Here is a 72089-nt window from a genome sequence, read left to right as displayed (position 1 = left end):
CCAAGAAATTTTCATCTAGTTGATGGAATTTTGTGACTTTTTTTTTTTTTTTTTTAATTTAAAATCAATCGATAAGAACCATCAGGCTTAAGAACCAGAAAAATGTTTGAAACAATTTGTTTTTTAGTAGGAGTGACTTCAATAATAGCACTTTTTTGAATTAATTTAGATAATTGTTCGCGTATTGCAACAGACTCTTGTGCAGACCAGTGAGATTCCACGGGTGGAATATCTTGTGTGATTATTGATACAAAAGGAATTTTGTATCCACTGATCCAGCTCAGAATAAGTTTGTCAGAAGAAATCTCTGACCAGTTTGCGCGAAACTGCTTGAGCCTACTTGAGTGTAAGGTTGTAAAATTTTACTTGATGTTTTGAGAGTCTTGGTTGTTTTAACCGTATCGTCTAATTTCTCTCCAAACAACCTTCGTCAACTACTGTCGCAGTGAGAGCCTCTTTTAATGATGTATTAATATTTGTTAATACGAGACTACAATGAATGTTAGACTCTTCACATTGGAGGTCTGTTATTCTATTCCGTTTTTCAATGATTCGGCTGTCACTTTTAATTATCGACTCATGGAGAGTCGCTTTCAACTCTGGATTTAATTTAGGAGGATCCAACCTGAGGCAATTCTGAGGGGACAAGAATTTTTCAAGTAAATTTTTTTTTTTTTTTTTTTTGTCAACCCCCGTTGCAACCTGCGTATGAACTACAGGTGCAAATTTTTTGTTTGGATGAATCCTAGCTTTTATGACCTAAAGAATATTAGGATTTAATTCCTTTCTTTTTACTGCTGTTGCTGTTGGCGGAATATGAACCGCAGCTGATGACTGTGAAGTTGATGTTGGAGTTGCAGTGGGTGATGGAAGTCCAACTGATGTTTTTTTTTTTTTTTTTTTTGATCATTAATAGCGTTTAATTCTTTAGTGGATAACTTTCCTTCATTACTTGATCCTTGAGACCTATGAGATGGTTTGCTGACATCTGAAGCATCAGCTTCTATCAGCGGAACTAGAATTATTTTGCGCAGCGACTCTGGTTGTGGCTGCGAGATCGATCACAATATTTGTTTTTACGTCTAGAATATCGATCACGACTTGGACTACGTTCACGACTGCAATCAGAACAATCGGAAAACATGTATTTAGACATTGTTTTTTAACGTTCAAAACGTGATGTATTGTGTTAATGACGGAAAAATTTCCGAGATTTACTTCACACAATCTGCACATATGTGTAGCGGAAAAGTTTGTGATCATTGTGACATTGCAATTGTATAGGCGTGGTGTTATGACACGTCTAATCTGCAACATTGGAGATACATAGAATTGGATTAGTAGTCACTCGCGTAGACGACGCAATGAATCACTAAATAGCACCTTCGCATTATTTGCAGCAGTGCTTTTTAACGAAGTTATGTGTGTGTCTTTTACATTGTCAGTGTTGGTTGGACCAACCTAACTGCATATTTTCCTCATCTACACATCTCAGTTAGACCAAAATGAGATTAGCGTCAATTAAACTAACCTACTAGGATTATGTATGCATTTTATATAGCTAGTGTCGATTAGACCGACCTAACTGTGTTTGACAAAACATTAGTGCTTTGTGAGATTTCGAGCGCTTTACATGTTTCAAAGAAGCTAAATTTTTCTTACCAGATCTTGTATCTGAAATAACGCACAAATAATAATTGATTTTTTTTTTTTTTTTTTTTTTATAAAATGGTTCATTAAAAACCTTTTATGCAGTCCTGATTTAATGCAGACAACTATTAGAGTCGTTTTATAGTCATAACGATCACTTGTGTGACGCTTGTCATAGTGATGTCTCTTATATTGATTATCATCTTGATTTCAATTTTGTGAAGTTCTTCTGGATCACTTCTGCTCTTACTTGTGTATGTCAAGAAACCTAAGTTATTTTTTAAACTTAAATTTCTTATATCAACGTCAGTTAGACCGACTTAATAACGTATATGCCCATTGCACCGTCAATGTCAGTTGGACCGACACAACTGCACGCTTACCCAATCTCGGTTGAACCAAGGTGTGAGTTGGACCGGCCTGATGGGATTATGTGTATGCTTATTGCACCGTCAATGTCAGTCGACACGACTGCACGCTTACCCAACCCCGGTTGAACCAAGGTGTCAGAGTCAGTTGGACCGACCTGACGAGGTTATGTGTGTGTCTGTTACATTGTCAGTGTTGGTTGGACCAACCTGACTGCATATTTGCCAATATGTGACCGATCTGATAGGGTTATGTGTATGCCAATTGCACCGTCAATGTCAGTCGACACGACTGCACGCTTACCCAACCCCGGTTGAACCAAGATGTCAGAGTCAGTTGGATCGACCTGACGAGGTTATGTGTGTGTCTGTTACATTGTCAGTGTTGGTTGGACCAACCTGACTGCATATTTGTCAATATGTGACCGATCTGATGGGGTTATGTGTATGCCAATTGCACCGTCAATGTCAGTCGACACGACTGCACGCTTACCCAACCCCGGTTGAACCAAGGTGTCAGAGTCAGTTGGACCGATCTGACGGGGTTATGTGTGTCTTTTGCATTGTCAGTGTTGGTTGGACCAACCTGACTGCATATTTTCCTTATTTACACATCTCAGTTAGACCGAGATATAAGATTAACGCCAGTTGAACTGGCTTGCTAGGATTATGTATGTATTTCAGATAGCTAGTGTCGGTTAGACCGACCTAACTTTTAGTGACACACAAAGATCGCGGCAACCTTCTTTGTTTGTAACCTGTAAACGAACTTACCACGATAATGTCTTTGATTTTCTTTTTCTTGGCGTTTAACTTTTTTCCTCAATCGTTCGACTTCTCTTCTCAAGTCATCTTTTTTAATTCTTGATGAATGTCTTTTTTGTTTATGAGACATTTTTTGCTGATAATATTTCGGCATGTGACGTATTCGGCACAAAGAAGAAGAATGAGAGATGCGCTAGCACGCCAGGATGATGAAGGCATAAAAAGCTCTAGACTTTAAAAAATTGTGGCGACATCGGTGTAAAGCAGGGGGTACTACAGTTTGATCTCGAGGAAGAGGCGCGAAATACAATTCATTTACCATTATTACAATAAAAAAATGATGAAATTAGCATCTATAAATTCTTTATATTTTTTAGGAACAAAATATTCGTTTAATAAAGATAAAGAAGGAAAATATTGTTTTGAAATGATAATTCAATCATACGAAATTATAGATAAGTACTTTAAATCTCTAAAAGTTTCAATAATTTTTGATTCATATTATACATCATCTTGTTTTACAAAAAGCAGATATTTCAATCTCGTGTACAGAATTATTAGAAATTATTATTAAAAATTAAATTTAATGAAAATTTATAATAATTTTAATAAAACATGAATAGAATATACCAACAATTTCTAGAACACGGAACTCTTCTTGGAATTAATAGCAATAATTTTGTAATTTATGAAATAAACGATTACGGATCTTATACAACATTATCTAGTGACAATATTGTACTTGAAAAAGTTACAAGAAAATTTAGAACCAATATTTTTAAACTATTTGTAGAATATTGTAAAGAACACAGTTTAATAATATCAACTTTTATAGATATTACAATGTATTCAAAAGATAATGAAGTATTACATTAGAACACTATTTGCAATAACGTAAAAAATACAAAAAAATATAAATTTAAAATATCAGATTATATAAAATATAAGCATAAAATGTGTAAACTGTGTTACGATGGTGGTTACGTAATTATGGTATAATAGATAACATTTAGAAAATTATTTAATATTTATCTTTAGTTCGTTTGTGTTCATATTTGACTTTTGCTTGAAAGTATAATTAAGTACTTTTTTTTTTATTATATGAAAATTTTAAATCTTTAAATCCCTCATTTATTTTTCTTAAAATCTTTACCTTATCGTCAATAATTAAAATATCTGCAATAAAATAATTATCAATATCTTTTATAATTTCAATAGTCTTGGAACACATATTATCTTCAAACTCAATTGGAATATCAAAATCTGATTTTTCTTTGCTATTACGTTCATTATTGCTGCTATCTATCAATTGATCTATTAAAGCCAATAAAGTCTCCTTTTTTATATTTGGATATAATCCAGTATTTAAACAAATTTTATCATCATCGAGTATTATATTTTTAGCTCTTATGCTTCCATCTACAGTAAGATTAGATCTTACGTTTAAATTATCTCCCGCCGTCTTAATTGTATTTAAAGTAGTTTGAAGTCTGGTTTTATCTTCTTCTAACATTTATTAAAAAGAAAAAAACAAATTTTATTGAAATAAAAAAATTTAATTAATGAAAAAACTGAATTAATATTACTTCAAAATTAACAACATATCTTGATACTAATATAATTATATTAGTATTAATATAATTTATATTAATATTAATAAAAAACATATCTTCATTATAAAATAAATAATATGTATTAATATTAATACAATTGTATTAGTATTATAACAATTATTATCAAATATAACACATTTTAATGTAACTAACATTATTACTATCAAACAAATAATATATCTTAAAACAATATAACATTGCTACATGTTATTATCAAATAGACAATACACTTGTACATTAACATTATTAATAAATAATTTGACTAATAATTGATGACATACATCTTTACACTAACCAATTAAAAATATGGAACGTAATTTAGAATATATGCGTTCATGTGGAAATCCTTATATTAGAGAAAATAAGTACAATGAAAAAAATAAATCATTGGATATAATAAAGTTTCTATATACATCATTATATAGAAAAGACTACTCGATTTTAAATATTATTAAAAACAAACAAATTATAAAATATTGCAACAAATACTATAGATGCGAAAAATGTCAGGATATAAAATATGTTAAAAGATGTATATATTATCATCTTAATAATAATATTCATAAACATTATCAGCATTTTGAAAATTATTTAGACAATTATTTTAAAGGATTTTTAAAAGAGATATATCTATATTACAAAGAAGAAATTATATATACAAGTATCGATCATGTAGAATACAATTTAAGAGATGAATATGAAAAAATATTTAATGTCTACGGTGATTATGGTCACAAACAATTTAAAAATTCATTATTGAATAATATAATTAAAAAATGTCATATAAAAAAAAAATAGCAAATTGTATAAATCAAAATTTTTTAACATTTTAATGTACTGTATATTAATAGATAAATCTGATTTTAACATCATTGATTATGAAATAATTGTAAATAAATATTATTTATTTAAAGATATCTATAAGATATCACATATACTAAATATAAAAAGAAATAGTTATAAAAACGAAAATATTAAAAAAATAACTTTTTCAAGCAATAGAATGTTAAATTATACATATAATTTTCATGGTAACGATTTAGATTATTACCATAAAAATATGATAAAATTAAACATAATGTATAGAACAAATATAGAAGATTACGCTTATGAATATGATAATCACATAAGTGATTATTTAAATATAATAAATTCAAAATACGAGTTTAATTATTCTAATAAATTTATTAGTAACAGCCTACAAGATATGAACTTGTAATAACTTTTTATATTAACTTTTTCTAACTTATATTTTCTCTTCATACTGTTAATTATTAAATATGGTTACTTTTAACTTCCTATTGTTAATTTTAAAAAGAATTAAATAAGAATATTGAAAATATATACTAAAATAAATATCAACTTTTAAAATATGGATATTCAATTAAAATTCAGTATATTAACTAACGAATTGGTAGAATCTACAGACATAGAAATCAATAAAAATAAACAATCATCTGAAATAGGTACTATCAAGGATAAAAGATTGGGAAAAGTTAATAATGTAGAATGTGATACATGTCAACTTACAAAAAATACTGGATGTAATGGCCATTCTGGGAAAATACCATTAGGAAATAAAATATTCGTACATCCAAGTATGATAAGCGAAATCAAAAACATATTAAGTACTTTTTTGATTTCAAGAACATTGGGTGATTACAATTGCAAAAATATTTCATATTCAAGATATACAGATCCACTAACTCCAATACCAGATATCAAAACACTCGATATATCTAGAAAATTTTATTGTATTATGATAACTGATGGTATATACGAATTGATAAATATCGATTTTTTTTTTTATAGTTAATACAGTTAAAAGAGTTAAATTCAATACAATTCACGAATATATTTTCAATGAGTGTAATAAAAAACAAAGTCAAAAGGACAATTTTACAATATTATCTGAAATTTTTTCAGAAAAAAAATAGTAATTACTTTTTTAATATTTCAGATAAAACATTAATAAATTCACTCTTTGATACTTTATCATCATTATTACTATCAAATAAACATTTTAATATCGATAATTCTTTATCTATAGATACTAAATCATTATGTGGATGATACGTTTTATAAATCGTCTTTATCTTATCATAATCTAAATCATCCTTTTCTTTATTAGACACATTATCGTAAAATAATTCTTGAGAGCTTTTAGATGTATCAAATTCTTTAATTCCATTTTTAAATTCATCGAAACTTATTTTATTATCTTTATTAATGTCATATTTTACAATTATATCTTCTAATTGTTTATCTTTTAATTTTACATTTTCAAATATCTTATAGAATTTCTTTAGATCTTTTTTTGTAATATACTCGTTATCTGAAGAAATATAATCGAATAATACTCTTTTAATATCAGAAGACATTTATACTACTAAAAATAAGTTACAGACTCGTTAACTTTGTCATTGCAAGTATTAAGAGGAAGTATTTTGGAATTTAATATATCTTCGTCTATGTAAGTATTAAATATATTTGTTGTAATTGTAAAATAACCAGTTCTATTTATTATTTTCATAATAATATCTTTATTTTTATTATTATCAATGTAATAAAACCAATTGGTAAGCATGAATTGAGAATTTTGATCTATCATTCTTATTATCATTTATTTAATAATGTAATATTTCAAAAAACCCAAGTTAAAAATGAAATTCTATTATATTATGTTAATATAATAATATTAACAATGTCGTCTTCTAGGCAAATAAAAAAGTCTGATATATACCAAATAAATTTAACATATGTAGATGATTGTTACAGTAATACATTTACAGACGACGACTACAATTCCGACAATGATATACTAGTCACATTCAGTAATTTAAATATACACAAAGATGATAGTAATAAATATAATAATAAACTAAACGAAAAAATAAATATTAAAAAAAATGTTACAGAAAAAATAAATATTAAGAAAAACGCACCTAAGAAAAAATGTACAAAAAAGTGAAAATTTAATTAAGTTATACAAATACTTATAAGAATTCCAATATAATGAGTAAATCGTACTCATTTAGCTGCCGATATGACAAAGACTTACACGAATTTTATATAAAACAAAGAAATTTCTTCTGGACTGAAAATGAGATAGACTTTACTAAAGATATTAACGACTGGAATAGCTTAAATAATGATCAGAGAAATGTTTTAAAATATATACTAGCGTTCTTCCTTCACAGCGATGGACTTATATGTGAGAACATACAGACAAGATTTTCCAACGACATTCTATCTATAAAAGGGGCTAAGTACTTTTATAATATACAGACAGTTATAGAAAATATACATGAGATTGTATATGATAAATTTGTAAATATATACATTAATGATAAGGACGAAATTGTAAAATTGAATAATAGAATTTGTCTTGATCCTGTAATAGATAATAAAATAGCATGGATAGAAAAATGGATGAACTCGAACGATTCATTCGGAGCCAGACTAGTCGCTTTTTCAATAATAGAGGGAGTATTTTTTACTGGCTCTTTTGCTATTATATTTTATATGAAACATCTTGGAAAAATGAATGGACTCGCACAAGCAAATGAACTCATAGCTAGGGACGAACAATTACATTGTGAATTCGCATGTTATATGTATAGAAATAAGCTTGATGATTGTGATAAAATATCCAAGAATAAGGTATATAGTATTATTGAAGAAGCTGTGAACATCGAAACAGAATTTTATAATAAATCTTTAAATGTTGAAATAATAGGCTTGAATAAAGAACAAATGATTCAATATATAAAATTTACAGCAGATAATGTTATAGAGTTACTTGGATATGAAAAATTTTATAATGTTAAATCCCCATTTGATTTTATGGAAAATATCATATTAAATAGAAAAACTAACTTTTTTGAAAGAAAAACCACAGAATATTTAAAGGTTAATAAAAAAGTACTAAACTTCGATAATATATAAAACACCTAAAAATGTACAAATATATATTTTATATCTACAGAATATATATATTTCATAGTTACTATTAGACCAAGAAGACTGTTATCTTTTTCCCTAAATAATTCTATTATACATTTTTTATTAATATCTTCAATAAATTCTCTTGTTTTTTTTATATTATCAGTTATGCATAATATATAATCTGATTTCTGTATAATTTTATATATTATATTAGTATCAATTTCGTGAAAATTGTAGAAATAAGCACACGATTCTTTATAATTCAACGATTCTTCATTATTATAATCATAATAAATTATTTCAGGACTTTTTAAACTTTTAATAACATTTTTTATTTTGTTTTTATATTTCTCATCAATACATATACTATCTACATCAAAATTCAAAAAGTTTGAATATGTTATAGATCTTTCTATAAAATTAATTATATTAATATTATCCATTATAAATGAACGAAAACGTTTTTGGTTTTAACAACTTGGGAAAATGGTTATCCGAAACAGATAGGAAACTTAATATAATATGTGAAAATATTCAAGCATTTAATAGTAGAGATATATTTTCATTTTCTATAAATAAAACTTTTAAATTTAAACACTGTGATAATATAATATTACACAAAATAAAAACAAATATAAAATACAACGGATTTGTAGTGTTATCTATCGTAATAGATGAAACTGAATATGATGTCTTAGAATTTCTCTTTAATAACGAATATATAGACATGGAAATAAATAAACATCTTAATAAAATAAAAAATAAAGAGCTAAAAATTATACTGAAAGACGAGCTAGGAAACGATATGAGAATTCACAAAGGATATGTTTATATAAAATCCTAATTTCTTAATCGTATAATATAGAAACTTTTTTAAAATATTTTTTAACATTTTCTATCAATATACTTTTATTTTTCTTAAGTAATCCTAATAATAAGTTTATATCTAATTCCTTATCCTTGTCTTTTATAAAGTAATTCTCTCCGTCTATCAGTCCATTTGATAAAAATATACATGAACATACTTGAGATAAAGTACTATCACTTATATATATTTCATCGTAGCTTTTTTTAGAATTTCTATGAAATTTCTCTCTAATGTTACTTCCATCATAAATATATAATGTATGATCGAAATTTAAAATACTTTCCTCTATAATATTGAAAATAATATCAATTATTTTTACTATAAAATCAGTATATTGAGATATACTAATGTCAAAATAATGAAAAATATTAAAAGTTATTGTATTTTCACACCCATAAACATAAAATGGTTTTGATTCTGTAGTTTCTCTTCTTAATAATTTATAATTATTATATTCTTTTATAATCTCATTCTCATCTATTTCAAATGTATCTGATAAATTCTTAGCTATAATATTATCAAATGATATATTGCTACTTAATAATATTCCATCAGACTTTATTATAATATTCTCTTCCTCAACTGCCGGTAATTTAATTAAATAATGATACTCGTGTCTATCTTTCAGTTTTACTTGCTTTATCTTATTATCATTAGATACAATAAAAGGTTTTATAACTCAATATTTTCAAAATAAGCTCTATTTTGTAGTTTTATACTATAATAAATACCATATCCTATTTTTCTCTCTAAAATATTAATCATATAATTAGAATATAAATACAATATCGAAATATTAGAAAGTTCTTTAATTATATCAAAAGGAGATATATTTAAATTATGATCATGAAAGATAAAATTTTGATTTAATGATGGTATAGATATATTATTGTTGTAAGTTGTTACAAACATTCTATTAACAAGTTTATCACATTGGATTTTAAGTACATCAACAAACGACATTAAGCCATTAGATTTTTGTTCTTTAATCTCATTAAATATCGGTAAACACGCGGATTCCATATTTATTAATATTTGAACATATAAATGCTTTGTTTATACTTTACAGTATTTTTTTTCATAATAATCTTTAATTTACTATTGTCACACATATTAAGTAGACAGAAAGTTAATAACCTAATATTTAAAAAAGCTGAAGAGGCTGGATTAACTACAATCAACTGTAAATATGGTTCATGGTTTATCGTTAGTAAAAACTTAAGACATTTAGATATAGAATTTATTAAAAGAGACAATGATATTGTGGTAAGGAGGTAGATGGCAGAGTTGCTATCTGCACCGGCAACCAGAGAGGGAGTGAGTCGAGAGTTCTTCTTTAAGTCTTCAAGAATAATGACAGACACGAGTTACTTTTCATTAATTACATTTTTGTATTTTCTTTATATCCAATAAATACTCTTTCATTTAAACGGATCCTACAATATTGGGGGCTCAGCCGGGATTTGGCCGAAGTGAAAGAGCCGACTGTAGCAGTGCCACGACGACAAGAACTTCTGACAGATTTTAAGGTTAGATTGGCGAAACGACTGACGAGAGTGAAAGCTTTTCTTTTTCTGTTTAAGGTAAAGACGATTAAGACGATGGAAAGGCTTGACAAATAAAAGTTATAGCCAATAACCTTAAGACAGGTTCTAAGAAGGCCGTAGGAGCGCTACATAAGTTAGTGTTTGAACAAGAAGGGGATCGTGGCAATAGGAAACGGCTACGCGAATTCAACGGCTTCGCGTTTGCTAGTGGATCGGAAGAGCACAAAAGTAAGCTAACGTACGCGGATATATACCTTGGATGGGGTGATCTAGTAGCGATCTGTAACATCTTAGCAATTGACTACGCAGGAACAAAAAAAGAGTTAAGCCAGCGAATCTGTGACTATTTAATGGACCTCGATTCGCTTAGCAAAGCAAACGAAGATAGAAGAGATGCTGAAGAGGATGCTGTAGAAGACGATAACGACAATATCAGCGAGGAAGAAGAAGTAGGAGAGGTTCGCGAAAATGAAGACGAAAATGAAGTGAATAACGACGATGAAGATGATAGACGAACAGGTAGGATGAATAACAACGATGAAGATGATAGACGAACAGGTAGGATGAATAACAACAATGAAGATGATAGACAAACAGGCAGGAGGAATGACGACGATGAAGATGATGAACGAGCAGGTAAGAATAAAGGTCCGACGATGAAGAATAAATTTGCAATGACATTTAGGGACGTAGAAGACTCGATCCGACCTTTCACTGGGGACGAGAAGTATCCGGTGGCTCGATGGATTGTGGATTTCGAAGAGGCAGCCGAACTTTTCGGATGGACAGATATGCAAAAGATGATATTTGCCAAAAAATCACTACGAGGACTAGCTAAGCTATTTATTCAAGGAGAACGAGGCTTAGATACATGGAAGAAACTGAAAAGGGCACTCAAGGACGAGTTTAGTGACTCGGTGAATAGTGCAGATTTGCATAGACAGATGGATAAAAGAAAAATAAAAAAAGATGAGTCAGTACGAGCATATTTTCTCGTCATGAAGGAAATAGCAGCCAGAGGAAAAATAGAAGAGGAAGCATTATTTCAGTACGTCATCGATAGCATAGATGATCAGTCAATGAATAAGAGCATTCTATACGGAGCAGAGAATATGAAGGAGTTCAAAGAAAAGTTGAAAATTTACAAAAAGGTAAAAACAAAGAGTGCAGGTATCAATAAGGCGTCGAATCTCTGTAACGTCTCGCGATAGTATGCCGCTGCCACCAAATTTATTTTTAATGTATCTATTGTTTTGTATGTTGCAGATGGCGATGCACCTCGATGCTCGACCGTTACTTCCTACACGGATGTCGTGCCTCGGCGGACTCCGTTAGGTTCTTCTTATCTGAGTGTACCTCAGTCACGCAGAATAAGGGTGCTCTCAATTTTTGAGGCTACCTGCTGGGCCGGCAATACCTCGGGACTCGAGAGCTTAAGAAGGTAGAGGCGGTCCGTGAGTGCGAGAACGGGGACGGTTATTGTATCAATAAACGTAATAAAACTTAATAGAGTTGTAATTTACTCATATAATATTCCACTTCCCTGCTCTCTTAATTTGAAACAGTGAAAACTCACTAATTTGCAGTGAATAGTCACTATTTGTTGAAGTTATAAGTATACCACTGCGAATCAGTACATACTCTCTGTTTGAATCAGTGACATTACTTTGTCACTGCATAAATCAGTGGATATCTTATTCGCTTATTCACTGATTCAACTAGTGAAATAAAAGAGAATTTTCTATTGAAATCGAAATAAAGGTAAACATTTCTTTCTTTATTGACAATTTCGATCCAATGAATAAAGCAATGAAATTAAATTATTTGACATTGATATATTCATTTGATCGAAATCACCAATCAAGAAGAAAATATTTATTTATTGAATATGGTCGGGAAAGATGAGATGACAAAAAATGTTAAATAATGAAGTAGTCATTGCATTATATGAACATATTATTCAATTTGAAAATTTGTAATGTTTACATGCAATGATGTTACTACACTGCTCGTTTTTTTGGCGATTTTAAATATATAAAAATCGATAAAGTTAAAAAAATTGTTTAAAGATACAGGATAAGATACGTTAAGCACATAAAATAGCTTAAATAATAAGTCGAACGATACTATGGGATCGGCTTTATCCGGGACTTCTATAAGCCATCCGTCCCCTTGAACAAAATATTTATTTTTTCTTGAGCCTCGCACACACACGATGAATGGCTGAACATTCGTATTTTCGGAAGATATAAAAGACGTTACAAATTGACGTACATCACTTCCTTCCTGAAAAAAATTATGTAGATATAATAAAATATATAATAAATATAAGAACAGAATTATTGAATGAATAACTTCGATGATAAAATTGTAAATACTGTGCATACACATTTAGTTACACGTTATAAAACATACTGGAATAATTTGAAGCAAGAAACGAGCATTATCATTAGTGGCAACCTCTGAACAAAAGTTTTCTGCTTGTGCTTCATCAGTCTTATTATCGTGTATTTCCTCATCTTCATATTGCTAAAGATAATTATGAGACAATGAGATAAACTATTATAAACTATTATTATTAACTATTGCCATTAAAACGAATTCAAAACTCGTTTCGAATACACACATATTTGAAACATCATTTCAAATAATTATTTATTATAAATTCTAACTTTATTATTCTCACCTTTTTTTTTCCTTTACCCTTTCGAGTTTGTTTTCCTTTTTTTCTTTGTAAGGCATTGCTATCTGGTAATAATTCTGCGAGTATGATCAATGCTCTCATATGTTCTAAATAAGAAGAAAAATGTTAATTTATATTAGTAAAGAAATAAAAATATTTGTACAAAAATAAGTATTACTATTTTACCATCGATTTTAAAGGTTACTTGGTCGTACACATCACGTCGATGCATTTTAGCATACGATATTATTCTCTGACTATAGTACGCAGGAAATCGAGTTAAAAAGTTATCTTCTAATCCAGTAAACATTTGTTGAAACTCTACATTAATCTAAAATAAATTAATTTTTATTAAACTAATTTTTATTACATTAAATGTTAACGTAATGTTTTTAAATAACATAATGAGCTATACCATTTCTCCATTGTAATCCATCAATCGTGGATATTTTTTAAAAATTTCTGTGATGCTTGGATTTGCTGTACTGATCCAATGTCTTCTATTTGGAAATGTATCCTTCATGTAAGAGATTATTGCATTTTTGTTCTGCTCGGAAGGATGTTTGCACTGCAGCCATGATATCTTAGAGATAAAAAAAGTAGTTAAAATTACAATAATATCATTTTTGTATTAGTTTTTATTGAGAAGAAACCTTTTCGTTGAGTTCTTCGATAGGAAGGAGTTCGCACTATATTTTTGTATATCTTATATATATGATATATAATATTATATTCATCTTTAATGTTAAAATATAAAAAGAGTTCGGAATATATAATATATTATGTGAAAAAATTAATGAAGTAATGTATACTTATATAAAATAATAAAATTGTGAATTTTGTATACTTTAAAAAAAAGTTTCAATATATAAAAAATAATGAAAAAAAGCAATGTAAATTCGATATTTGCAAATGCTATTTTTTCTTTGTTAACTTATGTTCAGAAGCATAAAGATTTATTAAAATATCTAGTCACGTGTGCAACACCAGATCTGTTATCAGAAGACTAACCATAATTCCAACTAATAAAACCTTTGTAGATCCAAAAAGTTTCTTCTATATAAATAAATATAAATATGTAATTGAGAGATATGTTCCAATTATATGAAAAATAAAAAGTTAATATAACCTTGAAATATATTTAATGTGGCTCCATCAATACCCATTGACTGCAAATAATTGATGAAATCATTTGATGATGTCGCAACAGCAGCCTCCATTTGTTGTTATAGAAGTAGCTGTAAATATGGAAAGAATTATGTGATATAATTATAATACTATCGAGAATACTACAGTATTAAAATTCTTTTCTTTTGATATATTTGATACTCAAACAGCACAAAAGATTAAGACACCTTTTTGTTATGAACAAATTCTTATATATTGTTTGAACTGATTAAGAATATGAACAGATTATAAATATTTATATATAAATATTATAATAAATATATAAAATATTAAGTTAATATTTTAGTTAATATTCAGTTAATATTTAACACAATATTTATAGTAAGTACAAAATTAAAAAATTTATAAAATATTTTGATAAATTTTTTAATTTTGTATTTACTATAAATATTGTGTTAAATATTAAAATATTAACTAAAGATTTTATATATTTATTATAATATTTATATATAAATATTTATAATCTGTTCATATTTTTGATTAGTTCAAACAATATATAAGAATTAGTTCATAACAAAAAGGTGTCTTAATCTTTCGTAACTTGATTTCATGAAAATCGGATAGTCATTGTTTCATGTAATCGACGTAAACTAATGTACACTAACATCTAAAATTAATTTTTGTAATAAACATCTCTTAAAGAAGTAACAATAATTTCTCTAAAGTTTTTTTGAGGTTATATAATTATACACACATATAATAGCTTCGTCTTTAATATCACTCGACTATAATAAATTGCATGTAATTAAATAAATATAAATCTTATTCTCTACAATAACGTAACGTAAAGCCGTAATAGACCCAGTATAAAGCGCGGAAAGATTGCGAGCGAACGAATTATGTATTTTCTTACCTTACAGCCTTATTACGATCATTGTAGAAGAAGCTTAATTAATACTTACCTCAGAGCTGTGGATTTAAGATGTGAGAGATAATCACAAATGGACACAATACTTATTCGGCTGGACACAATACTTATTCGACGAGAGAAAGATCTGCGTATATACGGACAGCAATGGGGAGAGCGTAGTGCGTAGTGCGCTTTAGTGACGAGAACAAATGCATATCGACGGGAACTATTTTATCAGTGAATTTGTCATAGCCTACTGATTGCGAAGTGAAATATTGAATCACTGATAGAATCAGTGGAATTTTCACTGTTTCAAATTAAGAGAGTGTCCGCTGCTAGAGTATCAAAATCGTTTGTAAGTACGTTATCCGTCGGTAAGCTGTCGGTAAATGATTTTTCTGCTACATCTGCGATCGAATTATAGGGGCTAACATCGGCAGAAGTACTACACGTCGGTTGTACGTTGATAGTTGAGCTTCTTTTATTCGCGATTAAAGTATTGTAAACTCCATCAATTACCCGGTCTGTCGTTTGATTATCAGTGTGTAATTCTTCTATTATATCATCAATAGTTATTAATTGTGGAGTCGTCAATGTGAGAAGGGCTTCTTGTAATTCGGATTCTAATGGATCGATTTTAATCTGACTTGTATGTTGTACGTAAGTGATCAGGTCGTCGTAATTTATAAATGCTGGCGTCGTAGAATCAAGTTTTAGTTCGGTATAGAAATCTATTTCAGCTATATTATCTTCAAGAGTTATCTGTTCGATTGTAGAGTTTATAATTATTTCCGATTTGATAATATTATGATGTTCCGATTTAATTATTTGTTCTTTCCTATCTCTGTCTTCGATGTCCCGTAAAATGTCATATGCGTTTGCTTGAATGGGAATATCTATCAATTCTGAAATTAATGCTTCGAAAGCTATTAATTGCTTCTGTGAAAGTTGACTCGATTTCCGATGTTTCTTTGCTACGCGGAGCTTAGATCTTTGCAATTTATAAGTTTTTCGTTTCTTATGGCGTCTAATTGTGTCGATAGTCTTTGTCATTTAGTAGCGCGTTAATATGTCAAACGGAAGAAAATAATGTATCACTTGGTTAACAGACAATTATGAAAGTAACTTACTTGGTTCTCAATTCCGTGGCGTTGATCTTACTCGCTGTGATTGTAAGAATTTCAATTATCGTATATCGTGATCAAAATAAAAAGAATTTAATATATAGAAAAATTATGTTAGTCAGTGTAAATGCGCGTGTGCGTGCGTAATAAAAGATTAAAGTTAGATAATTTTGTCACTCGGTTTCTTGATGTAGAAATTTTATATTAACTTGTACGATTGGGTTATGTTCACCATTGATTCTCATGTTTCAATTAATTTGCATTTATTTGTTAGTGCTGATTTTACAATAAAGGATTCCGGACTTACAGATTTTTGTTTTGATTCCGCTGTGTTCGCTCGGTTTCTTAGAATACGATGTTCCTGTTGATCGGTCGTTGACTGACTCGTAGCTGCTTCCTGATGATGATGATTCGTCGGCTGAAAGGAGAGGTTCCCGTTCTGATGTGTCTTCTGTTGAGTTCCTTGGTTTCTTGAAATTTAGTAGTGGCTTCGTAAGTTGTTGACTTGTAGATGGTATAAATTTTCCTTGCCAAATTCCCATAAATAATTTCGAGTTCCATAAATTTTATGTTAAACTTTAAAGCAGCGATTGGTTGATATAGTTGTAGTGGCAGTATGTTGAATAAATTTTAATGTTCAGCTTGAGTATGGATTCTTGATTTCTTCTTTATGCACTTCTTGCGTTATTTTTCTATGTTCTCATTTCGCATTGCTCGCGAAATCCTATGTTCTTATGTAGTGCTTCGTAAAAATTCTAAGTCGTGCTGCTCGAGTTTTTCTAAGTTCTTATTTCGCATTGCTCGCGAAATTCTATGTTCTTATTCGTTGAATATGGCTTCCCGACACTGCTGATTCTTTCGTACTGCTGCACTGCTGATTTTTTCCATACTACTCTCTGCTGATTTTTTCCATACTACTGCACTGCTGTGCCATCGGGTACCCCTTTTATAGGCAAAATAGGCGGGACTAAAGAAGACGTGAGGCGCGTGTCAAGGTTGATCTTTGTTCTTCGCAGTTCGATGCGTGATCGACGATGCTTAGCAGTTCGATACGTGATCGGCGATGATATTCCTTTGTCGGCGAGTTGCATCAGTCGACCCTTCTCTGTGTTGAACTATATGCGTGATTTCATAGAACGTCGCTGGACCTTCAATTTCTTTCGTCGCATCTCGGATGTTTTATCTTGCAGGTGTTCATGAGTCATCGTATTAGCGGACGTCGATGTGTTCGATGATCTATTTTATGTTCCGATGCGAAATATTTTATATCGTATTTCCTTATTTACAAACAGTTATTAACATTTTAACATCATCTTGTTTGGATATTAACATTGCTCATTTTCAGATTCACAACGACATATAAGTTTGATCTTGGAAAAATTCCGTATTCCGCACTTAAAATTAATTATTGTTTATAAATTGTTAATATTTAACTTATTTTAACGGAATTTTATTGCATACAACAAAGCGCAACACTACAAATATATAGCTGTAAGTGTGTACAATAATTATTTATTATATGCAAGAAATTTGTATTTATACTAATAATTCGGAAGCATCGACAGTGTATCTTAATTAAGAATAAAAAGATATATAGTTCTAAGTAATAATATATATTAATTTCCTTATCCTATCTTATGCTTTATAATATATATATATAACAATAAATAATTATTTTTAATAGATTCATAAAAATATTCTTATCTTATTCGCCTTCACTCGTTGGTTAAGTATTTCAAGTCAGTTGGTCGTTTAAAGTTAGCTGTGAAGGGGTCTATAGAGAGACATGTATAGATATATATATATATATATATAGCATATGTGAAAAAGGCGATTTTGTTTCGAGGGCTACAGGTTAAGTGTTAGCACTTAGGTCGAATCTTTTCACGTAGGCAACTTTCATTGTACGTCTTCTAACGAAGGGAATTCAAATTGGGCCTTCATACAGGCTCTTTCATAGAGTTGCACTTTTAAGGTAGTACTATAAAGTTATACTACAGCTTTAATTAGTCAAGTTTTTAATTAGAGTTAATTAGTAAGATATTATTGAAGAATATTGGGTGATCCCGTATTTAAAAGTGGTTCTCAAAGTTTGAAGTCTGTAGTTAAATTCACTTTTGAGTTATTCGCGATTTTGTGTGAAATATGGATTTATAGATATAAGTGCGAAAATAATTTTAGATTTCGTTATACTTATCGTAGGACGTTCGGGATTGATTCTATTAAATCGGCGTCGTGAATTTACATATTATAGTCCTTTTACAAAAATCAAAATATTGTTTATTGTTATTTTTATACCAAAAAGGTGTTTATTTTATTTTTAAAATAATTAATTTAAATATTTTTTCTTAATTTCAATAACTAGTCCTGATATAGTTTGTCGACAAAATATTACTTTTAATTCAATTGTTTTAATAAATTTTCTATTCAACATTTTAAGTGTTCAGATGGGCTTACATATAAGAGTGAAATTATTTTTATATTTCTTTATACTCGTCGTAGGACGCTCAGGATTGATTCTATCAGATCGGCGTCGCGAATTTACATACTATAATTTATTTATAAAAATTAAAATATTATTTATTATTATTCTCATACCAAAAAGGTGTTTATTTTAAATTTAAAATAATTAATTTAAACAATTTTTCTTGGTTTCGATAACTAATTAATATACAGTTCATTGACAAGATATTATTTTTAATCCAACTGTTCTAGTAAATCTTTTATTCAATAATTCAAATGTTCAGCTCTTGTGCTTGCATTCACAGGTACAGTCTGAGCAAGTATTATTTTTAAACTAGTATAATTGCTTATTTCTCGTTTGTTATTCAATTATTTAAAGTTTTACCAGTTTATTAATTTAGAATTAATTAATTATTAATTTATTTCAACAAATTTATACGGTTTATTAGGGTCAAAATATTAAATTAAATTATTTCTTAGCGGACACTTGTCGACCGGCTTTAAGGCGGCTATACCTCGCTGCCAGAGGGCGGCTAGATAAGTCACTTGTTGCTTGCGTGCATGCAGAGAGAAGGAAAATATTATTTCTTTTGTAGTTTTCTTGGAAACGGTAAGTTATTGAAAATTTTGACTTTTACCATTATTATTGTTATTTTTTATAGATTATTTTAACGCATAGTGGTTTTTCAAAAATGTCGATATCTCGCGAACGGGACGTCGTAGCGATGTATTATAAACACTAATAACCTTAATCCAGCTTGAATATTCGAATTATAGAGTTTTGCTAAAAATTTTGAGTTTGCTATAAATCGGAAACGTTTAGAGATAACTATTTTGAGTTCGGTCCGTAAAGTTCGCTTTAGTTGTGAGATTATTCTGGCAATAAAAAGTTTTGAAAAATTTAAATTTTAAAATTTTTGAGTTTTTGTAAAATTTAATAATTCGTTTTATTTTCAGGTAAATTCAATCTAGAGGCATTACTAATTTGTTTTTGACTGTTTTCAGATTATCAAGGCCATAGAACATCAGATGGAATTAATTTCTGTAGTGTCTGTCGGAGAAGGGAACTCTCGAAGGGTCCTTCTCTATGGGACCTTCATTGATCTGAGGGACAGTGCTCGTGTGATTTTGCAGTTCACCGAGCCTATCGAGGCAGAAGATGGGCACCAAATGGTGCAATCGTTGAGGGTCCTAGCTCGGGAAATAGAGGAGCAATTTACTGAACCGGCGGATGAGCCATTTCTCGAGCCGGAGGAAGAGCCGATCGAGGGGCCAGTACAGCCAAATTTTTGGGAGCGCGTGCGCAATTTAATTAGGATAGTAACACGTTTCATTTTCTAATTTTATGTTATATATATATATATATTCCTTTTTACTTTTATATTTTTATATTATTTTTATATATTTATTATTTGCATATATATATATATATATATATTCGCTATTTATATATTTATCCCTTTTATGAAATTTTTATAATTATAATTTTATATATTTTTCTATTTTTATATTTTGTATTTTATAATTTTTTGAATATATATATATTTATTGTTTAAACCGATTAGTTCAATCACCTTTCTCCAATAATATTAATTTTGCATTAGTTTTAAGCGCGTTAAAATTAAATTTCAAGTAATTGTAATATTGTTGAAGATCGTAAATTGTAATTGCCTGCGTTGTACAATTTATATGAACACATAACGGTGGTTGCAGTGTAAGATTTTGTCGATGATTCGAATTGCTTCCTATACATTAAGGCTAGAAATCTGTTATTAGAATTTTATAATTTTTCTCAATGTATTCCAATAGGTCTGTTTTACCGGCTTATGTTTCATAGTCGATAACTAAGTCTTTACTCTCCCGTCATAGTATTATAATTTAAATATGACTCTAAAGCGACTAGATTCATTATTAATGTATGAATATATTTATAGATTTCTGTCTTTAGTGTATTTATTACAAGGAAAGTAAATTTTAATAAACGAATAAGGTAAGGTTATAGATCCGAGAATAAATTATATAGCTTTGAATTTACTGGATAATTAGCAATTGAGAATTTAACGTTTATAATCTATTGATGAAACCTTATGTTTCACGATAGCATTATTATTTAAAGATAATTAAATTTATTTATTCCGGGACATCCACCTTAAATATTATAATCTTAGATTACTAGATTATATTTGGTCATGCAATTTAATAATTGAGGATATATCTCTACTGACAACTAATTGATTATTTTATTTTTCAGAAATTTTACGGGACGTTTCATCTCATCACGGGTAAGAAGACCATGAAGCCGAAAGAAGAAGTTCGATGTTTCAATTGTGGCGAATTAGGTCACAAGTCGACGATGTGCGAAAGTAAGAACAAGGGCACCAAATGCTTTAGATGCAACGAGTTTGGTCACAAATCAATAGATTGTAAGAAGGAGAAACCGAAAAAGATAAAGGATGACACCAATGAAGATACGAAGAAAATCGAAGCCGTAAATAGCCTTAGTGCTCCCAGAGGCATGTATAAGATAATAGAAATTAAAGGCGAGAAACTTAATGCTTTAGTGGACACTGGTAGCCAATTTAATATCATAAATCAAAGCTCGCATAGTAAAGTGGGTGCACCGACATTATCGAAGTCTGCACTACACTTCTCAGGATTCGGTGGAAACAAAGTAATACCGTTAGGGTGTTTCGAAGATGTTATCGCGGTTGACGGTGAGCATTTTCAGGTAATGATCTACGTGGTAGCCGACGATGTCATGTCAATGGAAGCCGTTGTCGGCAATGAACTACTATTACAAGCCGAAGTCAATATAACACAAGAAGGCATCACTATTAGTAAAACGTCCGAAGTAGAATTCTTTCTCCAAGTTACGCTATTGAAATAGATATACTTTCCGTAGGACATACCGTCTGCAAGGAAAAAAGAGAAGAAGTAAAAAAGCTTTTGGATAACTACACACCAAAGAAGATTAAAGAATCTAACGTCAAAATGACGATCACTCTAAACGACAATCAGAAGATTTTCGCGCGACCAAGACGTCTGCCATTTCCCAAAAGGAAAATTGTGACTGAACAGGTGGAAAAGTGGGTCAACGAAGGGATAGTCGAGCCGTGTTCCTCAGAATACGCTAGCCCAGTTGTAGTAACTAGGAAAAAAGATGGAACACCAAGAATTTGTATAGATTATCGTGCAATAAACAGGGTAATAATGAAGAATCGGTACCCCTTACCTCTTATAGAAGACATTTTGGATCGATTGCAGGATGCCAACGTGTATAGTTCTCTAGATCTGAAAAACGGATTTTTCCACGTTCCTGTACATAAGGATAGCCAGAAGTATACGGCGTTTGTGACGCATGGTGGGCAGTATCAATTTCGAAGGGTGCCATTTGGCCTTTGTAACTCACCAGCCGTTTTCCAGCGGTTTATCAATAAAATCTTCAGCGATATGACAGCGAAGGGAATCGTATTACCATATATTGACGACCTTATAATACCGGCAAAAAACGAAGAAGGTGCTATTGAGAGGTTAAAGCTGGTGTTGAAAAGAGCAGAAGAATACGGGTTGGAGATTAATAAGAAAAAGTGCCAACTATTAGAACAACGTATTGAGTTTTTAGGACACATCATCGAAGACGGGAAATTGTATCCCTCGCCAGAAAAGACGAAAGCAGTTTTAAAGTTTCCGGAACCTAAGACTGTCAAGCAAATACAAAGTTTTCTTGGGTTAACTGGTTACTTTCGGAAATTTATTCCGCAGTATTCCAGAATCGCTAAGCCATTAAGTGATCTGCTAAAGAAGAATCAGGTTTTCCGATTTGAAAAAGAAGAAACAGATGCCTTTAGAAGACTGAAGCAATGTCTAACTGTAGAACCAGTTTTAAGTATCTACAATCAAGAGCACGAGACGGAAGTGCATACTGATGCCAGTCAAGATGGTTATGGAGCCGTGTTATTACAGAAACTCCCCGAGGATGGTAAACTACATCCTGTACATTTCATGAGCAAAAAAACGTCGGATGCAGAACGAAAATACTCTAGCTATGAGCTTGAAGCATTGGCTATCGTGGAAGCTCTAAAGAAATTTCGAATCTATCTTTTAGGTAGGCCATTCAAGATCATTATGGATTGCGCTGCCTTCCAACAAACCATGCGGAAGAAAGACCTTACACCTCGAATAGCCAGATGGGCTCTGTTCTTAGAAGAATTCAATTATAATATTGAACACCGGCCTGGCTCACGATTAAAACATGTGGATGCACTCAGCCGCTATCCAATAATGGCAATAGAGTCTATTCATGACATCATTCCTAAAATGAAGAAGGCACAAGAAGACGACGAGACTATTAATAGCGTTAGGAAGCAGCTGGAGGAAGGACCATGCCAAGGATACGTATTACGTAACGGGTTGGTTTACAAACAAGCGCAAGGATACGAGCTGATTATGGTTCCTGGTGCTATGCAGAATGAAATCATAAAATCTGCACACGAAAAAGGACACTTCGCCGTTAAGCGAACTGAAGAGAAAGTGAAACAGGAATTCTTTATTCCCAACCTTCACGCCAAAGTCGAGAAGTGTATTGCAAACTGCGTGAAATGCATTTTAATTAATAAAAAATTAGGTAAGCAAGAAGGATATTTACATCCATTAAGCAAGGGAGACACTCCACTACACACGTACCACATGGATCATCTGGGGCCATTGGAAACGACACACAAAAGTTACAGACATATTTTGGCAATTATAGACGCATTTACCAAATTTGTCTGGCTGTACCCTACGAAAACAGTAACATCAAAAGAAGTCATCGCAAAGTTGGAATCACAGAAGAATATTTTTGGCAATCCAAAACGAATTATCTCCGACCGAGGTACCGCATTTACATCAGCTAAATTCGAAGATTACTGTCACGACGAAGACATTGAGCATATCAAAGTCACGGTGGGCTTACCCCGAGCCAACGGACAAGTGGAACGACTAAATCGGACAATCATCCCAGTGCTCGCTAAAATGTCAATAGATGAGCCTACAAAATGGTACAAACACGTTGCGAGATTACAGCAAGTTTTAAACTCCACCTACCAACGCAGCATTAACACCACACCATTCGAATTGCTAGTGGGTACCAAGATGAGGACTAGAGACGATGTCACCATGAAGAACGCGATTGAACACGAGATGATTCACTACTACGACGCCAACAGGAAGCAGTTAAGGAACGATGCTAGGAAACAGATCGAGAAAATCCAATGTGAGAACAAAAAACGATATAATTTACGACGAAGAGATCCCAACAAGTATCATCTCAATGATCTTGTGGCCATTAAGCGCACTCAATCAGGACCTGGGTTAAAGTTAAAACCCAAGTACTTAGGACCGTATCGTATCATTAAAATAAAACCTTATGATACATACAACGTTATGAAAGCCGGAAGTTGTGAGGGACCGACACAAACTACTACATGTGCTGAATATTTAAAGCCGTGGTCCGGAGCGGACCTAGATGCAGAGGTATCATCCGAGACGGACGATCATTCAGGACGGCCGAACTGTGGGAAGGAGGTAGATGGCAGAGTTGCTATCTGCACGGGCAACCAGAGAGGGAGTGAGTCGAGAGTTCTTCTTTAAGTCTTTAAGAATAATGACAGACACGAGTTACTTTTCATTAATTACATTTTTGTATTTTCTTTATATCCAATAAATACTCTTTCATTTAAACGGATCCTACAATATTTTAGATTGTGAAAAACACAATCCATCAAAATCTGATAGGTATATATCATGCGGAAATAATGGTCTTTATAATAATAAAAATCATATATGTTATAGTATGATGTCAGAATTACTATTTAATTTATAAATGAAATTTTATAATTATAAAATTGATACCAAAATAAATTCAAAAATTAATGATTTAAAATTTATTAGAGAAATATTAAATGACGAAAACCGTTTTAAATCAATACTTTTGACAAGAAATTTTGACAAATATACATATTTAAGACAAATGGCATTTAATGATTATAATGCAAATAAAGAAAAAATAAAACATTATATAGAATATGTTTTATCGCAACTTAACGATTTCGAATCCGATACACTTCACGGAAATATCATGTATTATAATGATAATTATATATTTTTAAAAAATATAGTTAAAAAAAAAGACATATTACTAAACAGAAGATATATAACCATACGAGAATTATTCAATAACATTTTTGAAATCAAAAAATTATAATATGGTTATATTATAAAAAAATATAATATGATTTTAATATATTATTTTAATATAATATTGTGATAATGTAAATGTGATAACTGCAAAAAAATGATTTCTTAGAATATAGGTATATTTTATTTTTATTAAATGAAAGAACTGAATGAACTAATAGACTTGTTACTTAAAAATATACCAAATTCAAATAATGTAGATTATATTAGAAACAATTACAATTCATTAAAAAAATTACAATAATATATTAAAATTGACAAGATAGTTCCAAAGATAAGTGAAATATCAGAAAATAATATACTTAAATAAATATGACATTAAGGATAATTGATAGTCATAAGAATATAGGAGAAATATTAAATGAGCATATTAATAAAAATTATAGACATGTAATTTTTCTAGATTGGGACGATACTGTTATAAGTACAAGTTCACTAAATAATTATAAGTTTGAATTTCGAAATCAAAGAGAAAAATTTGATATAATTGAAACATTTAAAGCTTTTTATATAAATGATTCGTGCCTTGCATTATATATATTGACATACAGACAGAATCCATACGATGTTCAAGGAGAAGCTACAGAATTAAAAATAAAGGAATATTTAAAATCAGATTATAAATGTAGAAGAACAGATACATATAATAGAATAGGTCCTATAATTTCTGTAGACTATGGATGTCCTAAAATAAACGTAATTCAAGAAATCATTAATGAAGATTTTAATAAAATAACTAATATTGTTCTTTTATATTTTGTAGATGATAACTATAAAAATATAGTAGGATGTTTATTATCAAGTAAATACGAAGATAACATGTTTATCTATTTTTTTCCAGACTCAAATGAAGACCTAACAATATCAAGAAATATAAACAAAAAAGCTAAAGAAATATTAAAATATTTAAAATAAAAATATATTAAAATCTATTAAAATTTAGTACATTGTTTTACAATCATTCCTAAGATATTTTCAAATTCTTCTATTGTCATCTTTTCAAATTGATAACTTTCGTCTTTAAACTGTTTTAATTCAAAATTATCATTTTTATATACTATATTATTGATTGATTTTATTTTTAGATTTTCCTTCGGATTTGGTATCAACATGAAATTTCTTTCTATAATATATTCCATTACTGCTGTAGTACTATCAATAGATTTGATCTTATCGTCATCTTTCTCTTTTTTTACAGGCTTAAAAAATTTCAAGTTAGAATTAACTTTAAAGAATATAACAATGGGTCTATTTTTTTCACTGAATACAGTCGTTTTACTTCTCACAATTCTTTTTTTTCCTTTTGTATTGATTTGTTTGAGATATATTATATTTTTATTGTCTGTATTTCCAAAAATCAATGGGATATAATCCCCGTTAAATATATATTCAGAGATATGCTTTTCAGTTAACTGTTCCTGAGACAATTTAGCTTTGACTAAATTACTGTCGATAATAGCTGCCATTACAATATCCTTGCCACTAGGTTTAATACTTTCAAACTTATAGTTTTTAAAATTTTTCTTAAACTTAGGATTTTTCTTTATTTTATTAATAAAAGTCTTTACTATATCAAATTTATAACCTCCCTGTAGACATTCCGAATCTGATGTGTCGTCAACAGAATCTACAGAAAAAGAATTGATATAAAATATTCTTTTTTTTCTATCATTTTTTTTCTTTAATATGTTGCTTATCTTAATATCTTCAATTAAAATACTATCGTCTGATTCTTAAGTATATTCCTTCATAATTCTATTTAAATGCGAATATTTTTATAAAATCTTCTAGTAAAATTAGTTCCTATAGATCCGTTACTTGATTTGTATATAACACCAAATATATCATTATATCTCTCTTTAGTATAAAATATTTTAATCTCTTTATCATCGTCAATATCTTTTTTAAATACCGTTTTTACTGATTTTTTTAGTGAATTTACTATTCCTTCCATTTTTTGCTTATCCATTAATATAAACGTATTATTTCCTATATTTGATATGTAATTAAACGAAAGTTCTCTCTCATAAAATATATTTAACTCGTGTGTTTTTGTATCTTTCATTGACAAATTTGCCTTAGATGTTAATATAATAGGTTCTGGATATACGTTTTTTCCAAATTCTAAATTATTTAAGCCTGTAACTTTATTTATAAATACATAATATATATATTCAAAATCTTTACAACGTGTAATTATTTTATAACACGTGTTCAATTTCTCTTTTTCATAAGTCATATCCGTAATAGTATCTTTATTGTACATAATAGTACTCAGTTTATCTCACATTATATCCCTTTATAATTTTAGTTTTTATTAATAAAATATTAATTAAATTATTTAGCAAATGTTTATTAACTTCCATACTAAAAACAGTTCAATTTAATAATTTATATTTCATATTTTATTTAAACTATAAAAAATCGGGATACAATATTTTCTCTTTCACAATTTTTGGTATTATAATTTTTCCCTTGCAATTTAAAGATTGTAAGAATACTTTACATGCATATGTAAAATTAAACTTATTCAATTCTGGAGAGTAACCCAAATTTTCACATCTGGTACACTTCCATGTAGAATAGTCAGGATTACTCTCATGAGTTGCGAAATCTCCGCATCTAGTACATATAAACGATTCAATTCTGTCTTCCACTGAATCTGATAGTAAAGAGAGTAATACATCTGAAGCTCCATGGCACGCAATTCCGTCTCCCTCCATTTCTCCGAATCTTATTCCTCCTTGTCTTTTTTTTCCACTAGGTGCTTGAAGTAATTTTGTCTTCTTTCCTCTGTTTCTCACTGTTATTTTCTCAATAGCCATCTGAGTGAGTAATAGGTAATATTCCATACCCATAAAATGTTTATTTCCACCATCACATTTTATCAATTCGTGTGTATAAGGATTGTATAGATCAACCAAACAAGATGCCTTTTCATCATACTCCTCGTCTGTAAGATTATCATTATATCTCTTGTATCTATTTATTATTTGAGAATGATAAGAATCTAATCCTGTATTTGTCAAAGGTTGATAATTTATAAGTTTAATACTTCCCTCGTTGTCTCCGAAAGGATTCGAAGAATAACTACTGGTAAGTTTTATCTGATTGTAGAAATTAAATGTCTTCCTAGATATAATAGAAACGCTGTTTATAATTATATCCGGAGTTACCCCATTAATAGTATGAGGCAACATATCGTTATCAATAATACATCCTATAGTACCTTTTTGGGCTGCCTGGTTTGTCATTTTATCTCCTATCTCTTTATATCTGAAACTACTCAAGAGATATTTTATAACTATATTACTGTTTCCTTCTTTCCTTATTCGTTCTACTCTAACAGGATAATTTGTAGATAATCCATCTGACACATCAAACGATATATTTGACTTGATGTTGAAATTTTCAGCACTTTTAAATCTACAATCTATATGTTTGTGCATAGCATCATCTTTCTCAAGTATAGTTCCAATCCTAGGGAGCCCGGTTGCTTCAAGTTTCTTGTGAGAATGAATCAATCTTGAAGGAAGAGGGGAATTTAAACCTAGAACAGGGACTTCTGATCTATACTTTGTGGTTGAAATCACGCTTAATTTTCCCGATTTGTAACAACTCGAGCTTAATATGATAGAATCTTCCAAATTCATAGCTTTCCATGACATAACAGCTACCATTAGATGAACTCCAAATCCTCTGTGGATTAAATTTGAAAGCTGCAAAGTATCGTTGGTTATACACGGAATTTCAAACGGAAGAGATAAATTCAATGTATTATCAAATTTATTGAAGTTGTCTCTAGACATTCCTGATAACGTATGCTTCTGTTGAGCGTCTCCCAATGTAACTCTTGCTCCTGCCATTCTCCCTATATCGGTTAGATAAGATGTTAAATGACTTACTTTTGATAATGACGATAAATCTATATAATTTATTTTTAATTTATCGTTATTGTTCATAGAATAAAACTTTTCTACGCTTGGACATATATTTGAATACAAACTTTGTTCGACGTCAATAAATTCTACAACATGCGGATATTTCTGCATGAATAAGTAAAAGTCATTAAGCACTTCTTTGTCGTTCATAATATCATTGTAATATTCTTGGCACACTATGGATCCTTTTTCTACTACCATAACAGGTCGTACCAACCTCTCTATTCCTAATGTAATTCTTATCTGTAAATACATATCATCTACAGGATAAAACAACAAGGTAACTTTGTCTCTTTTGTGCATTGGTATAACACTGATTCCAAAATCGTAAGACGAGAAACAATTTTCTCTCTTTAATTTTCTTAATTTCTTAACAAACGTCTTAACATATGTCTTACATATAGAATTTATATAAAATTCAGAGTGATCAACAATAGAGACAATAACTCCATTTTCAATATCAGTATGTTTTTTTGTATCGTCTTTAATAAACTTCTCTAATTCGTTAAAAATTTTTTCATGCAAACTTCTTGTATAATGCGTTACACTTACTCCGACATTCAAGGATTTTATGAGGCCAACATTTGGACCATGATCTGTTGTATTGCTAGGATCAAGCCATCCGTTTGTTGATGGATGAACATTTCTCATTTCTAAAGACTTACTCATTACGTCTCCAAAAAATGAGTACAATCTATCGAAGTAGATTTCTACCACGTTATAACATTTATTGTTATAACATATTTTAATTGTTGCTTTATCCGACTCCATTTATTACAAATTATTTTATTCTTTATTATTAATTTCTTCAAATTCTTTTAAATATCTCTTGACATAATGTCTTAATTTTCTTTTTAAATGAGAATCTGTGTAATAGCAAAATGGTGTATTTATTATTGTTGATAATCCGTTTCTTTCTATATAATATATACTTTTATCATAAGATATGACAGCATATCTCTCTTTAGACAGAATATCACTTACAATTGAGTTTAAATTTTTTGAATCATATTTTCTTTTAAATGATTCAGTTATAACGTTGATATCTGTTAGAAAAACATAATGAACGGATGAACAACCAAATAAGTGATTTGTTTCATGAAGTAAAATTATATTACTTATACCTAAGTGTCTGCAATTTTACAAGAGTCCTCCGTAATAGTCTTTATTTCTTTTTCCCAAATCATCCGATAATATTAAAATTTTTGATTTATTACATTTGTCTCTAATAAATTCTCCGATTTCATTTGCTTTTTCCTCAATTAAGTTTTTAGATTTTGATTTTTGTTCTAATTGTTGTCTAGTAAATATATGGTTTAAAGGTACATAAGGACTATAATTTTTTGCGTTATTTTCGTTATTTATGAAAAGAAAGACATAGTGAAATACATCTTTAAATTTTTCCAGCATATTGTTGGACAGTACTGTTTTTCCTGAACCAGATCCTCCTATTATAACTGAATTAAAACATCCTATCTCATCTATTTTTTTAATCATTTCGTTGAAATCAAACTCATCTCTTGTAAAGTTAAAATCAGGCATTGTAATTATTTACAGTATAAATATTTAAATAGTTAAATAATTTTTAATATGGATATTAAAAAATATTACGAAAATAAAATTTACAATGTATTATGTAACAAAAATAACTTTAGTGATATAAAAATGAAGATCACTACAATAATTAATAAAATTATTGACGATATATATGTAAATAAGTCTGTATCTAATTTATTCAGTGATAAATTTAGTGATTTTTACTTTGATAAGTACGAAAGAATAAAGCACTATTACAATTTAAATAATTATCTTTATTTAATAAATTCTGGTGGTTATGGAATAGTTTTAAGATGTGATAATAATTATTGTATTAAGTTGATATTTGAATATAACGAGGTTAGTTATACACACGAGTATGATATACCTATAACTATTAAAGAAAGATTAATAAAAAATAATCTTGGTAAGTACAACGAGTTTATATCTATTCCAGAGTTGCTTATAAAAGGTCTAGTTTGTAAAAATTTAAAACTTGTAATATCTATATATTCTTTCTTGATTATAACGTGCAAGAATGTACTCAAGAAAGATTTGGAATTGTCAAAGCTACAATCTGTGTCATTAGAAAAGCAGATATCTGATTTCAACTCTATATCAAATATATATAACAAATATAAGAACAACAGTAAGTTTTATATTGTATTTAGTAATTTATATAAAAAATATGTTAATGATCATATTAATATAGTTTTATTAAATAACTATAATAATTTAATGAAATTTTTGGATAATTATAGAGTTAATTTTAAAAAACCGTTGAAAGACAACATTTTAAAATCCAATGTATTGATAGAAAGATTAGCTTTGGAAACTTCAGATGGGTTGAGACTAGATAATTGTGGAGATATATCATCTTTTGGATCAAAAGCATACGAAAGAGATGTAGATTATTTGAGAATGTTGACGTTACAAGTTTTGTTGTTTGTGTTAAATGTTAATAAATGCTTTAAATTTTTCGTGCATAATGATTTGAAAATGAATAACATATTAGTATTTAATAAGGAATATCCTTTGATTATAGATTATAAGTAAAATAAAAGAATGTCTATAGAATTTTGTGTGTGTGTGTGTGTGTGTGTGTGTGTGTGTGTGTGTGTGTGTGTGTGTGTGTGTGTGTGTGTGTGTGTGTGTGTGTGTGTGTGTGTGTGTGAGATATATTTTTAAATCGAATGATTTTGATTTTTCCAATTTTGACTCATATAATAATACTAAGATAGAACATAGTAAATTTGCAAACAATGATCATTGGATTTATGATGTACATTTTTTTGTACATTCTATGATAGTGTTTATAACTGAAGAGAAATTAATGAAGATAGACAGTGTATTATTTAATAATCTAAAAAAGTATTTTTTATTTGGATGTACAGTAAAAAAAATAAGATGTAATAATAAAAATTTAGAAAAAAAAAGATTTATCATATTTGGAGGATTTTATTTTTGGTAGTATGACTTTTAGTAAGTGGATTAAAAATTCTAAATAAATGGAAAATAATAACGAACAACATGTAAATAATAAAGATAGCTACAAAAAAAATGATAATTATAAAAAAGACGACAATTATAAAAATATATATACTGATAAACTTGATATCTTAAGTAAAATAGAAAAAAATATTTCTCCATTTTCGAAATTTGCTAACTACAACGAAGAAAGGATAGCAATAGGTAAATTATGTCAAAAATATCTTGTCAGAGAAGATTTAAATCTCATATATTCATGTTATACCACAGATTTGTTCAACGCAAGAATATTTACAAAAAATTACATGAATAATATAATAGTAAAATATTGGTTAAAATTTTCATCAAATGTTATAACAAATAGGTCTATAGGATTTCCTATTGTTTTTAAATTAATGGATGACGGTAACAAGTGTATCTTACTTTATGAAAATTTAAAAAAATATCTTTATAAAATAACTAGTAATGACTTTATTTTAAATAAAGATATATCAAATCAAATTATGTTTCAGAAACTTTTTATAATATATCAGATGTACTTGAACAACTGTTATTCAGACTGTTATCTTTTCAATATATATATAATATTCCGAGAACTAAAATTATTTTTAAGGTAAAGGATATTTTTTTTGAATTTACTGTAACAAGACTTGTAATATTATCTGAAAATACAAATTTTGTAATACAGACGAATGTATCTGAAGATGTTTATATAAGTAAAGTATCAGATAGTGATTATACTCTACATGAAAATAATAGTTTTATTAAAATGTTCCTGTACACATTCAAGAATTATATCTCTTTCTTTTATATTTTATCAAAAATTCCTCCTATAATAGAAGAACAAAGACTAATGTCTTTTATTCCAGGAGAATATGCGTGTTTAAAAGTAAGGGATAATGTTATAAGTGTTATAATATTAAGTCATTTCGATGATCTGTCTGAAGTTATACAGCTGTCTCAGAGAATGCTCACATAATAATGAATGTTAATAAAGATCAATTAATAAGAAAACCGAAAACCATTTATAATAGAATGTCTAAAAATATATTAAATTATATCATAGGAGACGAAAATTATTAAATTATAGTTTAAAAAAATTTTAGATTAAATGGCTATCAAATCTATAGATAACGAAAAAACAATAAATTTCAATCCTACATTTATCTTTTATGAACTTTATAGTATTATCGGTTCAGATTCTGTATTAATATTATTATTAAATCTAATTCTTTTTGGATTTATAATTTTAATATTATATTTCTTTTTTCATATAGAAGTAATATATATATACAAATTAATATTCAATAAAATAGATGAAACAGATAAGGAAAAAAATATAAAATAGAATATACAAAAAAAATTGAAGATTTGTTTACTTCTAAAATTGAATGTTTAAATGGAGTTGCAACAATATTCAAAGCAGACGGAACAAGATCTGAAGCAAGAAATTTAAAAGGAGATATAATAAGATATCGTTTTTGTAAAGATTAGTCGAGTTGTATTAATGGTTCATAAATATCATCTATAAGTGTTTTAGTTGAAGTTTCACCTTTAAGTCCCAAATTCCTTTTCAAGTCTTCGAATCTTTTTTTCAATAGTTTATTTTTTTTATACAGAGATTTTTGTAAAAATGTTATATCAATATCCTTTATATTTTCTCTAGTAACTTTTTTTTCAACTATGGATATACCGTAATTTGGAAGTATTGTTAAAAAATTTCTAATTACGTCTATTAGATTTAAATGCTGGTACAACGACAAAGTATGAAAATATATTTTTTCTATAACATCTGAAATATCGTCGTCAAAACCTTCGACAGTGATGTCTTTTTGTTTTAAAGAATGAATTTTATTTGAAAGACTGGATATATCATACATTAATCTATTAAGTTCTTTTTCATCTCTATCGTTCGTAATGCTATTTAACATTAATAACTTTTTCTTAAGAATATTAATATCGCAAACATTTAACGAGTCGCTAGTTAGGATACTACTAATAATATTTCTTATCATATTTTGTTGATCAATATCTTGTGTTTCCGTCAATTCTGTTAATAGTTCTCCAACATTATCATATACGTCTTTCAACCCTCCTTTTGGATTATCATCAATGTATTTCAGGAAATCAGATAAAGTCTCGTACACTTTTTTTCCTCCGTTGTTTTTTATTTTTTCATTCAGTTTATTTGTAAATTTCTTCTTGTAATATATATTTAGTGGAACTATATCAGATATAGTATCTATATTAATATTATCTGATTCATTGAGGTATTTTAGACCTTTATAAAAATCAATATCTTCAGATGCAAAAAAATTATATTTTCCTAAATCATCATCATTTATAAAATTATTGATATCTTTATGATTCAGATCATTATATAATGATATTGGATCATGACTTTCGTTAAAATGTAATTCTTCGCAAGTTTTATTTCCTCCTTTTTCTTCTTCTATAGTAGAAAAACTATTAATAAAATTTATCAAAGGACCCAATTTTTTTATACTATTGTTAATATCTGGAACATTTTTTTTTGCAGATAAAATGTTTTTAAAGCAAGTTACATTTGGCAGTGGACTGACATCCAATTTGACTACTTCCTTGTTACATCTTATCATTTTAGTAGATTTAACTTTAAATCCAAGTTTTCTAAGTATAAATTCTATAAATCTTTGTTTTTCAACATTATTACTGAATATTTCGTCGTTATTTACATTTTGATAATCATCGAATAAATATAGATATATATTTAGTATTTGGTAAGGAGATTTTAAAAGTTTTGCATTTTCTATAAATTTTATAGAACCTTTCTTATCAAGACCAAAGTTGTTTTTCGTACCGCACTTTATCTCAACAGGCTTTTCGATCTTGTCATCATATTTGTATTTTAAATTTTTAAAGAAATCAAACATTGTAATTTTATCATCGAATGGAATTGGAATTATAGATATTAGTTTAATATCATTTTCATCGCCTATCCTATCAAGTATATCAGAAAGAGGATATGTGTACGTAGAGCCTTTATGATTAAAAATAGCAAATACATAATTTACATTTTCTAAAAAATATCTAGTAAATAATATCTAATTTTTTATAGTCAGAATACTTCATTGTAGTCTGATTTAAAGTTGATGCTTTTCCAATATCGTCTCCTTCTATTTCCATACTGTATAAAAATCTTAACGGATCTACATATTCAAACATTTCACTTATATTCCTATCGTCAATATTTTTATAACTTTCGTATTTAATATTTGATCTATTATTCCTAATTAAATTTATAATATTGTCATTAACATTCAAATTATTGAAATGTTTTGACAACACTTCTCTCAATAAATATTTATCATTGTCTGACGTGGTAATATTAACACAATTATTAACATCATTTTTTAAAAAATTTTCATATTCTGTATTTCCAATTTCGTTTTCGTGTTTGTTAAATATATTTTTTATGAAAAGAGAAAATAAATAAAAATCAGGATTTTCCTTTATATTATTAAATTTTGGATCAGTAATATATGACGTGATATTTTTTAAAACTTCTATGTTTACAGGTGCTAAATAATAGTTATCAGATATCATATCAAGAATAGATGTTTTCTTACTATCGAAAAAATTGAAATTTGGAATGATCTCTGGAAAAAGATCTTTTAAACATTTTCCGTCTGAATTATTTTCTCCCCAAGCAATTCTAGATATAGATTCAGGATATGTTGTTCTTACAAACTTTAAAAAATTATTTGTATTTTCATCCAACAGTGTGTAGTTATCATCATGTTTTTTGTAAGGATTTATTATAGATAAGTCTGGATTTAACTTTATTCCTCCTCCTAATTTAATTTTGTACGGAAATATATTTTTAACATAAAATGATAGTGTGTTAGATACTAAGTTAGCTAATCCTACGTCATCTTTGTTATCCTCTGGATGACAATTGTTTTCATTTAACTTTAATAACTTTTCTATTTCATCAAGTTCGTTCCTTTTATAATTATACGATAATAAATTTATTTTATCACATATAAAATCTAGTTTTATTTTTTCTAGTTTACCCATTTAGTAAAGAAAAAAATACTAAATAAATAATTTATATATCAATATGTTGGACAAAGATAGTTATATCAATTCTGATTCTATAGATAATAAAACTTTATTGAAAGCTCATGATTTCAAAAGAGATGAAAATCCATTCAAATTGAATAAATATGATGTGGTTTACGGATCTCTTGATTATGAATATGTAAAGAATTGTATTGAAAATTCTTCAGACAATAACGAAGATCGATTAATTGGAAGAGATATGATAAGAAATTTATTTTTCAATTTTTATTTTTTATTCGGACTTGAAGAAAAGAATATCTTACGAGTCAAAGACTTATTTGATATATGTGAGATAAATACGGAACATGGTACTGAAAACAATAAGGTTCTTGATAATATAATCGATGATAGTATAACTGATGATAATATAGCCGATGATGATATAATAGATAATATAATTTTAGATTATAAAAATGAAGGAAAGGATTGTACGTTAGATTTTAGTGTATTGGAAGACATAGATGAGATAAGTAGGTTGTACGATGAAGATATAGTTGATAAAGTAATTGAAAAAAATGTTCAAATGATCGAATACAAAAATACTCCAAAGATAGAACAAAATGTCGATCCAGAAGCTTATATTAAGATTCAACGTAAGTATAAAAGCGATAAACTGAATAAATTAACAGAACTTTTAGAAAATCAAAGTATTTCTGAAGTTATAAGAAAGAAAAGAGATATTGTATATTTCTGCAAGAACAATAATCGTAATATGGAAATGTGTGATTTGGATGATCTATCAAATTCTGATATTAATAATATATACAACAAAATCTCAGAAAGCGAATCATCTGATCTTACAACCATATTAATAATAGGATCGATAAACTTGTTAGAGTTTATAGCTGTAAAAGTATTTAAGATAGAAAGTCTTAATGGATTTACAAACGACGAGTTCCTTAAAGAGACAAATAAATTTAGAACAAAATTTAAATCGACAGTTAATTATATAGATGATAAGGTAGGAAATCCTAATAGACCTGGGATGGATATAATTATATATATAGGTTTCAGAATTCTACAGAGACTAACGATAAAGTAATTGTTTACTTTTTTTTGTATTCCTTTTTCCTCCCCAGCTATCGATGTCTTCAACTCCATCTATTTCGTCTAGTACATCTGATTTTTTTGAAACTTTTAATCCTCCGTTATTTTCTGAATTTGGATGCTGTATTAGATCGCTAGTGATTATATATTTAGTACCGGAATTAGTTTTGTCCTCGTAGTACGAAAAATATTTGTCTGTACCTTTAACATGTCCCCATTTTATTTCTTTTCCAAATCCTTTGTTTCCTCCTTTTGTGAAGTTCATTTTTTCACGAAAAGCAGGCATCTCTGCTATAACGTTCAATCTCTTAATGGCCAATGATTGTTTGTCTATTTTTTCTTCCATTTATATATATTAAATAAGTTAATATTTAACTAGTCTCTCTTAAAATAATTTCTTCTTTCACAATCTTATTTACAGATGATAGAATTTCTTCTTTCATACTATTGATTTTTTCATTAATATCTTTTATCTCTTTTACAATATTTATATTAATCTCTTTCTTTAAACTATCTAGTTTATCATCCATATCTGACTCCTTGCTGCAGTCACTAATGTACTTTTCGTAAAGTTTGGGATTTTCTTTGAAAAATTCTTTTGTATGAACAAAATTATCTTGAACATTTATAATATTTCTTGATGTAATCTTGATATACAAGAATAAAATCACTGTTATTAGCACAACAATAGATACAATTAGTAAAATGCTCATTTATATAAATGAATAATTACAAAAGCTTATTTTTCCTCTAAAATTTTTCTTTTAAGCACATTAATATCGTCATTCTTTTCATTTATTTTAATTTCTATATCATTAACTTTTTTTTCTACATCATTTATTTTATTTGACACTTGTGTTATTTGAGATGTTAAATCTAGAGATAATTCATTTAAATCTTTAACCAAATCTTCCAATTCTTCTATATTTTCAACTTTAAAGTCAAATATTTGTGTCTCTTTTTGTCTTAAATCCTTAAAATATTCGTCGTTAAATTTATCTATTTCCTTTCTAGTTTCTTTCATAATAAGATGTTCATTATAATTAAAAAGAAATATTATAATAATTATGACTATGATTACTACAGAAGTTATTGGAATAAAAAAATTTTCATTCATATTATTTATATAAATAATAAGCTTCTACATTTTTACAGATCCGTATCCTATGCATATAAATTAACGAACAAGAACATACATAATATTACTGATAATATATCAAAGTATGTGGCTCCTAAGAGATAATTATCTCCATTTTCAACATATTTATCGCATATTGCCATTATGAGTGTTATAAATATAGCTAAAATAATAATTCCTAATGTAATCCATCTTGTGTTTTCGCGTAAAAAATTTGATGATTTTTTTACATTATCAGATATAGCACTAGAGTACTTATCCATTTATATGATAACAAATTAGATTGATGTCATTCATTTACTGTATATCATAGGTACAATTTTATCATATTCTTTAACAATATCTAACTCTATTCTAGTCCCGTTTATTGTAAATATAACATTATCACCTACAATATCCATTTTACCATCAGAACTATGTATATTATCATTACTACTAAAAACTGTAAATTTTTTGACAATGGGTAGATTATATTTTTTGTTTATCTTATTATCCATATTCATAACAACAGATCTTACTACAAGTTCAGAAATACTTAGTGGATATACACTAAGTATAATGAATATTATAGATATACATGTAAAAATAATATTGAAAATATTTAGAAATAGCATTTATATCAAATATTAATATCATTAAATGGGTGAATTGGAAAAGATAGTTGCTCAACACATTAATTATGCAATAGAAAACACAAAAAGTCTAGACATTAATATGAAAGATAAAATACTGACAGAATATCAATCATTTACGTCTAGAGTTTTCATAGGATTGAAGACACTATCTAGTTTACTTGTATTTTGGGACACTGGATTTGGAAAAACTTTATTAGGATTATATATAATTAAGAATATCACATACATATATCCTTCGTGGAGAAAATTTATATTTGTAAAAGCTAGTTTACACAAAATTTGGGAGGAAGGAGTATCTGATTATTGTAATAAGAAAGTTGAGATACTACATTATGATGATAATAACGTTTTTTTTTAAATTTAAAGGAAAATTAGAAAATTTTAAGAACAAAAGAGACAGAGTATTAATTATAATTGACGAAGCGCACAATTTCATACTACGAAATAAAGAAAAGGATTACGACAACAAAGAGAGAAAAATAAACAGATTATACAGACTTATAAGTAATGTTTGTAATGAAAAATACAATAAACTACTTCTAATGTCTGCAACTCCGGTTGTAAACGATATAAAAGAGTTTAATATTCTTGTAAATTTGCTTAGAAAAAATATTGTGTAAATTTTGACGAAAGATATTTTGATGACGAAAAGTTAGTTAACAGAAATAGGTTGAAGAACGGACTACTTTCAATAGTTTCGTACCAAAAAGTTGAAAACGATTCGTTAACAAATACAATTGAAAATGATAATTTTGCATCTAAACGCATTCACATATACAAAATACTAATGACAGATTATCAAGAATCATTTTAACGAGGCAGAAAAATATGAGTCCTTGAACAAAGATTTGTATAAATTAAAACCTATAAGAAGAATGGTTTCAACATTTGTATACGACGGTTTGAAGATCAGAGAGAAAATGACAGAAGAGGAATTTAATAACTTTATAAAATCAAAACTTTCTTCTTTTAGACGCAGTATAGAAAATATGAGTTTTGATGATAAAATTATCCAGAAATTTATAAATAATGATGATGACAATATAAACGATGAAAATTTTCATAAACTAAAACAATATTCATGTAAATACATAGAAGCATGTAGACTTATATTAAAGTTAAAAGGTAAATGTTTAATATATGAACCATTTGTAAGTTACGAAGGAATATCCACACACACACACACACACACACACTTAAGGAATATTTAAAATTATTTAAAATTAGTTTTATAGAATATTCCAAATTATCAAATATTAGGGAAAGAAACTTATCAGAGTTTAATCACATTAATAACGACAGTGGAAAATACGTAAAATGTTGTATTTTTACTAATGCTGGTAGTGAAGGAGTGTCTTTTGCATGTGTTAATGATCTTGTTGTTTTGGATATACCGTGGTCAGAATCTCAATTGAGACAAATTATAGGAAGATTATTGAGATATGGATCTCATTATAATATAGATAGAAAGTATGTAAATGTTTATATAATATTAGCATTTACAAAAAATGGAAAATCTTCTGATAACGAAATGTTTCAACTTATAAAAAGAAAATTAAATAGAATAACTCAATTGTACTCTCTTCTCAAAGAGTCGTCAATTGAATTTATTTATAACAAGTACAATACATTAGAACCTATAAACGAAGAATATATTTTCGATACTATAAAAAATAATAAAATAGAATATGTAAATGAATCTAAAACATATAAGATCAAAAAAGTTATCAAAATAAAGTACGTTATTTCAGATATTATTGAAGACGGATATTTTGATTCTGAATCAAAGTATATATATGACAAAGATATGAATTTAGTTTGTAAGGCTAAAGAAACTAATGGTATTTTGGATTTGTTGGTTAGAAATGGAGAATTGATTTATAATGTTGATAACTTATAAATAATGAAGAAATCACATTGTTGGAATAAATATAAGTTCGAAAATGTTGATGGTATTATAGATACAAATGATCCTTTAATTAAAACAGATAATAAAATTTTTATAGTTGAATTAGCATCTATTAATGATTATGTATGTATTTATTTATTTATGAAATACAACTATCCTATATTGTATAACGAGATATATTTTATGAATTTTCTTAAGTCAGAACATAACTTAGTACTAAATTAAAACATAATAATAATATAATTGGAATTATAACTGGTAAATTGTGTAATCTTAATATCGGTAAATCATATATAATTAATCATTTATGTATTAAGAAAGAATACAGGAACATGGATCTCTGTACTATATTAATAAGCAAAATATCACGAATTATATTTGAAAAAAAAATTTATCATTCAATATTTTCGTGTGAAAATCAAATATTTAATTTAAAGTCTTTTTCTATAAAATCGAATTATATATTCGTAATAAACAAGATTAAATTAAATAGTAAAACAATTTGTTTATCACAAAAAGATAAAAAATTTAATTATAAATTATTAAATAAGATAATTTCAAAAAAATATAGTATAAATTTATATGATAGGAATTGTTTAGATGATATTCATAAAGAAAATATTATAAAAAATTATAAAAAAGAATGTAAGAACAAAAATTTATATTTAAAATTTGAAAGTTTTGAAGATCTAGACTTTGAATTTAAAGATTGTATATTATTATTTGATAATCAATATAACTTTATTTATTTATCTTTTAATACTATTAAGGATATCAGGAGGTGTTTTGCATCAATTTTTTACATAGATCATTTCACGTTTATAAATAAAGTAATATATCATTTAAACATTAATAACGTGTGTGATATTCTACAGTTCAATATTAAAGAAGATGAAAAATTAATGAAATATTTCATAAAGTTGGAAAGTGAATTATACTATTACTTCTACAATTATAATATGACATGTGAAGTACACGACAATATATATATAACGTAATTACAGTGGCATCTAATAATCTCAAGGATTGTAAAGTACTTGTTTTTTGAAAGAAGTACAAAGACTTTAATAATATTAATTTCTTATAAATTGTATTTATATATATAATCATTATATGTATAAATGATATTTTTCTTTTTTAATTTTCCGCATTTTTTGCATATCCTACAACAATAAAAATATTGTAATTTACTTTCATCGTTTTGTGATAAATACTTATTATCCTGATACTTTTTCATTAAATTTGAAAGTTTATCTTTATCATTCATTTATAGCCTTGAAATTTTGAAGTACTAATTTATTGAAAAATTACAAAAGTTATTAAACATTAAATTCTCGGCTTTGTAATTAAATAAAAATATTAATTTTGGTAATTACTTGAAAAATTAATATAAATAAGTAAATTATGAGTGACAATCAAACTTTAAATCACTATCTTGGAGACAGAAAATTGTCAGATAACGAGTGTACAATACTCCAGGGATATTCAAATAAGATTTCAACCATATGTAAGTTTGATAAGGAAAAATTAAAAAGTCTACTTAATAAATTTTCGGAAACGTTTTTTCAGAATGAAATGTCTATAGACAAAAATATTATTACTTATAACAGAATCAATGATAGAGTTAATGAATATTTTAATAGACAAAAGAATTGCAAGTATGATTATAGGGGGATTATAAATATTATAAAATATCAATTTATAGTTGTTACAAAATATACAAAACTACTGGGAGTTTTAACTAAAGAAGATAATCAAGATATATCAAGGACTCACGTAGATGTATCAAGTATTTATAAAACCAGTAAATCGAAAGAATACATAAAGAAAATATCTACTGAATACATAAATAATGTAAAAATAAAAGGAAATACTAATGGTAATGTAAAAAATGGTAATACGGACGACGAAGAATTCAAATCGTTGGAATCTATTATCATCAACATTATGAGAAAATCATTATATATACATTCGTATTTAATATGTTATGGATCGTATACAAATCACATAATACATAACGTAAAGTATGAAGATATAGATGTATATTTTCCAGAATCATTCTTCTATATGATTTTACTGATGTTTGCTGTTAAGATGATAACTGGTTACAATCTTCATATTCTTGGTTATCCATTTATTAAAGGACACTTGTCTTTGTTTTATAATAATAGAAAATTGATAGATTGCATATATCTTAGTAATTACACACTCGAGAAAATAAGAACAACAGATATAAACGGAATTAAATTTATAGATCCGTTATTTCAACTGTTAAATCAAATAAGAATGAATAACGAATTATTTAGATGTCATAAAATATATGAAAATAGTGAGAAATATGAATCTGTTTTATACTCTTTTTTACTTTATATCAAAGATAAATATAAGAAGTTTGATCTTAAAAAAGTTAAAGAATATAGAAATTCTATTGACTTAAATAATATTAGTTATAAACTATATGGAAATAATATATGCATGCTTTTAATATTGACAATTTTATAGATATTGAAGATATAAATGATAGATTCGATAAATTAATTGTAATATTATCTGAACCCGAAGTTATAATAGATGAATTAAATAGCGTCAATGGAGTATATTCAATAAAATATAACGCGTTTCTAAATGAAATCTTTTTCGAAAGTAGGACTGAGAAAGGTGGAAAAAAATCAGAAAATATTAAGAAATCAAAAATCAACAGGAGAAACTTTGGTAAGTATAGTTTCTCGAATATAATAGATAACAACAAACAATATCTGATAATGTCTAACCTAACAAATACATTTTATATAGATATAGACAAGAATAAAATATCAATAAAAAACATACAATCTATGTTGGCTACACTAGCATTATACTCTTTTCTAAAAGATAAAAATGAATACGGATGGAGAATATTCAATTATCTTATATCATTGCTTAAATTTAAAATTGAAGACAACTTCAGCGACTATCAAGAATTATCAAGATACAGAACAGATGGCAATCAAAAGCATATAAAATTGAACATAGAAAACAATACTTTTAACGACTTTACCACAGATAAAAATCAAATAACATCAAATTATTTAGATAAATCAGTCTTTATAGCTACATATGGAAATAATGGAGGATTTTAAATCGCTCTTTTATTATAAATAAATGAATAATGAAAAATATATATTTAGAATTTCTCGAGATGACATTTGTAACTGTAAAGATGAAAATACATTGGATAATTTTATATCAAAAATAAAAGAGAATGAAGAAAATAATATATATATATATATATATAGATAATTCATTTAATCATTACCACATGTACGATCAATGTCAAAACAGATGTGATGTATGCAGAAAGATCTATATGCTCGTCAATAATATGGAGGTTTCTAATGAAGATTATGAAAAGGGAGGTAAGAAAAAACAAAAAAGAAAGCCTGAAAAAGAAATTGACTTCTTAGAAAAACCAAGTTATTTTAACATTCAAAATATAGACACTTCCAAGATAGAACGATTGGGGAAGAAGGCTATATATGATTTAATCAATCAGAATATTTTATTATCCGCAAACACCTTATCTAAAGATATCATAGAAACTATTTTAAGAAATTACAGTACTGATATAAATAATTTTGAATATGACGCGTTGGTAAAATATATAGAGGACAACACTCCTTATGTCTTGAAACAACAGATATTAAAAACACATCCATATTTTTCTCTTTCGAATCTTAACAAAATTGTTTTGGATAAACAAATGGAACTCTTGGAAGTGATATATAAATCACATTCGTATCAAACATGTAATTTTAACAGCAGAATAGTCTCAAAACAGTATAAAAATCTATCTAGTTTAGATAGTGGATTTATAAGAGATGTAGTTTCGTTCGGAAATAATAACGATTTTATAGAGCCTGTTATATTTTGTTTATTTGCAAATAAATTAACATTTTTGGACGATTTAATAAACAACGTTGATCCTCTTACTGTACTGACAGACATGATAGTTAACAAGAAAATAACTGAAGAGAATAAATTTAGAATGTTTTTGAAAGCGTCTGATCCTACAGATTTTATAACAGGAGATACTAAGATAATTAACGGAGAAGTAAGATTAAAACACGAATTATATAGATTAATATATCACAATATGTTAAAGATGATTGTTTTAAACTTGAGACAAGGTAAGTGGTACAGTCAACTGTCAGGAGAGTTATCAAAGATAACAAACAAAATAGGATTCAGATCTTACAAACCGAAGAAGAAAAATATTATCAACAGTCCTATCGTGTGTTCCATTTAAGCCTATACTTGTAACAAAAACAACAGACCCTATATCGTCTGTACCTGAATCCGTTGAATTTGTAGAGTTTGATATCATGAGAAATAGATTAGGTAGTATTAAAGAATCTTTGAAGTTAGATAGTTCTGTATTTAATAATATAAGTTACGACTCTCTTACTAAAAGATTGTGTATAGTTAGAAAATCTATTGTAAAGGAGGAAAAAAATTGTGCGTATCTTGGAGAAATTGGTAATTTAGGTCCATTTTTAGGTAATAAACTGTCATTTGATATGTTTAGAAATATAAATAATAATTCTGTTCTATTTGCAAATGGTGTCTTCTTTATTAGTATTCCTAGAATTCACAAGAAATCTTTATCAAGATTTTATAATTCTGGTGCAAAAAACATTGTACTAGACGATCCTATAGATATACCTGATGATCCAACAATCGGAGGCGAAGTATTCTCTCTAATAGGAGCTGTATGTTGTAAAACACTAGAAAATTCAGGAATATACGAAATGTGTTCATCGAAAAAATATATCGGACGATATTCATATAACAAATATGATGACGATACGTGGATAAAGTATGACCCGTTTGCAATGTCAGTTCCGTATATAAAAAATAAGATCATAGAAGATTCTTTGAGAAAATTGTTTAGAGAACAAAATGTAGAAATAGAAAATTTCGTAATAGATAATGATACTCCTTATACTATAAAAGAGAAAATTAAAAATATTTCTAATGACAAATTTTCAATAAAAGATTTTCTATATAATGGTGGTCATGTTAAAGACGATATTTTTCTAGATACGCAACATTATTGGTATACAACAATGCTGGATTTGAGAATATTATTTGTGACGTATATTAGGTTACATATTTAATTTTTGTTTAATTTCATTCATTATCTTCTTTGTAACTTTTGTTTTCCAAAAATTATTTTAAAAACAGAAATAATACATTTAAATTGAAAGATGGATTCGTCAAATAATAAATTAAAAATCTTATACTGCGAACTTTATTTCGACGAAACATACGTGTATAATTTGAAGGAAAAATATGATAAGTTAAGTAAAAATGACAAAGAAATTATACAAAAATGTTTGAAAAAAAAATTGAAATATAAAGTAAATGAATTATTAAATTGTAAAAATCTTTATGTTGTAGACTATATATCTAATATAAAATATGAAAGTATAGTAAAAAACATAAACAGTTTTAAAACTATTATAGATTTATATAATAAATACTACAATGATAAAGAATATGTTAAATGTATTATACTATATATGAAATTTAAAAGTAATAGATTGTTCTATACATTAAAACTGGAAGAATCATATTACTATTTATTTTGTATTTCATGTAATAGTATATGTGAAAAAATAAAGGTAAATTCAGATTTGAAAGTTGTTATATGTAATATATTTTGTATACATCTCTCAAAATATAAATACTATTGTAAGTGCAACTATTAACACAATGAATTATCACAGATATATATATGATAAAATAAATTTTGATAAGGATTTAATACTTAAAATTAAATTAAATTATGATAATCTAGATACATCAAAGAAAAAAAATTACAGAAATACATATTTACAAACAATAAATCAAAATTATCAAATATCATTAATAAGAAATCAACAAAAATAATAAAAGCTGAAAAAAAAAATAAACGTATTCTTACAATAGAGGAATTTATTACAGAATTTTCTACATAAATTAGTTTTATATTAAAAAATATCGGTTTATTTTTATTACTTATAAATGGCAGATTTTGATACACTACTAAATGGACAAACTAGTATATACGATACTTTATATTTATTCACTATTTTTATACTTCCATTTTTAGGATACATATCTTCTTTCATATACAGCCCAAAGTCTGGGAGAAAATGGTACAAAAGTAATAAGTTTGTTCTTTTGGATTTATCCAATAGTAGTTATGGATTATTTTTTACATTATTCATATATTTATTCGCTGGAATGGGAATCATATATATAGCCCATCATTACCTAGAAAACGATAACTTAAAACTTTCTCAAGGAAAACATTTTACAAGAATTAACGATCCTCTTTTCAATATTAGTAAATTTTGGGACAGTATAATATTAAGCTTACTTCCAGTAGGATTTTTATTGATATGGATATCCCAACCCCTAATGTTACAATTTAATTCATTAACAATACCAGGATCTCTTTCTATAATATCAACAATTCTATTCCTATTATTTTCAATATATATGATTAAAATACATTGGATTATAATGATTTTATTCCTTCCGTTGTGTATATGGTGTATATATATGTCTGCATTCTACTTTCTCACTCAAGACGAAACATGTAAAGCTAATCAAGATTCTAAAAATGAAGATGAAAAAAAAAATAAAGATGATAATAAGACAAAAGACGAATCTAACGACGAGTTAAGACAACCATAATTATTCTTTTTCTATAGGAGTTCCATCTATTGTTGCTTTCGAAACTGGAGTATAAAAGTTTACTGTTATATTTTTATCTAATTGATTTTTATCTAACTCATACAATTCTGATAAAGGAGTGATTCCAGTACCTATACTTTTTAAAGCATCTATTAAATTCAATGTATATAATATATCTATGTCTTTCTCAGTAAAATTAAATGAATTCTCGAAATTTTGATTATTATTTGAGTTGTTTTTTACAGGCGATGAATTATTTATATTATCTTTATAATTTTCAAGATTGTTAACAATATCGTTAGCAGACATATTATATTTATCATTAAATATCTTCTGTATATTTTCAGACGCTTTGTTTCCAAATACCACGTTTAGAATATCGTTTCCACTTTTAGTTACAAATTTTTTTTTATCAACATTATAAGGTTCTAATTTAGGAATTTTTATCTCTCCTAAAGAAACATTGATAGCACCGCATAATTCTGGGTCTTGAAGTAATTCTTCTTTTGAAATTGTTTTATTCTTTATCTTATTAATAATATCGTGAATACTTTTACTTCCTCCTTGAAATTCGTCAGTTATACTATTTGATATGCGTATGAAGATATTTTTGAAATCGTTTCTGTATCTTACATCATTTCTTGATATAAGCTCGTATAACTTATTTAAATTATCTACAGTCGTTCTCTCAACTATCATTCTACTTCCTCCTTTTTCAAGTGTTTTAGACATAAAATACAAACTTAATAATTTTGTTAATACTTCTGTAATTATAAGATATTCTATCCCGTAATACATATCTATGTAACATCCTAAAGAGTCATTTATCTTTCTTGAATCAAATTTTACAAATAATTTATTAATTTCAATTTCTCCTTCTATAGTTTTTATTATGAAAAATCTTAATATATTTTGAATAATATTAGATAGTAAAACCTTAACACCATCCAATTTAATATCTGATATATCACTAAAACTTAAAATTTTTTCAGATAATAATACATCTCTTATGTTTTTATTTTTTATTTCTTGTGGAATAATATTATGATACAATAGTATTTTTATTCTTTTAGATATTTCGATAAGATTAAACTTTCCATTATAATTTATTTCATTAACTATAAAGTTACTTAATTTCTTGTTGTCATCTGATTTTTTATGATATTTTTTTGAAAAGCTTCCAAGTATACTTTTTAACGAGCTATTTTTTATATCTTTTTTGTTATTAATAATATCACTATATATTTCTAATATTTCCTTGTTTATATTATTTAAAAAAATACCCTCCATTTATTTATAATATTTGTTTAAAATTAGAATTGATTAATAAATGGAAACATATAAGTGCCATAAATGTTTATCATACTCGTGTATTAATGTCAATAATGGTTATCTCTGTAAAGAATGTAATGTTCTGTTTTCAAGTACAACTAAAAAATCTAGCAAAAGTAAAACTTTCAACAATAAAAAAATCCATTTTAACAATGTTATGAAAGATATTTCAAAACAATATAATATTGAAGATATTACGGAGATAATATATGATTCTATAGAAGAAAACAATATAGAAAAAAAATTTATAAATCAATCATTGATATGTAGTATATTAAAGAAAAATTCCAACAAGTTAAAAGATTACAAGATGGTATATAATATTTTAAATAAGTTAGAAAATAACGAGAAGAAAATATACATACCAACTGATATGAAAAACAATATAGAGATATTATTTTTGTCTTTTATTAATTTCCTATATTCAAAAAATAAGCTTGATTCGATAAGCTATAACCTAATATTAAGTAATATATTTAAGCTTTATGGGTTAAATAATACTTTAAAGCCAACTGTAAAAGACGAAAAAGAAGATTTGTGGAATATGTTTATTTATACTATAACTAATAATTATTTTAATAACGTAATTGAGGTAGACAAAATAAAATATACCAATTATAAACCAAAAATGATAACCAACTCTTTATATAAAATTGAAAATAGCACAGACTATCAGTAATTTTTACCTTTTTGTCAATATTGTTATTTTTATTTTATTATCTGACGTTATACAATCCAACCCTCCATATATATACGTGTCAGAAACATTTTTTATTATGTTGATAATTTCACTGCTGTCTTCAAAAAATATTATTGGTGGTATGTAAATATTAATTTGTTCATCTATATATATATATATCGTTCTAACAATTTTAAATACGAGCCTTTACAAATCACCGAACAAAAACTTATAAATAGATTATCACATTTTAGAATATTATGATTGTTTTCTATTTCACTATTGCATGATAAACACCTTTTATTATTATATATCAATACTATTTTAATTAATTTATCATATAAAATATTAAAATCTTTAAATGCTTTTAAGTGAAAATAATAATTATTATTATTTTCATAAAAATATCCTTTGAATTTAGAAAAATCTTTTGTGTCATCTATAAGTCTGAAGATATCATCTTTATTTTCTATAATATTTATGGGAACCAAATTTATATCTACTTTATCTACATAATTAAACATAGTCCATATATTTCTAAAAAACACTTCACTGCACATTATAGAGCAGAAAAATCCATACCTTTTTCTATCCCAAATATATTTCTCTATTTTCCTGTTACAGTACCAGCATATATCTTTATTGTAGTTAAAATTTAACTGAGAATTATATACTTCATCAAATTCACTTTTTTTTTTAATATTAATATAACTAAACACAGCTTCTTTTATTTCGTTTGTAGTAAAGTCTGTTCTGAATATATTTTTATTCATCTTAAATGAGTTTGTTTTATTTTCCGGGAATTTTTAATATCAGTTTTCCTAATTTAAATAATATTATAAAAAAAAAGAGTGAATTAGATACTTATAACCTTAAAAATATTATTTCTATTAATAATGTAAAACATTTAATTTTAAATGCTTTAGATGAAGAAGATAATAGTATATATAAAGAAATATATATACAATACTTAGAGTTTTATAAAAAAATAAATAATATTATACAAGATATATTTACAAAAAAAGAAATGCAAGATATATCAAAACTGGAAAATGAATATTATAATTTCATAACAGAAATAAGGAAAAAAGGTATTGATAAAAAATTAGAAGACATATCTAATTTTTTAGAAGATGTTTATTTTAAAAAACATTTTAAGTATATTAAAAAATATATTAATAACGAAATAACACTGGATGATTTTACGAAAGAATTGCAAAAGCCTATTATTTCAAATAATGTAATATTAAATAGTATAAGGAATATAGACAATACCAATATTATGAATAAATTGTTAAAATACAAGAAAAAAATCTATTATTTTAAAACGATAAGTATTATTAGTTATTTCTTTGTACTCGGTGATTATTGCAGAAAGAATAATATGACAATAAACAATTCATTTAAGTCAGTATATAACAGTTTTATATTAGATAATTTTGATAACTTTAATTTACGATATTATTATATTTTAAAAATCTATTTTAGTTTGAATGAAAATTCCAACCATATAGATAATATTGAAAAAGATATAAAAGAATATGAGAAATTAATTGATAACAGTATAATATCGAACTTGAAGGATAAAAATTACGAGTACTCTTCGATATATAAAGATAATATGCTTGTAGATTTATATGAAACAAATGAAAAACTAAAGGAAATGATTACCAAATATGATTTATATCCAGAAGAAATAAAGAAACTCAAGAATGACATCGAAATATATTTCGAATCAGAAAAGTCAAAATACAATAGTTTCTTATCATCAATTAGTTCGATAGAAGATATAAAACATATATCTGATCATATTAAAAAGATTAATAAAGATGAAAAAAAATTATCAGATAAAGTTGATATTCAATTTACAAACATAGAGAAAAAGTTAAATGAATTAGAAAGTAAATATGATAGTGAGAAACCAAGATTGGAACAATACATCATTGATATTGTAAGTGAAATAAATACAAGAAATAATTCTTATTTTGATAAAATATACAAAATTATAGAAGAGTTAAAAGACAGAGTAAATAAATCTGAAAACGAGTTATCTATTATGAAAAATAACATTTCAAACGTTAGTGAGAAAAATTTTAATTTATTAAAGGATATAAATACAGGTGCGAAGGAAATACAACGGATAATTGATAAAGACAAAGATAATAGTAAAAAAATAAAAATATTGGAAAAAAATATTGAAGAATGTTGTAAAACTAACAAATCTCTAGAAATATTTATAGAAGAGACTTCAGATCATCATAAAAGAATAGATGAAAGACTGAAACTAATAGAAAATTTTATCAGAGTCAGATTTGGAGAGTGCAGTGATAAAAGTGATTGTAAAGGAGGAACGAAACATATTGATTATAAGAAGAAGTATGAAAAGTTTTATGGTAAAGATAAACTAATAACTGATGTAATAGATAAATATTATTTTATCAATGAATACAACAATAGAAAGAATTTATTTAACACCAAGTATTTTAATAACTGTAACTTTGAAAATTATCTGAACGTAAAGAAGTATTCATATATTAAAAATATAAATAACGAAATAGAAGAGGAAAAGAGGAAAAGATTTTTTGACAAAATATCAGATTGTGAAATTCTCGACCATTATGATGAAATAGTAGATAATGATGGTATAAAGAAAATGTCAATTTACGGAATAAAAATAAATACTATAAAATATGGAAATTATAGTTTTTATAAATATTGTTTAGAATTACCATTCGATGATGAAGAGTTTGATATCGTGAATATAGTACACTCAGAAAATATAAAACCTTTAGATATAGAATTATCTTACAAATATATTGATACAATAACTAGGAAGAGAATTTTCATCAGAGAACCTTTGCTGGTCAAAATATATAATGAATTTTTGATAAGATTGAATGAACATATTGAATATATTAAACAATTGAAGTGTAAATTACTTATTTTATATAAATCTGATGATATCGATAAAATAATAGTTTGTTCAAATGATAGAAAAAAAAAAAATTGTACATTATATAAGATGTATAAAGAAATCATTAACTTATCCAGTAAAATAATATCTTCAAGTAATCTTAAGGACAAGAGTTTTTTTTCAATGTATACAACTATTGCCTAAAATTTATTAAAGTAGACAATGACTGTGTAATCACTGACAAGAATAAGTATTTTAACTTTATATTCCTAAAGAGTAAAGAGAAAACAATAACAAATAATATTTCTAATATAATAGCAGGATCATACTCCATTTATGTTTTTAACGAAGAACTTCCATCAAACGAAAATGAGATAGATTTTGTAAATATGACAACTTTAGATATTCCTGAATATTCTGATTATATAGAAAAAATTAAAGATATTAACTTCTACTTTCCTTATAGAAAGGATTTCAAACTTTTAAAAAATTACTTTTTGTACAAAAATAAATATTATTTATATAAAAATAGTATGTACAATATAAAAAAGGAAATGATAGAATTACATAATAAAATTTATAAAATACTACTAGATACTAAAACGAGCAATATAAGTGACTTTATTTCATTAAAGAATAAGTGTATTGAACTTTCAAAAAAAAGGAAATTAATAAATAATAAATTTTATCAATTAAAGGACGAAAAGAATAAAAAAGATAGATATATATTTTTAAAATACATAAATAAAGAATATAATAGCAAAAATTATTACATAGAACTTTCAGGACAATTTAATGAACTTATTGAGAAGTTATATCTGTAATATATTCCAAATATTTTGATTTGTCTCTAAAATATTCGTTAAAATTAACCTCATACATATTTATATAGTATCTATACCTATATATAAAATCTTTATCTATTCTATAGTATAACGAAACATACTTCCAAGGAATTATGTCCTTAAAATTATATATGAACGAGTTTGATATGTTTTGGTATTTTAATACTATTCTCCAGTCTACATAATCTATATTATCTACAATAAAGTCTTCAGGCATTTTATGATATTGTAAAATATCATTAAGTATAAATACATTGGAATGTTTCCTTAAAAAATTAACAGAAAGTTTTTGATTACGTATAATTTCGTAAATATACAACTTATCAATATTATTTTCTATAAAGTCTTCGTTTAAAGAGTATTCTCTACTGAGGAACATATAATCTATAGCATAATCACTGTTTTCTATATCACATAATTCTAATTTCTTATTTAGGAACAATAACTTAAATATAGTGTGATGATACTTACGCACAGAATTGTCATTTAAAATTTCTTTAGTTATGTTATTTCTTTTGATAAGCATATCTATATCTAGATAGTCAATACTTTTTATAATATTCTCATATGGCACTGTATAATCTAATTGACTAGTAAAATTATTATATATATGACAATCTAAATTAAAATATAAGTAGTCAAAATATATATATTTATTAAATCTTAATAGGAACGATTTATCAATATTTTTATAACATTTTGACAGGTTTTTTCAGTTTATTTTATGTCTAAATTTGTATATAAAATCGTGACTTAAACTATTATCAGACGAAGATATATAATTCCAATTAACTTTTCTTTTAAATTTTCTTATAAAGTTTTCTGATAAATTTTGATATTTTGATATATATTTCCAATTAACTTTATCTCTTTAAAACTTTCTATAAAATCTTCTGATAAAACTTGATATTTAGATATATAATTCCATTCAACTATATCGTAAAACCGTCGTATAAAATTTTCTGACAGATTTTGAAATTTACACACATCTTTAATACTTACTCTATCTATTTCGTCAATTATAATACTTTCAGGTAGTTTTTTTATTCTAGATAGTAGTCATATCAAATTTACTTGAATACTTTCTTAAAATACATTCGCTTATATCGAAAATTGACAATAAGTTAAAATCAATATAATCGATATAAAACTCTATGAAATCACATAAATATTTATAGTTTGTTTTAATCATAATTCTCGTTAGAGTCGTGTGTATATTATTAACATCTACTAAGTCTCTTAAATACTCATATTTATATGCGTATACATAGAGCGACACATGAGCATTTTTTATATTTTTGGAATGTGAAAATAGTTTTTGTAAGAACACTTTATTATTATCATTGCAATCATAATATTTTATGTATGAATTTATAATTGCACTCAAACATATACGACTAAGCTCCATTATTCTTATTTGATAGTTAATTATATTATTTCAAAATTTTATCTCTTAATAAAAAAGATAAAATGAAAGATATACTTATTAAAAACATTGTAGTTGATAATAAGAATAATGATATATACAGAATTCCTATAAAAGATTTACCAATTAATTGTCCTCAAATAGTAAATCTATCACAATCTTATATAAGAGGATGTAGATACCATTTCAATATAATAGATTCGAGATTGGATGGTATAGACTTTCCTTGTGTAGGTATAAAGATACCAGAGATAAAAGGCAAGGGATCAATAAGATATACGGATTATCCTGGGTTAAAACTTATAAAGTCTTTTGAAATCAATATCAATGGAAAATCTATATTAAAATTGAGTGGATTCGATATATTTAGTTCTTATTTTTCTCCAAATGTATATAAGGACGATACTATAGTAGGACACAGAGAGGATTACTGCAATTACAAAAAAGGTAAACATTTAGATTATACAATATTTAACCAATTAGACTTATTTATACCTATATTCACGCAATTCGATAAATCTCCTCCTCATTCGATACTAAGAATTCCAAAGAACAACAGAGTAGAGTTTGTAGTTGAAATTGGTCAATTGACAGATATAATAAGTTATTATAGAGAATTTGCTAGCGAGTCACTTTCTCTGATTGAAAAAATTATTCCAGAAGTTAAACTGTTAGTCAGAGTCTACAATATTCAATCTTCATATCAAATTGAAGATAAGTATATAGAGGAAAACAACTTTTCCCATATAAGACACGAATATTATTCTGTGAATCCTAAAGAAGAATTCTTTACAAATACATTCAAAAAAATTACTGAAATAGGATGGTTTTGTAAGACATCACAATTCAATAATATGTATTTTATATCTCATCCAGGCTATAATGCTACAGAAAAGGATTATATAATTTCTTTTAGGAATAGAATTTTTCCGGACTTAATTAGAATATCTGAGAGTTTTGAAAATTTCAAAGATGAATATCCGGGAGGTTCCGTTTTTGTTAATATTGAAAACAACACTAGTTATAAATTTGATAACCTAAATTACTGTAAAATAATTATAAGAAATGTCCCAAAAAATAATAAAATATGGTTTCATACTAATGTACTTGAATTTAATAGAGGAGGAAGATCGGACAATTATAACATTTCAAAGAAATTTAAATATATATTAGGTGATTATATTAAGGAAGAAAATAGAATAATTCCTCTAGAGATAATCGATGAATTAAATATAGAAGATGTTAGTATTCCAGTAGATTTATGGGATCACACGTATAATACAGCAGGTAAAGATCTAAGAAGTTACAAATAAAAAAAATACGATGTTTTAATATACGAGCCATATATATTTGGATTAGATTTTGTATCGAAGAACATAGGTTTTGAAAAAGATACAACAGTAAAGGCTGGACCTTCAGAAAGAATAATAGAAAACAATAAATATAATTTCTATTTACCTTATTTTGGTTATAATCATTTCAGAAACTATTACTTTTTAGAAAAATATAAGTATCCGTGTATTGGAAACGCTAACTTTAATATAGCAAATATTCTTCTGAATCAACCTTCGTCGTTAGACTTTAATAAGGAAAAAAATATACTCAATTGTTCTGTTGAAGTAAAATGGAAAGATTTTGACGAAAATCATCCATTGAAATTGGTTAAAAAATCTCTTAATGTTTTTATTAAGAAAGTGAAAAAACTAAGATATACTAAAGATTGTATCGAAGTGATTGAATAAATAAAAATATATAAGGAAAATAAAAATCTATAATGGAGTATAACAAAGATCAACAAAAAGTTGTTGATTATATTAAATATAAACTAGATAAAGATGAAACTTTGCTTTTATTTATACACGGAATGGCTGGTACTGGCAAGTCTTTTTTAATAGAAAGAATAGAAGAATTATTCTCTAACAATCTTAAAATTATAAAGACATCTTATACTGGAGTATCTGCAAATAATATTGGAGGAAACACATTACACAAGACATTTCACATTAATGTTAAGTCAAATACTGATGAAAAAGAGAATTATTATAACTTTGTATGTAATTTAGAAAGTAAGAGTGTAGTGATAAATGAAAATACGATTAGGTACATATATACTTTACGTATCATCATTGGTACATTAGGTATGACGTTTAGATATAAGGTTCCAATCCACTCTGTCCTCGAACTCTCTGATAAAATCTTCTGATAATTTAAACATAGATATTGATTCCTAATTAACTTTGTCCTTAGGTACATTGTATAATTGGTACATTAAGGTCCATACACGTCCTTGTGTATTATATCGATATCAAGCAAATCAGATTGTTTATATTCGTAAGAATCTCTGCTTACTTTTAATTCGTTATTATCTTTTGTACTTGAAATTTTATAGCTATTATCTTTTATCAACTCTTTAAATAATAGTAACGATTTCTGTCTATTCCTCATAATTTTATTATTAATAGAGTGTATGTAAAACGGGTATATCACCTTTTTGTTTTCTACTTTTACATATTCTCCGACACCAACTAATTTTATGTCTTTGTTAATGTTAGTCTTCAATGTATATATTATATTATTTAGTATCATGTAACATATACAGTTTTTAACTTTAAATTCTACTTTCTCTCCGTCTACTTTTGTTGTTATCAAAATATTAGTTTCATTTTTCTGAAGCAGATCTTTAAACGTAATGAAATTAGTCTTCAAAATATTAGGCATTCTATTTTTTAAAATTGAAATGTTAAAAATATTAGAAACCCCATAAATTAGAGAAAAACAATCTATTAGATTTTTCCTAAATAAGTCTTTATCAAAATGTTTTACATTTCCAATATACTCTAATTCTATGTACCATGAAGTATTATTAGGAATTCTAGTATAATTTGTTACAGACGGAATTATAATTATGGACAAGGACAACAACAACAAACCTGTAGATGAGAAATTCAAACTCGACAATACAATAGATGTATTAGCATGCATAAAACCAAACTTAATACTTATGTCAGATGGTATATATATAGAAATAGACTTGATAAAGTTTTCGTCTACAGGAGATGAAGTATTTAAGAGGATAAATATAAAAAACAACGAAAGTTTCTATTTTGATGAAATATTATCATTCGTTGTAATACAAAATACAAAATCGTTAAATCCTAAATTTTATGTAACTCCTTACTGTTTAATTTATGAATATTCACTTGCGTACAACTTGTAATACCTAGATGCATAAAAACCAATAACTTCTTTTATCACAGTTATTATGGAAATAGTTATGAAGTTATAACTAAATCTGAAGACATTCATACTTTAAATAAAGTACCTCTAATAGAAACATTTAAAGAACTCGGAAAGAATTTCGATTTAAATAAAATTTATAACTTGGCTGTTACCTCAAATGAATATTTAAATATAGATAAAACTAAATATTTTATAGAAAATAATAGCAAAAGAATATCATTAAATTTTATAACAAATTTTATTAAAACACAAGCTATTTTAAATTCGTTTTCCTCTCAAGTTAAAAGTGTCAAGTATGATAGGAAAAATAATAATTATTTATCCATAGATATAGGAAGAGGAGGAGATATGCAAAGGTATTTTTACATAAACGTTAACTCTGTGACTGAAACAGATCCAAGTGAATTATCGCTTGACGAATGTAGATCGAGATACAATAAACACGTCAAGAAGTCAAAATCATCATTATTTAGATTATATTTGTTTAAAACATACTTCAATGACAAAGATTATATATTTACAGTTAACTCTTCGGGGATTGGAAAATATATAGGTATAGATTGTACCATGGCAATACATTACAGTTGGAAGAAAAACAAAAAAAGTGAAATAGTAAAAAAAATTAGAGAATTATTGCACGACAACGGGAAAATTGTAATCACAACAATAGACGGAGAAAAAGTTAAAGACGAGATGAAGAAAAGATCAACGGAAGAATTAAATTTTATGATAGACGATGTAAATATAAAAATTGTAAGTAGTATGTTGGCAGGTATGGGCCGTCACAACAAACCCCCACCAACCACCCCGTCTAGGCCCCCCGCGGTGGGTCTGGCGCCAAAACATTCCCCCACTCCTCTCTGACGGGATGGGAAAAAAAGATGGCGGCTACGGGTAAACAAGATGGCGGAAATTTTTATTTTTCCGAATTGAGAAAATCCAAACGGGGTTCGAACCTGGATCGCTGGATTTCTAGTCCTGGTCCTAGTCTGCTGGGCTACCTATAGATCTAATGAAATAAGTCGTAGGGTCGTATTTATGGCAGGCGCGGGATGACGTAAATTTTTTATTTTTTTCCGAATTGAGAAAATCCAAACCGGGTTCGAACCTGGATCGCTGGGTTTCTAGTCCTGGTCCTAGTCCGCATGGCTACCTATAGATCAAATGAAATAAGTCGTAGGGTCGTATTTATAGCTATGGGGCCTGGCAGGTATGGGACCTGGCAGGTATGGGGTATCAAAACAAACGACGTCACACAGGGCCGGTTGTTCTAACTTCTAGGTAAAATCATACTGACCTGAAAGGTGGCTACCCTGTAGATAAAATTTACCTATTAGTTTACCGCCAGGTTTAATTCAACATGTTGTTCCATGATAAAATATCTATTAGGTAGTTACCTCGTCGGTAAGTATGAAAATGCGCTTCCGGTTTGTATATTGCTAACTTCATATCATTAAAAAGTGAGGTTGTGTTAATCATTTTAATCTATCTATCGAATTGTGGTATATCTGATAAATATGCAAAAAAGTGTAAGTTGGATATTTATTCACATATATGTATATTTAGTGTTATCTAAAATATTACAGTAATGTAATATATATAAAAATAAGTTATTTTTACAGTTATATTAAAAATGGAAGAATCTGTTAAAGAAGGTAGAAGCGTTAATTTTACAGCTAGTGAGATTATTACTTTAATAGAACTTGTAAAAAAATATCAACATATCATCGAATGCAAAAAAACTGATAGTACTACATGGCGAGACAAAGATGAATGTTGGTCTAAAATCACAGATGAATTAAATTCTTGCTGTGGAGAAACTTATCGAAAGAAAAAAAGCGTAAAAACAAAATACGAAGATATGAAAAAGAACTTAAAGAAAAAATTATCAAGAAATAAAATGGAAACATTTAAAACTGGCGGTGGACCTGCAAATATACAACCACTTACTTTTGCTGAAGAAATTCTTTTATCTTTTTACCGTCCACTATTCAAGGATTGCCTTCCGTTTTTGATTCTGATAGAATATTAGCAGGTATTAATTTTATATATGTATACAATTTATACTTTGTTATTATTTTATAATGTTCATATGTATATATGTTTCAGATAAACAAATGTCAAAACGCAAAACCTCTTTAGCAGAAACAGTTGTTATAAAAGACAATATAAATGATGAATCTCAAACTCAAGATACTGATGATCAATTTGAATGGATATATGAAACACTTAACGTAGATGAAGTTAATGATGAAGATAAAGTAAGATATGGACTTTTTTGAATATATCTAATTATATTTTTATTTTAATAACTAATTTATTTGTACACTTATAGACAGAAAACGCAGCCTATTTCAGTGATGTAGAAGATGATACAAAATATACAAATAAAAAGCGATTACCTTTAGAAGACGTTTTTAATACACATTCAAGCGCACATGTAAAAAAAATAAAAACATACGATATTGATGATAATAATGTAAGATCACATCTATTAACTTTACAATAATGTTTATATTTTTAATTATATTTTAAATGTTTTATAAATTTACAGATAAAAAGCGTACTTGATTTAAAAAATGTGAAAAAATACGTTTCGAGAACAACCTCCAATTCAACAGAAAAGTGTACAAAATCAGCCAAAACCGGCGTTGATATTCTGAGAAAAAAAGTTAGCAAGGAACTTAAGACTGAAAATGGGAATGCATCAAAATCAATTATAAAAACTGATATTATCAATTTAGCAAACGCAAAAGAAGAATTAGTGCAATTGCAAAAAACAGCTTTAGAGACAGATATACAAATTAAAGAAAGAAATAACAATACGCAAGAAGAGATTTTACAAATAGAATTGGAAATAAGTAAAGAAAAATTAAAATTTGTAAAATTAGAGATACAACTTAAAGAACTAGAAGTGGAGATTAAAAAACAACAACTTACAAGGCTGCTATAAATAGCATATATATTATATTATATATATACAGTAAGGTCTCTGTTAGTAGATAGAGTGATGATTTTAGATTGTTTTACATATTGCTTTATGATTACCCTTTATAATTAGTGGAAATATTACGTTCTGTTTGTTTCACTTGCGGAAATGGCTTTGGATATATATGCGGAACTTTTTAAATATGAGGATTTTTATTTGGAAGATTATGAGATTTTGATCCGCATTCGCAAATCATATTCGGTTCGGTTATGACCAGATCTTTTAAATATGTTTGATGGAAATGAATTCATTGCACACTTTAGGTTGTATAAAGAAAGAGTTCTCAAAATAATTGATTTTATTTGTGATAGAATACAAAGAAGAACAATGAGGTAAATGCAATTAATAATTAAATGCTATAAGTAAATGCTATAAATAGCAACCTTGTAATTTATAGATTATCTAACTAAAAAGATTTTATAATTAAGATATTTTATAATTAAGATTTTATAGTTATACTCTTATAAAATATTATTTTTATAAAATATATATTATACTCTTCAAAGACACTGACGCATAATCTAAAACGCTCATTAAAAAAAAGTTAAGTTTATAAAAAAAAAGAGTTAAGTTCATAAAAAAAGATTATATTTTTATATAATCACTTATAAGTTGTTGCCAAAGAGATTTTGCATTTTGACATTTGCTATAAATAGCAGTCTTGTAATTTATAGCTTATCTAACTGAAAAGATTTTAGTTAAGATTTTATAGTTATACTTACACTAACAATAAGTGTTATAAAATATATTACTTTTTTCAAAGACTGACGCATAATCCAAAAAGTTTATTAAAAAGTTAGAAAGTTAAGTTCATAAAAAAGAGAGTTAAGTTTATAAAAAAAGATTATATTGTTATACAAAATCAGAGCAGTTTCTGCGATAAATGTTTAATAAAAAGGTTAATTATTTTATGCGAACACATTTCAAATATTTTTTTATGTTTTTAATTTATTTATGTATTATAAATTACATATATTAAAAAAATATATATATGTATCTTATATATGTATAAACAATACAGTACAAATAATATAAATATCATAAAAGTTTAATAAATGTTATACGTTATTTTTTATTAATTTTATATTGATATATATATCAACATATTATCGAATGAAAAAAACTGACAGTGTATGACAAGATCAAGATAAGTGTTGGATTTATTGTAATCTGAAAAAAAGTAAAATATAATAAAAATATTTTTCTTTAAATAAAATTTAAACAACATTACAAACCTTCTGAAATATGTGTCAATTAATACTCGTCTTGCAGTATCACCTCGAACATTATTTAATGCCGCTATTTCATTTTCATCATTTTCTAATGTTTCAATTAATTGTTCTATATCTAAATTAACTGGTGGATCGGGATCGTGCATTTGACGAGCAATGTTATGCAATACTGCTGTTGCAATTATAATAGCTTGAATAGTGACTATGGACAATCTCATGCCTATTGCTAATATAGGAAATCTACGTTTCCATACACCAAAGGCACGTTCAATAACATTTCGAGTGCGTATTTGTGACTCATTATACAATTCTTCAGCACGATTATGTGTTTGCAATAAAGGAGTCATTAAAAATTTAGTGCAAGGATATCCATTATCTCCTAGTAAGATTCCATCTTGTATTTCACCCTCAACAAATCTGGCATGTAAACGACTAGCATTAAAAATTGTAGCATCATGAGTTGAACCAGGCCATCGTGACACAATGTCTTGAAATTGTAGTTCACTGTTACATACGGCTTGCACATTAATGCTAAAGAAACCTTTTCTATTTCGGAAAACTTCTGCTTCTTCTCCGCCTGAACAAATTATGAAAATATGTTTAATAATTTATTTAACAATAAAATATAAATTTAAACATCTAAATTCCATGATTTACTTAATGTACCTGGTGACTGAATTTTAACATGAGTGCAATCTATTGCACCAATGACACGTGGAAATTTAGCAATATTATAAAACTGTTGACGTATTCTTTCTGTGTTTTCTGGAAAACGTATGTAACGATGACATTCAGAAGCCAGAGCTATTGTTACTTTTTTTATAATTCTACACGCAGTAGATTTATGAATTCCTGCAAAATCAGCTATACTAATCTGAAAAGTTCCAGTTGCATAGAAACGCAAGGTCAATAATAACTGATGCAATGGTGTTATAGCATTATTCCTAAAAAACCAAAACAATAAAAGTTTTTCATTATAATTGTATTATTAATATTGCATCAATTATACATATGATAATAAAATAATAATAAATAAATAATAAATAATAATAATTATAAATAATAATAATAAAATAAATAAAATAAATAAAAATAAATAAAAATACATAAATATAAATAATAATAAATATTCTACTTTATTTTATTTTTATTGCATTTACCTCATTGTTCTTGTTTGTATTCTATCACGAATAAGATCAACTATTCTGAGAACTGTTTCTTTACACAATCTAAAGCGTGCAATGAATTCATTTTTATCATACATATTTAAAAGATCTGGTCGTGGCCGAACAGTATATGGTTTGCGGATGCGGATCAAAATCTCATAATTTTCCTCGCAAAAATCCTCCTCATATTCAAAAAGTTCCGCATATATATCTAAAGCCATTTTCGTAAGTGAAACACACAGGACGTAATATTCCCAATATGTAATCATAAAGCAATACGTAAAACATAACCTAAAATCATCACTCTACCTACTAACAGAGACTTTACTCGGTGGTTTGAGTACCGAGTAAAATTACCTTTTGGTAATAACAATTTAACCCGTAGGTAAATCTTACCAACAAATGGAACAACACTTTCTGATATTTACCTAATAGATAATTGATAGGTAAATTTACCAAGAAATTGGAACAACCGGCCCACAGTCGCCTCTAGTCCGTGAAGGGAAGGGACGTATTTATGGTGGAGCCGCGTCTACATGAGGTACCCCGGACTCTCAGGCAGGTATGGGGCATCAAAACAAACGACGTCACACAGTCGCCTCTAGTCCGTGAAGGGAAGGGACGTATTTATGGTGGGGCCGCGTCTACATGAGGTACCCCGGACTCTCTGGCAGGTATGGGGCGTCAAAACAAACGACGTCACACAGTCGCCTCGCGAAGGGTCGTATTTATGGTGGGGCCGCGTCTACATGAGGTACCCCGTACTCTCTGGCAGGTATGGGGCATCAAAACAAACGACGTCACACAGTCGCCTCGTGAAGAAGCGTATTTATGGTGGGGCCGCGTCTATATGAGGTACCCCGGACTCTCTGGCAGGTATGGGAAATGTAAACAAACATCGCCAAGGTGTCGAGCGGGGGATGATAGAACTACGACCTGTGAGCGGGCAAGTATGGGAGAACAAAAGAACGACGGAGTCAAACGGTGGATTCTGCTAGACCGATATTCGACGAGATGACGACTAAGGGGGTGCAAACGGTATAGAGCGTGCGCCGGTATAGCGAACAAAAGAACGCAGCGACGAATGATCGGACGACTTTTAGTCTGATATTCGGCATGCTGGTTAAGGTGGCAGCGATATCTCGTGAACGGAATGAGCCACCCCGCGGATTGAGCGCGCTGTAAGGATTGTCGAGTGCAGGAACATGCGAAAAGAGGAAGGAAACAAACACGAGAAATGGAATACAAAATCGTTTATTTGGAATTTTTCTTAAGAATACATAATTGAACTGACAAAATAAAGTTTATACATTTCATGATTTTCAATAGAATCAAATTTAATTATAAATGATAAAAGTATACATTAATGTATAAATTACAAATATTATTTCAAAGCATGCATCGAGAAATGTTAAATATATAAAATAAAATGTTTTATTTGAAATTTTTAAAAATACATCGTTGAATATTACAACAAGTACTTGTACGTACTTTCGTTTGCTCATTTTTTTTACAATGAAAAATTTTGCGATATAAGCATACTATCAGTCTGTCGTTTTGGTTATAATCATCGGTGAAAAGACGAAGAAATTGCTCAAGGTTGTAACCAAGAGACAAATAGTAAAGAAACACGCAACAATATTGGCCGCATGTTTGCGAAAAAAATCCTTGTAGCTGCACGGTGTTCCATCGATACATGGTGGAATTTCGTCGAAGTCGCAGATGAAATCGTTGATCCGAGTGTGGCGGGATTCCGTAACTATCGAAATATGTGCCGGTACCGTGCTCGTCGATGTAGAAGGCGACCCAGTGTCTTCCGGGGCGATCATGCTCGTCTGTATTAGCGACAATGGCTGTCGACCTCGTCCACACCCTCGGTAGTCTGTCGGCAGGATAGACTCCCACATATCTGACATTGAGACGACGCAACGCGTGTAAGATTTCCAACGAATTCATTTGTCGCGTAACAAGACGGTGCTCGTGCGCGAGGAATTATTTGTATAGTAGAGTCGCAGGGGTTTATCTCCTTACGCGTAGAGTAGACGTTCTCGAATGAATGTGCGGAGATGGTTTGTTGAGCATTGCTATCGGTAGGATATTCTTCTTTCTTTACACACGGTATATCTTTTGCAATGTAATTACGTGATTGATTCTTGTCTTCTTCTTCTTCTTCTTCTTTTTTTTCCGTACGCCACGCCTCGATATTGCGAATTATATCGAGATTTTTATTCTTTTTCATAAAAACGCCGCTGTCAGCTTTTTCGCTTATGCTCCAATTTTCACGAGAAAGATCATCGCAGCTCGAAACGATGCTACACTCACTGCTGGTGTTTTGAGCGCCTATCCAACGTTTCAATTTGCCGGCGTTGCGTAACGCGCAAAGAAATTTGTCTGTAGAGCAAAATCGAAAACCGTGGTGAGAGCACCGATGTCCGCTCTCTTTGTCTTCCGGCAAATTTTTAAACGCCGGAGAAATTCCTTCTAAATTATATACGTTTCTGGAAAGTAGACGCCTCAGATAGCGGGCCTTTTCTTGCCCCCTGCTATAGATGTAGCGCACTCGACGTGTTATTTCTCGCAGTTGTATTACGAAACATTTAAGATCGGTTTCGCCATCGAACCACTCGATTCCGTGATAATTTCGCGAAAGCCAGTTGTTTTCTCGTCTCGATTTTTCAGGTAAATCGTCAAAGGGATAGGGAGGCGTCATAATCCAGTGTCCGATGATTGCGGAGTTAAGCGCGACAACAGCCACTTCTTTCGGAATAAACTTCTCGTCGGCATCGCGGAAACCCTGTATATCGATGACTATATCCATGGTTATGTCCAAGTACTCGCTCTTTCTTTTCAAACGAAGCGACGCCGTTCGCGTCTCGAACAAAACTGAATCTCTTTCCGTTGCTTTACACATCATTTAAGAAAACAGACGTTAGGGAAAAATGTACGTAGTAGTAGTAGTAGAGGTGGGGGGTTTGACGTTATAAAAACCTAACCGCCAAAATCGACGATAACTTGTCGAGAGGAGTCTATTTCTAGAATATTGTCGAACTCAGCATAAACGATACAATTAACGGTCGTGGTAAGCGCCTTATCAAATTTCACTTCTAATCGCAAACTACCATGTTTCGCGAGATTCCAATGTCCGGCGCAATGAGCGGACAAGTCGGGGGTAAGATCAAAAGCGAAAAGAGTGTAGCCCTGGGCATAATCCTCTCTACTTATAGAATTTCCCTCGTTCAAGAAGTGAATGCCGGTTCCCGAGAAGAGCGTGTGGTAGGCTTCGACGTAAAGCTTTTCGTCTTTCGAGAAGTTCGGTTGTAACGGCCTACTGGGAATTTGCATACCATCGGCATACAGAGAAAAGAAATTTATACCGTAGTTTTTGAAATTAAACGGATTCAATTTTCTATCGCCATTAAACGCTCTGTTATCGACAAAGCCGACTATTACACGTTTCGGCAGTTGTCCGAGTATTACATTATCTATCGATTCTCCTACGAGTCCGGCGTGAATCGTAAATGTTTTAACCTCGACTTTTGTGAGAGGATATTTGACGGTGGTTTTACTCAACATTCTCGCGTGCGAGAGTAACACACCGGGGCTTATCTTTGCTCTTTTAACGAGCAGACTAGCGTCTAGAAGACGTATTTTTGACACCGAATTAGATTCCATGAGGCAAAACGAATCTTTCGAGCGAACGAGCCTCATTCTAACTTCCACCCCGTTGATTAGGAATTTATCCTGATTGAAAACGTCGCAGTGAAGATGCCCTATGAGATCTAACGCCTGTCCGTCTCGAATGTAACGCGAGCGTCTCACGAGTGCCTGATTCGTGGCTTGCGACTCTAGGAGAGCGTCCATTAAGCCCGGGGTATCCGCGTCCCACAAGCAGGAGGTCAGATGGGAGTTTTTTGCGGGTGAAGAATAATTTAATAACGCCTCGATGTAAGCCCGATACGCGTAAGCGTTGTTTGGGGGTGACACGAGTTTTTGATTGAAATATATGTCGATTTGGTTGAACATGGAATGCAGTAAATGATTTACAGGGCCTACTTTGAACTCGGGGGTGCCAGCGGCGGTACCGCCTCCTGCTAGGGGGGAAGATTCTACGCGTACGCGAAGACTCAACATGGTGTGTGTGAGATCTAGATAATCTTCCCCATGGCCGGGTATGACGAATTCTATAGGCGCGTCGTCCGCGAGCGACGTTACGGGTTTGTAATAAATCCATTGCGATCTCTCGATGCTGGTTTGTGTAGACGGTAAAGAAAAGAGATCGAGTTCACTCTTTAAGCACTCGTTTGAATGTGTATGAAGAAAGGACATGCTCCGTAAATTCCTAATTCACACGTCGATTAAGAGAATATGTCGGCTACACTGCGTTTCTTGACTCGACGGCAGCGTCCTGTGGATGGCTTTTTTTTGTTGTTAGTCTTTCTACCTGCCGTGCGTATTTTCTTCGTTGCCCTTTTTTTGTTCGTGATTTTTCTTCGCGCGTTGCTATTCTTCGACGATTTCTTTTTGTTCGTCTGACGACGACGGCGCTTAGAAACAGCGTTGCGTCTTACGTGACTGAAGAAAGGAAACTGAAGCGCAGCTATTTTCGCGGATACTTTATAACCTGTTCCCTTCATCAAGCTAGTTATTTTTTCTTTGGCTTTTCTTTTGAGATTTCCGCTCGATTCCTTGAGACGAGATTTGACCGCCTCCTTGAACGGCGTATTATTTTCGACATCCTCCATCACGTTAACGCCGGCTCGTAAAGCTTCTTTACCAACCGCTCGTACACCTTTATTCAGATAAGGAAGCACCCTCCTGAATAATCCTCCGAGAAAACTACCGATTCCGTGTCCTCGTTGATAGGGTGCTCCGACGAAAACCCTCGTGATTCCTCCGCTCCTACCTCCGCTATCGTAATATTCGTGGTCCTCCGGTCTAGCCATAGCGAGCGGCTTTTCCGACTGATTTTTTCTTACTGGAAACGTCTAAAGTGCAACGTCACCGTTAGCGTTCCCGATTGGAATGGTATTCTTTTTCCGAATTGATCTTTTATATCTATTTCAATCTTGCGGAAATACGTTTGTCGTAATGGGATATAATGCGGGACGGAGAAATGTTTCACTTGATTCGCGCCGTACGCGTAATAATGTCCGTAATGTTGCAGCTCGACCGGTACTATTCGAAGAAGTGGAGTTTGCACATCGCCGGTTATATAAGGTTCGCAAATATCGCAATAAACAAAGAGTTTATCGGGAATACCGCGCAGCAATCCGTGCGGTTCGACGGTATAGAAACTTCCAGCGCGCACTCCTTGTTCCGTTTTAAACCCGAGTTTAATAAAAGGCGCTGTAAAAATATCTTTGGAATTAGGTTTAGTCGCAGTGAGCGTGGTATAATATGCGGTTTGTAGGCGATTGCTAGGCGTTGGTATGGCCCCGCCGCAGCCGAGTATTCGTAGTAGATTATCGGAAACGTTCATATGATGAATCAGATTGCATTTATTTTCATCGCATGTAATGTTGAACAAGATTTTACCGCCGCTAGCGTCTTCTAGTTTCAATTTAATATGCGAATTCGCATCTTTGCAAGACGAATTAATAGCGGAGATAAGTTCCTCGATATTTTTGTAAATACCATTTGGTATTACGCCTTCCGTCGACGTTAACGGCGCCCCGTTTTTCCTCGTCTCGTGTCCATTTTCAATATCGACGAATCTAATGACATTTTCAACGTGGTTTATGTGTAAAAAAGTAGTGGGAAATTGGATCTCGTTAAGCGCGACTTCCCATTCGCCGTGTAAGTGTATAGGTTGAGGTAATTCCGTGGTGAAGGAAGTGGTTGCATTGTGCGGAAAATAACGCATACTGCTATTGCTGGGAAGAATCAAGAGAAATTGATCCGTCCTCATTTTGAACAAGCGGGGTTAAACTCGAAGCAGGGATCCAAGAATCAAACTTACTGGGATAACCACGCCAGCTAACCAGCACCTGCTTATTATTACCGGCTTCTTATCACACGGTCGACGATAAACTCCTCCTCCTGCAAGTTTTTCTCAACCCGAGCCAATTCTTGTTCGTAAAAAATACCGTCTATGACTTCTCCCGCTAAATCGCTCAGCTCGTACACACGTGGTTTTCGCCAATCGAGTATGCGATGAATTCGAAATATCTCCTCACTCCACCGCGCCTCGTATCCTTTCTCGAAGACGACCTTTGCTCTACTGATACGAACGTGATCACCGACGTGGTATTTAGCCTTTCGGCGTTTTTCGTTCGCTTCGCCGTTGCTCCTCCATCGGCGCGTTATATTTTCACACGCGATACGCGCATTTTCTCTCGTAACAGCATACGGTTGCATTCTGGTGCTCGAATGACGGGTGTGATTATAGGCGTTTACGATATTCTGCAAAACATCGATGTAGCGTCGTGTATTTTTATGCGTAAAATAACGCCACATTCGTTCTTTCAACGTTCTGTTGAAGCGCTCGACGATGGCTGCTTTGACATCCGGATTACGGGCTACGCGAAAACGAATGTCATTTTCTTCCAAAAACTTTTGTAGCGATCGCCCGACAAATTCTTTACCCTTGTCCGTTTGTAGGTATACGGGCGCGCGTCCGTTACTTCTCAAGAGCACGTTCTGAAAAGCTCTCATTACGGAATTACTCGTTTTGTCGCGCAATGGTTCTACCCAGACGTATTTACTAAGTACATCGATAATCACGAGTAAATACGAATATCCCTCGTTGTAACTTTTGAGATTTCGGAGTTCGATCAAATCTGCCTCCCACAGATCGTCGATATTCGTTACGTTGTAATGCATTCGCGGAAATTTCCGTCGCAATGGACGATGCAGCGTGTAGGCGTCTTGCGCTTCGAGCCATCGCTCGACATTGTTACGGAGCAAATTCGCCGCGCGAAACAGATTATCGACAGCCGAATAGCCGGCATAATGCGCGGGATCGTAGTACAATTTTTCAAGAGCCGTCATTCCAATTTACTCCATTCGAACAGGCGTCTCGCTGGTGGAGAATCCGTGTTTCTCTGAGGAGTGGAACTCGCCGCAGGACCGGTAAGTTTCGCGATATTTTGCGAAGAACCGGCTGTTAATAATTTTTTATTTCTCACTAGTGCGGAGGGAATGTTCAAGTCGTGAAGTAATCGCGCGAACTGAACTTTTCCCGCGGCTTTCACGGTTTTTCTATCGCGCATCGCCTCGTTTATCAGGTCTGAGATATTTGAATCTTTTACGACGTTACCGTCTATGGTCACGACTCCGTACTCGTCCCAGTTAATTCTAGTCGACGATGCTTTATCGAGCAAGCGTTTCGTCAGTAAGCGAGCTTCGGCACGGTAAGATTTCGGTACGCTTTCCACTATTCTTTCGACGCTTTTCATCACCCCGAGACTCGCGTCGTGTTCTTTCGGGAGGCTTCTCGCACGACTAGAGCCCGGAGCGAATGAGAGATCGCTCGGCGGTACTTCTTCTTCGCGAGTGTCCATCGCGTCTTCTTCCTCTTCTTCTTTCTCGGCGTTACGCGCGTCTTGATTTCGTCGTCCGTGTGCTACTCATACAAAGTGAAGATATCGCCAAAGAGCCTCTTTGTACATCTTCCATCTCTCGGCTTCGTCGTTCGGATAGGGCGAATTAAGAATTCGACTCATCTCCGCATCGAGTCTGGATAGAGCGGTTCCGGGTGTTCGTACGGAATTATAATTATTATTATTATTATTATTAACGCTTTCGTCCGGTGTGTTTTCTACGAGCGGTGCGCCGTAGTCGGTAGTCGGTTGATGCAATTGACGCTGCATTCTCTCGAGATTTTCCGTAGAAATTAAAACCATTTTTTTCGCTCTTTCCATAACACTCGATATTATTTTCTCTCTTGTGTTTTAAGCCGTCACCTTGTCTATGATTCGCGAAAATAAGGCCTCTAATAGAGGAACGATAATATAGGATAAGAATCCACCTCGTTGTACCAATAGCTTTCTTTTATTCTTCCAATTTCCGCGCTTTGACGCGATACGACGTAGCGTCGTTTTGTATTTGCTCAGACGATTTTTTTCGCGCCGTTCGAGCGCAACGTTACCATTGAGCGTGTTGAAAACGCATTCGCAAATACAGCGAATAAATTTTTCGTCCGCGGTTCGCAGGAAGGAGCTGCGTTGATTTTTGTTCAGATGACACAGCGCCTCTAGAAGACAAACGTTTCTCTTTCCGATCGAACGTCTAGCGGTTTTCGTTGCACCGTCCGACGCCGCTACTTTCATCGTGAGAAAGTCACTCGCAACTGTCGTCTCGCGAGCGATGGTGCATACTTTTTATACGCTGGATCTGCGCGGTACGTAGACGTAACGCAACGCATCGTCGGGAAAGATGCTTGTCCGAAATCGATATTTGTCCGGAATCGATTGTTTCAGATCGAGTAATAAATATCCGTG

The 72089-nt window shown here is 28.9% G+C and overlaps 5 protein-coding genes across 7 annotated transcripts; 1 reads left to right on the top strand and 4 right to left on the bottom strand.

Annotated features, from left to right (window-relative positions):
• Window positions 1-12702: 12702 nt before the first annotated feature.
• On the bottom strand, window positions 12703-17852 carry LOC136996925 (uncharacterized). 2 transcript variants are annotated; one of them, XM_067348487.1, is made up of 7 exons: window positions 16912-17852; window positions 14572-14680; window positions 13858-14025; window positions 13629-13773; window positions 13446-13549; window positions 13175-13288; window positions 12703-13045 (listed from the first exon to the last, which is right to left on the bottom strand). In XM_067348487.1, exons 3-7 carry the CDS (start codon window positions 13963-13965, stop codon window positions 12716-12718), a joined length of 801 nt encoding a protein of 266 aa, XP_067204588.1. In that variant the 5' UTR covers window positions 13966-14025; window positions 14572-14680; window positions 16912-17852; the 3' UTR covers window positions 12703-12715. The 2 variants fall into 2 exon arrangements, with proteins under 2 accessions (XP_067204588.1, XP_067204589.1); XM_067348488.1 differs by lacking the exon at window positions 16912-17852 and adding an exon at window positions 15533-15770.
• A 9861-nt stretch (window positions 17853-27713) lies between these two features.
• Window positions 27714-29914, bottom strand: LOC136997891 (DNA-directed RNA polymerase II subunit RPB2-like). The gene is made up of 4 exons (XM_067349289.1): window positions 29798-29914; window positions 29311-29488; window positions 27811-29175; window positions 27714-27718 (listed from the first exon to the last, which is right to left on the bottom strand). The coding sequence occupies exons 1-4, from the start codon at window positions 29912-29914 to the stop codon at window positions 27714-27716; spliced, it is 1665 nt and encodes a 554-aa protein (XP_067205390.1).
• Window positions 29915-59528: 29614 nt separating this feature from the next.
• LOC136998184 (uncharacterized protein PF3D7_1120000-like) lies at window positions 59529-62100 on the top strand. Of its 2 annotated transcripts, none has more exons than XM_067350625.1 (5): window positions 59529-59665; window positions 59884-60296; window positions 60371-60522; window positions 60597-60740; window positions 60816-62100. In XM_067350625.1, exons 3-5 carry the CDS (start codon window positions 60379-60381, stop codon window positions 61212-61214), a joined length of 687 nt encoding a protein of 228 aa, XP_067206726.1. In that variant the 5' UTR covers window positions 59529-59665; window positions 59884-60296; window positions 60371-60378; the 3' UTR covers window positions 61215-62100. The 2 variants fall into 2 exon arrangements, with proteins under 2 accessions (XP_067206726.1, XP_067206725.1); XM_067350624.1 differs by having other exon boundaries at window positions 59529-59790.
• Window positions 62101-62178: 78 nt separating this feature from the next.
• LOC105667922 (putative nuclease HARBI1) lies at window positions 62179-64137 on the bottom strand. The gene is made up of 5 exons (XM_067350623.1): window positions 64077-64137; window positions 63643-63859; window positions 63149-63426; window positions 62486-63059; window positions 62179-62420 (listed from the first exon to the last, which is right to left on the bottom strand). The coding sequence occupies exons 2-5, from the start codon at window positions 63744-63746 to the stop codon at window positions 62411-62413; spliced, it is 966 nt and encodes a 321-aa protein (XP_067206724.1). The 5' UTR covers window positions 63747-63859; window positions 64077-64137; the 3' UTR covers window positions 62179-62410.
• Window positions 64138-66636: 2499 nt separating this feature from the next.
• LOC136997890 (uncharacterized protein F54H12.2-like) lies at window positions 66637-67974 on the bottom strand. Its single transcript, XM_067349288.1, has one exon. It carries the CDS (start codon window positions 67972-67974, stop codon window positions 66637-66639), a length of 1338 nt encoding a protein of 445 aa, XP_067205389.1.
• Between the last annotated feature and the right edge of the window lie 4115 nt (window positions 67975-72089).

This window comes from Linepithema humile, chromosome 2 (assembly GCF_040581485.1).
Source record: "Linepithema humile isolate Giens D197 chromosome 2, Lhum_UNIL_v1.0, whole genome shotgun sequence".
NCBI classification, from domain to species: domain Eukaryota; kingdom Metazoa; phylum Arthropoda; class Insecta; order Hymenoptera; family Formicidae; genus Linepithema; species Linepithema humile.
Note: the sequence above shows the minus strand (reverse complement) of the source record. Positions and strands in the feature narration are given on the sequence as shown.

What these genes read in the sequence shown, in the direction of transcription:
- LOC136996925 (XM_067348487.1), bottom strand. Translation starts at nt 13,965, where the DNA reads ATGAAGGATACATTTCCAAATAGAAGACATTGGATCAGTACAGCAAAT. An exon ending in AGTAACCTTTAAAATCGATG is followed by an intron (nt 13,550 to 13,628) that starts GTAAAATAGTAA and finishes CTTCTTATTTAG; the next exon opens with AACATATGAGAGCATTGATC. An exon ending in TCTTGCTTCAAATTATTCCA is followed by an intron (nt 13,046 to 13,174) that starts GTATGTTTTATA and finishes AATTTTTTTCAG; the next exon opens with GAAGGAAGTGATGTACGTCA.
- LOC136997891 (XM_067349289.1), bottom strand. Translation starts at nt 29,914, where the DNA reads ATGAGTAAGTCTTTAGAAATGAGAAATGTTCATCCATCAACAAACGGA. An exon ending in TAAAATCCTTGAATGTCGGA is followed by an intron (nt 29,489 to 29,797) that starts GTAAGTGTAACG and finishes ATGTATTTACAG; the next exon opens with ATAAGAATTACATTAGGAAT. An exon ending in ATTTATTGACGTCGAACAAA is followed by an intron (nt 29,176 to 29,310) that starts GTTTGTATTCAA and finishes TAACCGATATAG; the next exon opens with GGAGAATGGCAGGAGCAAGA.
- LOC136998184 (XM_067350625.1), top strand. Translation starts at nt 60,379, where the DNA reads ATGTCAAAACGCAAAACCTCTTTAGCAGAAACAGTTGTTATAAAAGAC. An exon ending in AAGTTAATGATGAAGATAAA is followed by an intron (nt 60,523 to 60,596) that starts GTAAGATATGGA and finishes GTACACTTATAG; the next exon opens with ACAGAAAACGCAGCCTATTT. An exon ending in ACGATATTGATGATAATAAT is followed by an intron (nt 60,741 to 60,815) that starts GTAAGATCACAT and finishes ATAAATTTACAG; the next exon opens with ATAAAAAGCGTACTTGATTT.
- LOC105667922 (XM_067350623.1), bottom strand. Translation starts at nt 63,746, where the DNA reads ATGTATGATAAAAATGAATTCATTGCACGCTTTAGATTGTGTAAAGAA. An exon ending in ATACAAACAAGAACAATGAG is followed by an intron (nt 63,427 to 63,642) that starts GTAAATGCAATA and finishes TTGGTTTTTTAG; the next exon opens with GAATAATGCTATAACACCAT. An exon ending in TGTTAAAATTCAGTCACCAG is followed by an intron (nt 63,060 to 63,148) that starts GTACATTAAGTA and finishes TAATTTGTTCAG; the next exon opens with GCGGAGAAGAAGCAGAAGTT.
- LOC136997890 (XM_067349288.1), bottom strand. Translation starts at nt 67,974, where the DNA reads ATGTCCTTTCTTCATACACATTCAAACGAGTGCTTAAAGAGTGAACTC.